The following is a 72,089-nucleotide window of genomic DNA, read 5'->3' on the forward strand; positions in this document are numbered from 1 at the left end:
AAATTATGTAAGTAATTTGAACAATATATTGTAACTGACCTTTTTCTTAAAATACTTATTTTGAAGCACATTGCCTTCTAACAGACCATAACCATCAGTTTTGTAATGTCTACCATGAGCCACTTACACAGGAAGTGATGAATGATTTGTCTAAGTCTAAAATCTAAGCCCCCAGACTATCCTAACTTAAGACAAGATCATAAAATTGAAAAATAGAATACAATGACAACTCTTTGGACAGACACAAAAATTAAGAAAAGAGTGCCTACCTGAACACCTTCACTTCTCACGGTCTAGAGAGAGCAAGATAAATAAATCTGAAAATATATGTGTTTAATTATAAATAATCTGTGTATCCCTTTTCTGTCCAGTTTGAAACATTCCTCTGTTAAAACTCTCCTTGATCTTAATGTGGTAAGAATCTGTGAAATACTTTGTATGTTCATATTTGAGACCATTATATCCCTGGCATGTTTCCTGATGAAAATTTAAGCTACCTAAAATTAAGTAACAGTTCTTTCTCTATTTTCTTCCCTTTCTATGTTTTCAGTGAAAATTTATGAATTAAAAAGAAAACCTTTGGTTTTATGTTGGCTTCCTAAATTTTTGTTAGCAGCAAAAGTGTCTTAAAAAAATCAATAGTGTAGTTATATGCACTTGGTAAGTGGATTAAAAACAAGACCTATTTTTAAATGAAACACCATTTTTCATGGGAAATCTACTCTCAACTACTGCATCTAATGTAGCTGGCATCATTATAATAAAGTATTCAAATAGAGTGTGTCTCGTCCTTTAGGCAAATGTAGCACATGCCCTAGAGATTTTCAGAGTGCACTAAATTGCAAACCCACTCACCCTAGCAACAATATTTTACCCCTAATTTTGATGTGCTTAGTTTGATTACAGCATTAAAGCTTCAGTTCTCATACGCTTGTATGATGGAGCAGAATGGCATAAAGCAGTAGTAAGAAGACTAAAACCTGTGAATATTAAATTCTTTCAAAAACTAATTTAAACTATTTCTGTGGCAGGAAAGGATACAGGGACACCAAAAATGTACCCCTTTGGCAAACAAAACTAATGGTGTCCCACAGTAGGAGGTGTGGCCTACAGGCTGAGGGAGCTGATCCTGCCCCTCTGTTGGGTACTGGTGTGGTCAGCATTGCCATGTTGCGCCTGCTTCAGTATGGTGTACGAGAACTACCACGGGAACAGAGTCCGAGAGACGGTCCAGCGTGGATAACTCAGAGCGACGAGGCCTGGCCACCAACACCATCCCCTTGGCTGGCAGAAGGGGCCCTGTGGTAAAGCAGTAAGTGTGATGGCATGGCAGAGCTCTGGGGCTCTCAGACACCTCCACCCCGCAACCCTGTTCTTCTCGGTGGCCAAGCCCGTCAAGCACTAGGGAACACCTGGCTGGCTGTGTGTTGTGATAAAACTGCAGTTTGCCCACCCACCCCTTCCTTAATGTGTTTACCCTTCTCCTATTGTCCTGCTTTCCCCCCCTACGTAGACCTGGCCACGCCCTTGCATTTCCCCTATTGGTTCCTGTACTCTAACTCTGCCCAGGCACTGCCCCTGTGCCCAGAGGTCACTGGGCCTGTGTGCTGTCCCCACCCCTCTGTCTCCCTAGAAAGCTCCTCACCCTCTGCCATGTTGTTGTCTATGCACGTCTGTGCACGTGGTCTGTGCACCATGTGTGTCTATGCATGTGGGTGTCTGTGCACACGTGTCTGTGCATGTGGTGGCTTTGACCCTGAGGTCTTCGCCCATGAGGCGTCTCTGCCTCTGAGAGATCTTTGGGCTCTGATCCAGCCATGTGAATAAAATCTTCCATGGACACTGTGCTTAGACCCTCCTTACCTCCTTTACCATAGCCAGTTGTGAAGACAAAACCAAAGCAAGCCTTATGGCTCCCTGGCCTGTGAGTGCACAGTGTCCAGCCCTGGGACAGAGGGTTTGGTGCACTGAGGCACTGAACCAGGCTGGGCAGAGACGCTCTCAGGTAAGGTCTCCTATAATATCCCTTAAACTGCAACAGCTGTGCAACTGCAGCCTAGCAGTGCATCAGCAGAGCAGTGCATTGAGCTTGGCACTTTGCCTGCTCTTCCATACAATAAACATCCAGATGCTTTTCAGGGGCTGGTTTCATCCCAAAATGGAAGAGCTAGCCATTGTAAGGAATGCTTACCCAAGGATTTCTCTTCAGTGCTGGAAATGCAGGGAGAGAATTTATTGGAGTGCACAATTAATTTGTTTAACATCAGTTTCACACCCTTGAGCAAGTTGTTGGTTTGCTGCAACCAGGATAGTGACATTAATCAGCTTGCTGCAAGAGGAAATCCCTTCATGCTTTCCTAGCCTCCCTCTTCCATATGCCAGTGCAGGGTTGTCAGGCAGTGCATGGTCCAAAAGACTTGTGCACGGCCCAGGGATGGATGCTCCAACCCTGATGGGTGCTCCTGCTGGTGTCTCTGCACCCAGCCATACCTTGTCCTTCTCCAGTTCACACTTGACACAGCCTTTCCTTCTCACTCCTCTGCTAGAACAGCCCAGCTCTGCCAGTCCAAACTCCCATTGATGTTGCAGGAGGGTAGGCAGGGCTTCCCCTGCTCTTCTGGAACCCACTTCCCCATGTGCACACCTTGGCTGGATCTCTGTCTGTCAAGGGAAGCTCCAGACCCCAAGACTTCCAGGTTTCTGGGGGCAGCCCTGAAGCAGGCTTCTATTCAAGCACAGCAAGCTTTGGCCACAGGAGGAAGCACTGGAGGAATGGGAACAGCGCCTATGTTGACAGAAAGCCTTGGACAACTTCTTTCTTTTCCAACAGCAGCCATTGGCACATCCACAGTAAATAATTTTGTCCAATCACACCTTCACCAGGAGTCACACACAAGTACTGACACACAGAGTAACCTTGAGCAAAAATGTTTCCATCAGTGTAAAGATTCCATCAAAGCCACAGACTTTCAGTAAAGTCTCCCTTTTAAACCACTGGCAAGGAAAGTAACCCAGCAGGCACTGACACTGAGACAAAGCTGGAATCAGAGGAGCAAGGCATGCTTCCTCCTGCGGGGAGTGCACCCGCAAGGTTGCCCAAGGCACAGACTCTTGCTCCAAAATGGCCCTAACCTCACCACTGCTAGAGAGCCAGTCCAGAGCAAGCTGTCCCCACAATCTGGCCATTTTTGAATGGACATAAATCTAGTCTCTTTTTCTGCTCATACAGAGATATTCAGAATTTAAATCTTGTAGAAAAAGTCAGTGAGAAAAAGCTGGGTTAGTGCCTAATGTTTTAAAACTTTCAGGAAAGCCCCTAAATTCCTTATAACTTGTAAAATATTTTGCTAGAGCAGTAATACAGCAACTGCCTTTATATAGTCAGCATTTCCAAATACTGCAAAAATCTGGGAAACACATGAGAATAGTTCCCTGTACTGCCTAGGGAAATTAATTTTCCTATGGTGAGGTGTAGTGTGGAACATTTAGAAATATCTTTTGAAAGAAAAATATTTCATACACCTTTATTTCAAGACACTTGTTTATGAAATGAGAATCAAAAGACGCAGCTGTTGTTTACAAGGGTAACAGCAAGTAAAATAGCAGATCACTTAAAAAACAACACTAATTTATCAGAAACTCCATATTCACTTTTGGTGCTGTCATATACTCTTGGTTAAATGGAAGAGTATATCTATTACTTTCCTCATGCTGATTTTTTTAAACTTGCCTGTATTCCTAAGTTTACAATTAAAACTTCATCTAAGTGATATTAATTTCAAAGCCTAGCAAGACATCAGCTCTAGAAACAGTATTTCTTCATGCTTCCCATTGGAAATGGCAGCAACAATATTTGTTGTCATCATTAAGAATTTGATTCCTTCTTTCACTTCTTTGAGTCTAAATTGGTAATAAACCAACTGAGCGAACAAACATTAAAACAAGAGTAAATTCAATCAAAACCATATCCTAAATCTAATGCAGTATTTTAATCCAACAGCTGTTGAAAGAAATTCTGTTTCCTTGCTAGCAGTTTTAAGTACGTTCCAAAACCGTTGGTACTATATGTACACTATTCAAAGTTCCCCAAAGGTTTTGAACATTTACCATGTTCTCTCTAGTCACAAATGATATGGAAGAAATTAAAGAAGAATTAATCTCTTTGAAGATAGATTTAAGGAACTAAATTACCTGGATCCTTTAAACAGAAATTACACCCTAAGTCATCAAGTAAAAGGTGGCTGTCCCAGACCGTTTTTCACCGGCCACAGAGAAGATGTTTTGCATGTTATGGGATAGGAACAAATATCTGAAGGAATCAATATCACTCAATATCACTCAATATCAAATATCTTAAGGATTCCATATCACTTTTTCTGTTTCAAAAAGACTAAAAATGTCATTATGAATTTATGACTTATCATTTAGGACCCAGTTAATCATGGGTCTTCAATACTTGTATATTTCAAGCATGTACACATCCCACTGAAGTTACAGATGCATTCAAAAGCACAAGGTCAGAATGATTGTTATTCCCTGCTGAAAAAAAGGCCTCTAAGACAGCTCCTCAGAAGCAGGTCCCAGTGTTGAATATTGTGAATCTGCTGTTTCTGTGTTTACCAGTGTTAAGGGAAGCTCTGAAACACCCAAACTACATAATAAAATGTTCAAATTGTCAAGTAACTTAAGAGACTTCAGATAGGAAATTAAAGAAGAGACTTATTATAGCTCTTTTAGATTGGGAGAAAAATCAGTTTTCAACCAGCCTGGTAATGATGCAGAACCATTAAATGTATTAGGAGATCTTTGTCTTAGGAAGCTACCAGTGAGCCATCCAAATTAATAGTACCTCACTTCATATGATAATGTTGCAACTGTCTAGCGCTAATTACTTACAAAGAAAAAGAAGATTTCCTGGAAAGTTATAATTTACCATTTAAAAAAAATAAGTCTAAAGTATTTCCTGTTTTACAGAAAAATAAAAGCTGGCATATAAGTCTGTGGAGATGTCTTTCAATACAATGCAACGTTTCCAAAGGTGGTACATGAGGAAGGAACAAAAACAAATTGGCCTTCAAGAGAAGAAAGAATTTTGCAAAGCAAATGCTGTTTGTGAGAAATCACATCAGGCAGACTAATGATTTCCTTTTTTTCTAAATTACTTCCAGAGGCAATCTGACATGGGTTGGCTGGGGAAATACACCTTTTCAGAGATAGCACAAGAAACAGGAACCCACTCTTTACATCCTGACATATTCTCCCTTCTCTTTGAATACAGGGCACATGCTACATGAAAGTGTATCTCAGCCTACAAACCTTTTATTATATTTTGTCTCCCAAGTCCAGTGGAGGAGAGGAGAGTTAGAGATACTTCAGTGGGCACCTGACATCGAGGGTCAATCCACCACAGCAAGTATTGCAATTGATTTTTAATTGGTTCCCTGCATAGATTGACATGTATTGGTAAGTATTCAGGTTCATGTGCAAAAATGCAGGCCTGTTAAGGGTTGACTACATCATATTTGCAAAACTTGCCTTATCATTGGAGTAATGCATTTGATTTAGAAGCACCAGGTAGTACGTATGGCTGTAATTTCTCTGGCACCTTAGACCTCCTTCCACCTCAATCCATCTGTTCCTTGTATTCCTTTTTTCCCATCCTTATGGTAATGAACAGCTTTAGAGCAGACATGGAGCTTTCTGGTGCCTCTGGATCTTCCACAGAAATAATCAGAGGAATTTTGTTCATTTATGTGATACAAGAGGCCAGTTTAAATGACTGCAACGTTCCCACCTAATGTGAAACTCTGTCTTATGCTAAAAAACTTGAATGGGAGCACAAGTCAAAGATAAAAACAGTTGAGTCAAATTTCAAAGAACAGATGCAAGATTATCTTGCTGTAAGGCTTCTCTGCTACAAGATACTGTCAAATCTCTACTGCTGTATACAAGCACTCTTCTACCAAGGGGCAGTTCAAACAACTGTATCTGCCTTTCTTCCTCCAGATTTCAAAGCAAGACTTCTGTTTATAGGAAAAACTTCCTGACTCTTTTCCTAGTGTAGGGAAGACTTTTTCTCTTTTATACTTGATTGTGTCTCAGATATTTCAGAAGTACATGAGAGGGATGGATGATTATCATTTCATTTCTAAGTGTTCAGAAAATTATTTAAGTGATACTAGAGTAACAAAAATTTTCCTGTCAGTCAGTGCTCAGGGGCTGAGGAAGAACGACAAGAAAATTACAGGTCCAAATGGAAGAACAGGTAAACGCTACAATAAAATAGAGTTCCATGATATAATTTTGAGTTTCTTCCCTCTCTTCTTGATAACAAATAATAACAAAAACACCTCAATAAATTCACAGCTGAAATTGGATTATAGCCAATGCATAAATTTCCTGTCAAATCTTCTTACTGCATCAAACTCAGAGTTTAGTAAACCACTTGCCCTTTCAACAAGTCTACCTCCTATTGCACAGTACTCCTTAAGCCAAGAGGAAAACTTCCACAAGACCACTCCTGGAAGAGAGAGGAAGGCAGCCTCAGACCACTTGGGTACTAAGTGCCAAATTTGCAAATTTTTTTTCATACATATTGTTTGTGTCTATTATAGTACTTTGTTTCAGAAGAAAAGGGTTATTCTGAAATTAATCTCTTTATGCAGCTTGTGACTGTGTATAGTTTCATTTTTGACATAAGTGAAAATGCTCCCTTTTGGAGGGCACTAACCCTGATCCTGTGATCTGGGCATTCACTGAATGCACCCAGCCTCCTATAGGAGTCCAGAGTTGTAACTGGATCCAGGGTTCAAACATATCTCTGTTAGCCAAATTTGGTCCAGCAAATAGGACTAAATATGGACCAAAGTAAAATCTCCAACCAGCACTCAGCACAGATGCCAGGGTTTCAGTACAAGCTTCTCCCGTCTCCTGATCAGGAAATCGCTCAAACAGGAATGGAGGCATTTAAACTCAGCCTCCTGTGCACACTAGGTCCAGCAATGAACTAAGACCAGGCTACTCAGAACTTTGCCCTGTCCAAGTCAAGGCTTGAAAATCTTCAAAGACAGACTGCATAGTTTCTCTGAGAAAACTAGTCCAAGTTTGACCCTTTCCCATTGCACCAAAATGCTCATTCATGTAAACATATCTATGGGAACAGACAGGCATTAGGACTGCTTGTGACATGATCAAAATTTATATCTCAGGGCCCTTTTTCATTACCTTGACTCCGCTCATAAAATAGCAATGGTGACTTCTTTTTGTCAAGTGTACAGCTATGGGGGTGTAATTCAGCTTGTTTCACCTTCTGTAAGTAGGGTGCATCATTGCAGAGGATTTATGTAGTCCACTTCTGCATCTTTTTACAACAGTTAGTTTTCCCTGCACATCTTTGAACAATGGCATCGATAATGGCATCATACAAATGGTCATTTCTGTCACTGGAGGTTAAGCTTAGGCAAGTATTTGTCAAGAATGTTGTAAGTTTGGTGTCCCTGCCTCAGGAAAAGGACTAGTCAAAATTTTTTATCAAATTTTCCCAGTCTTCAATCTGAGTCTGGGACTTATCACTGATGCACAAACATGGTTTCAGCTGAAACTATAGCATAAAGAATAAAGACCTTTAGCATCATGCAACAGTACTTGATGATGTTGAAGATCAGCTTATGTAAAGAAGAAGGTTAACAACAAAGATTTTTTAACAATCACTTTCATTCAGTATATGAAGTAGGCATGTACACCAGCACAAGCCATAAGGCACATCTGTACTTCTCAGCTCCTTTTACAGCTAGCATTTTAGAAGAAAAATAATGAAATTATCTATCTGGTTAAACACTCATTCACATTTCTTTTTGTGTATGACGGGTTTCCCACAACTGCTGCATAAAGTACCAATTGAAACTCACCCTGTCATACATACTTCTACAAAATACGAACAGTGCTAAATACTTTAAAGTGAATCAATTTCCAGAGAAAGTGTTTTAACCTCCTTTTAGGTCAAGAAATAACAATCCTCTAAGCTCACTGTAACATGAGAATTAATCCTGAGAGGCAGGTGTGCACTGCATAATTCATTTAGTCTGTGAAATTTATTGAAAATATTCTTTCTCTGAACTGTACTTGAAGCTTTTATTGTAAATTTTAGGTGTGATTTCTTTAACTTGTTTTTTAAGTTGCATTCAGAGTTGATTTCTTTCAGATCACCTAGAGGACTGCAATTTGTAATCTGTTCCTTTGTTAAGAATTTAACAACAGAATGAGCAGCAACACATGACAGGGGATGCTCATACATAAAAAATTTGGGTACATTGCTGAAGCAATTTTCAAGTAAAAAAATATGCATTTTCTTTGTGTATTCACAAGAGTGGAATACTTAGGGAAAGGACATTCTGGCTATCATCAAGCAGGGATTTTTTGTGTTGAAATTCTATTCCTAGATGCATTGCATTCAAGATTCAGTATATTGAAAAGTAACAGCACAAAGAGCACAGTTCACACTGTTGACCCCATAAACAGCTGGTGGTACAAGGAGAGAAATAATTTACAGTCATTTGTCAAGTGATTCTAACCATGCTAGCATTAGAAGGTTTCATTCCACAGAACAATGAAATATTTTTATCCTATTTCTCTTACATACCTATCACCATTATTAATCCTTGAAAATGTTTTATTTCCTTCATAAAACAACTATTTGTTTTTCATCCTTAAAATATTTAATTCTAGTGATGAACATCAATGTAAGTAATTGAGATCAGGTGCTCGGTATAACACATGGCTCTGTACTACTGAGAATTTTTTAATTGATTGGATGGTGTCATTTCTTTCTTTTTGCTAATGAAATAAATTAGCAACTGCATCCTCTTGTCCATGGCCATTCATTCTACACACAGCTGGCTCATCGCATGATCCACTTCACATATTTTTAGCTCTAGACTTTCACAAAATTCTTATTTATGGGAAAATAATCAAAAGACATAAATGAGCCGGTAAAGATGTATAGGAGTTGGCCAGCTGATTTCCAGTGGCAATTTTAAAATCACCTCCTGAAAATGTTTGTGCTTTTTTCCCTTAGGTCTGTTTTTCCCATTCAGATTATGCTCATAATATAGACAAAAAGTCAATTATAAGGAAAGTAATGATATAGTAGACCTGTGAATTGTCTTGTTGCAGATAGAAAGTTCCCATTATGGAATGACTTTACATCTCTTATTTCACATAAATTAAAACACAAAATGAAACAGCACCAAGAGGTCAATAGAAAGGTAAACACCAATCTTAAATACTTGGAAGGCAACTACATCATAGTTGCTTATGTATAACTACTCTATAATTTAGGTAAAATTTGTGCAGATTCTTTGTAGTATCATGAATCACAGCAGGAGGACCAAAACCTGACCCAACATTTTTCCTATAAGTTTTTGCACTTGTTCACAAGTTCTATATTGACATCAGTGGACTTTGTTTGTCCATTTTCTTTCCCCCTACAAGGTATCTGACGTTTTTCCTTCAACCAAAAAAAGGTGCAAAGCCTTTTTTGTCTCAAACAGAATTGCTAATTTGTAGCTCCAATCTTAGTACTTTTCTTAATACATAACACACATTCGTTATTTGTGATAAGGATCGTTGTTTGTGGCATTTTTGTTTATTTTTATGTAGTGATATATCATCCTGGATGTCACTGTTGAGCCGCTAGCAAAGAAAAGGACACAAGTTCTCAGTGTGGCAAGAGCGTTTATTATTTTGATTTCAATATATCTATAGACTTTTCAGAGATCGCCCAGATTGGTCAGCCAGAAACCTCCCCCCAGGCCTGATTGGCCAGGCCTGAACTGTCCAAATCTCGAGACACTGTTTTGAAAACATCCAAACTTTATCTTTTTTTATAAAACACAGTGGAATGTTCTCACGAGAAAGACCTGTGCTAGCCACGCCTGTCAGCTTCAGACTTGCACGTGTGCATGTGTATAGCTAAAAAAAAAATCTAATTCTTTATTTTTAAGAAAATAAGTAGTAGAGTGACTTGTCCTAGGAAATTAGATGGTTGTCCTTGCGAACTTTGATTAAAATCTCCCACAAGTAAGAAAGAGAAAGAATGTGTTTCCATGTATCTTCTCCCTCTTGAACTTTCTTTGCAAAACATGTGTGCTCTGAGTTGAGGATACTTGCCTTTCAATGAAATTTCAGTAAAGGCTGGAAACACCCATTACTGAAAGAAAATGAGAATACAGCCTTTTACTTCATGAAAAATGTCCTTACTTCTAATCTGTATCTATTTGCCTGCTGTTTCTAAGATCTACTGCTGTACACCCGCACATACCTATAAAGTAGTCAAAACATATGTAAATATATTTTCAAGCCAAAAGCTGAAGTTTGTGTCACTCACTGAAAGTTACTGCTGCCTGTAGATCAAATCTGGCAGTTGTTAGTCAAAACTCTCTGTAGTAATTTCAGATTTTTTCTTGCATAAAGGCTCAGCGTGGACTACAGTTAATGGATCTTTTATTGTATTCTTCTGGTGATAGCCACTTTCTCATGCCTCTACTAAAATTGCTAAATTTAAGCTCACTGATTAATTTCAAAAGCTCCAGTATTAAAAGGAGTTGTCATTATAGACTAATGTACTCGAAATACTTGCCATGTTACCTTGCCTATCTCCTTTGAAACGAACAATTAATTAAAAGCATTACTATGCACACTTGCAAGTATTATAAATTTGTCTGAAAGAATTTTTTTATCTTTTTTCCCTGACTAACCTGTTACATTCAATTTTCACCAAATTTCAGGACCCACAAAGTAATTAATATGCATGAATGATAGCAAGGGAAGGAAGAAATGTAAACCAAATCTGTTGCAAAATGGATGTAAAACACCACTTTGAACTTGGAAATCAGGTCCGTGCTCTCTTTTATACAAAATGTGCTTGCATCGCAAATTTTCATACCACTGGAAAGACAGGACTGTAGTAGAGCCAGCAGGAGAGCCCATGATCCAGCCTGGGTGCTTAGGCTATTTCTAAAGCAGCAAGTTTATTTATGCTATTTAATGGCTGGCACCTCCCTGTAGCCTCACAAATGTTCACTTCTCAAATAACTTCCAGGTGTGGCAGGGATTGCTTTGAATAAAAGTGCAGGTGAGACCAGCTTGTTCTCAGAGGAAATGGAAAAAGGTACCAATCCTGGTGGAAGCATTACCATGCACTTGTAACTGGGGCCAAAAACAGGGCATGCCCTGCTTTATTTAGTTGGGGGAGAGATAGAAGACAGAGAGAAAGGCAAATAAACTAGTAGAGACAGATTACTTTTTGAGCTAACAGAAAGCAGTGGGATATTCTATTGTCTAAGGCTACCTTTGACTATATTTTCATGAAAATATTAGAAAATCACCTTTATGGAGCTGGTATATTTCTCCATTTACTGAGATATATTTTGAGACTGACTTTGATCTTACCTACTATACAGTAACTCCAAAGATATACCTTAATAGAATGACATGAGTGTGAAGTGACTCCTAGTGAAATTTCAATGCAAAATCACTCAAGCACAGAGTTGAAGAATAATCTGTAATGGCATACAAAATTCCAGGGAGGAATCTCAGCTGAGGCCAAGACAAAACCTGATAAACAGCACATGAAATTGAACTACATTTTTATGGAAACCCTGGCTTTTAAAACAATGTAAGCAAATAAATTTTCATCCTGCTATATTAATAACAGGCCTACTAGAAAAACAATTATGTACTTGTTCAATTTTATCTAATAATATCCTATTTTTGTTGTTTACAAACTACTGTAACTATAGTTTTCCTACACACAGGCCCTGCTTGCAAGAAAAACAAAAAACACCATCAAACATCTTACATCAGTTAAATGCATATGTATATACTTTAACATATATGTTAAATCTCATCTCCCATGGATTGGCTGACTTCTGTTTTTTTTCTGGTGCATATGGTTTCCAGGTAATTGGCAAGGTAACTCCTCACTTATGGATTGCAAAGAATCAGCAACTGACTTTCACTGGGAGTCAGAAAGAAAAACTATTTTTCATGGATTGATGGAAACCCTTCTCAAGCTTACATTTTTTTACAGCAAAAGGGAAAAATAATAAATTAATATCATGAAGAGGTAGCAAGAAAAAGGAAAGGGCACTTCTTTCTACATATGTTTCTTTCTTTTATCACCAGCTTATCAAGAAATGACCCACTTAAAACACCTAGGGAATAATAGGAGATAAAATCATATTATTGAGGTAAGGCATGAAAAAAATCAGGCTTTCCTCTTTGCTAGGTACACACTACAACAAAATTATTACAATTTCTCACCTCACTGTTACGGCCGTAACAAAACTGTTACGGCCAGCCCTATCACTTTTAAAAGTAGCTTTTTAACCATTTATTTCCTAACAATTACTTTGATGTCTAAAAGTAGATAGTGTTTATTGTAAAGTAGGCTTTCAGAAGATGTAGTATTTAATATATAAATAAACTTTTATTCTTTCTTATACTAGTGATTCTGTATTCTCTCTCTATTTGTTACTGCATAAAAATAAAATAATTCTACTGAGTTCCCTGATTGCACGTGGCTGGAATTACATCTCTCCAAAAAACCCCAAAACAGCAAAAAAACAAAACAAAAAAAAAGCAAACAAACAGGTTTACAATTTCAATCCCAAATTTTATTCTAACTTAATAGAATAAAATTTAATAGAATAAAACTTAATATAATGACTTTTTTGGCTGAGTAAATTTTCAGAATAAACTGAGGTCTGTGTAGAAGTATTGCACAGCAAGACATACAGTTTTTACCCATAAAAATTACTAAATTTGTCTTGACATTAAGTTTCCTCAGTGTGGAATTGTAAAGCTGTTAGCAATGTAGAAGACCACAGCTCATGGTCCATTGAAGTCCCAAAATATCTTCTGTAGAACAATTAGCTCAAGCTCTCTCCAGTGCTTCTACTATGAAGACTATTTGTAGCTTAATATGTCTGGGAATGTTAGGAGCAAGAGAATGTGGAAATAAATGTTTAAGGATAATTTAGAGGTTCCAATGGCCTTAAGTGCTATGAGACTGTTGAAGGCCCAGCTCAAGAATCCTCGTTACTACAGTCATACAAAGTTTCCTCATGGCTTCAATTTGTTGCTGGACGAAATTCACAAACTGACAAAAGAGAAGATTACTAGTGAGGACATATTTAGTTGAAGTAAATTATCATTGTTGCTATGAGTATCAAAGATGGGACTGATATCTCTAATATCTCAGGGGACAGTGATAAGGTTGTGTTCTTCTTAACATGGAAAATCTGGAATCCTGATGGACCAGTAAGAAAGGATTTCTGTTATCCAGCACTACCCAAAACAGTGGCTGGATTGATGTAAGCTGGATTGTTAACATACCTATCACTAATGGGAGTCCTCACCTTCTTACATGTGCAAGCATATTCCCTGCAGGGCAGAGTGTTCTTCCATAAAGAAGTCCCACTCAGCAGCACACTTTTTGAAATTCATGGCGAAAATGCAAAAGAAGCAGCTTAAAATAATGTAACCCAAACAACAGGAAAAAAATGCCCCCATAGCAAGACTTCATGTATATATATGTGCTCTATAAGGGTAACACTGGACGAATTTTACCAGGTTGAGCCTGCTGCCTTGTTAAATGGATAATCATGGTGCCATGTGCCAAGTGCAGTAGTTGTTAATAAGATAGGTACCTGATACTACTGCCAGATGTACATTAAGCCACTTCAAAGTTCTTATCTATTTCCTGATGGATATGATGCCCTACTGCTACCTGCAACTCTTTGTAGTAGACAGAGAATTAGACAGAAAAAAAGCCATAAAGCAGCAAGCACCAAGAGCACAAAACCATTTTTTAATTCATAGCTTCTTCGTTTCTTTCTTTTAGTTAGATGTAGAGATAGGACTGGTTAAATCCTGCTGAAGTGCTCTGTAGAAATAAAATAGTTCAACATAAAATAGTTGGACCTTTTCAGACAATTCTTTGTGCCTACATGTAATAGTGCTCATGATGTAGATGTTTGATAGCCATGACACCAAAACAAATGCTAAAATCAAGTCAAAAGGAAACCCATTGGATGCCTAAGCTAATATAAATTTCTAATCCAATGTAATTTATTCGACTAAGACATTTTTACTCCATAATTATACTTTCAGGCTCACATTTGGTACAAATTTTCAGTCATCATTCTTGTTAAAACACTGCAACAAGTCACACTGGACATCAGAGGCCATTTCTTAGAAATTAGCCATCATAGCCCACATGACTGACACTTAGGAAACTATTTGTGGAATTCTCCAGATTAGTTTTTATTCTGGTTTTTGCATAAAGTAACAGACTGAGAGATGGCCTTATTTTAACATCAGAGAAAACAAAATCATATAAATACTTTTGGCATCTACATTATCCTTTAATAATAACACAGTGGAAACTTCAACTTGTAGTGACCAAATTGTCTGAAACGTAGTGAGCTGTGATGGCCATTTGCTGTTGTCATGAGCTGGAAGGAGATGAAATTCCACAGAACAATTACAGAAACATCCACTCCAGCAGTTAAGGCAATTTCCACATTGAGAGTTATAAACAGCACAAGAAAATTTTAAAAAATCTTACAGTGTACCTGGTGTACTATGGATTAATTACCTGAGCCTAAATAGTTATCCTTAGAGGTGAGTTTCTTGCTTGAAACCTTAAGGAAATGTTTTCTTTTCCTGTTGAAACCTATGGGATTACTTCTCTGGGTAAGCAGATAGTAACACTGAGGGAAATCAGAATATGAAAGGTTAATAGAAAACCCAAGGTACAAAAGCCTCAAAAAGCATTTTTGGCTTAAATTAGAATGTGTTGCAAGCATGGGGGGATGTAAAGAAACAAGCAAGAGAGAAGACAAATACTGATAGAATATGACGGCCTGGAAAACACAGGCTGGACACACCCCTGTGTAACCTACCCTAGGTGACCCTGTCTTGGCAGAGAGGTGGGACTAGATGATCTCCAGAGGTCCCTTGCAACTCTTCTGTGATTCGATGATTCTGGAGAAAACACTACATAAAAAACAGACAAAACACATATGCATAGAATATATATATACATATATATAGTCAATGCTCTTAAATGTCATGTAATTTGGCCTTAATATAACAGTATATAGCTTTAGGTAGAAATACTTAGAAAACCAGAACTGTTCACAGAAGTACAGCATGGTGGATTGACTCTGGCTGCATGCCAGGTGCCCACCAAAGCAGCTCTATTCTTCCCCTCCCCCACTGGGCAGGGGAGAGAAAATACCACAAAAGGCTCATGAGTCAAGGAAAGGACAGGGAGAGACCTCTCACCAGTTATACTGTCACTGGAAAAACACACTTGACTCAAGGAAATTAGTTTCTTTATTAGAAAAAAAGCAGAGTCGGGAAATGGGAAATGTAACCAAATGTTAAAACACCTCCTGCTCCTTCTGGATTCAATTTCACTCATGATTTTCTCTGCCTCCTACCCGCCAACAGCACAGGGAGATGGGAAATGAGGCTTGTGGTCAGTTCATCCCATGCTGTCTCTGCTGCTTCTTTGTTTTCATGCTCTTTCCCTGCTCCAGCATGCAGTCCCTCCCACGGGACACAGTCCTCCATTAACTTTGCCAACATGGGTCCTTCTCCTTCCCATGGGCTGCAGGTTTCCATGAACTGCTCCAGCATGAGTCCTGTCCATGGGATGCAGCCCTTCAGGAACCGACTACTCCAGCATGAGTCCCTCAAAGGGGTCACAGGTTCTGCCAGCAAGTTTTGTGCCCTTCTTTCCATGGGGCCACAAGTCCTGTCAGGAGCCTGCTCCTGCACAGGCTCCTCTCTCCATGAAGTCAGAGCCTTCTTAAAGGAGTCACCTGCTTTGTCTTGGGGTCCTCCATGGGCTGCAGGTGAGTTTGTGCTCCCGTCTGGACCTCCATGGGTTGCAGAAGGACAGCCTGCCTCACTGCCTCATGATCTTCTGACCAGTTTGTAGGGGAATCTCTGCTCTGGCACATGGAGAGCTTTCTCCCACTCCTTCTCCACCACGTGGGTGTCTGCAGGGTGGTTTCTCTCACATATTCTGCTTCCTCTCTCTGGCTGCTACTCCACTGCAGGTTTTCTGCCCCTGCTTAAATGCATTATCCTAGAAGTGCTACCTCTGTCACTGATAGGTTCAACCCTGGCCAGCAATGGGTCCATCTTGGAGCTGGCTGGAGCTGGCTCTGTTGGACATGGGGGAAAGTTCTGGCAGGTTCTCACAGAAGCCACCCTGCAGCCCCTTTACTACTTGCCATGGAAACCCAATAGACAAGAGCAACAGCAGTGGGGTTTTGAAAGACGAGATACTGTAAGAGTAGAGAGCAAGAGATGATAAGATGTTTATTTCCAAAAGCCATCGCTCAGTCTTAACTAAGAGATCAAAGTAAGACTAAACTAGGTGATTTGAGTCCTACTACTTCATGCTTTATTACACCAGCAAACTGACAAAGATACACATATGTACTGGGACCTTTACCAGCACAAACTGCAACCTGTAATGGTTTTCCCACAGCTACATAACATTTGTTTTCCAGTATTTCTGATCATTATTAGTTCACCTCTCTTGTTTAAAAAGGAGCTGTCATAGAGGGAATCACAGATGGTATTTTCCAAACCTGAAGGTAAATTCAGTTCCAAAAGGAGTGGAGGTACACTGAACCTCCCAGATAATTGATTTTCATAATTGGAAACCTCTCTATGGTCCGTGACACACACAAGCAACCTGGCACTTGTACTGAACTCCGAGATATATATTACTGTTCTTTAAATGTTTGTTGCATGAAAAGAATTCATAAGGAGGAAACTAAGCAAGATTATTATGGAGTTTCCTGCCCTCTCAATAGGTCTAGGAATGAAAGCTTCCTTGAGGGGCTCAGTTACCTTCCCAGGGAAATGCCAGGGGAATTTTAATGGCCATTAAGTCTCAGCTACAATGCAAAAGTTGGTGCAATGTAGTGGCCCTAATACAGTGCTTCTTCCCATCACAGCAGAATAGTCTGTTACTGTTACACATGAATTATGTCTATTTTCCCCCTCCTTTACAAAATTTAAGTCTGTGATGTTCTCATCAAGGGAAATGATGATGGAGTTACAGAGGTCTGTGATTAAATTTGCTCAACAGCAATCTGTAAATAACCTGCAGCATACTGTTTCCATTTTTTGTTTCACTCTGTAACCTGCAGTGAGTGTTGACTTCCAAGTACTGTTCAGCAAAAAGGAAAAGCACACAGATGACTGATTGGTCCTTGTATTCTGAAATGAAAAATGATGAGCAGAAAGTCGTCACAGGAAACCCCAGAAAAGAAACCAATTTCAAACCAGTGCATCTCTCCTACCTTTTCACCTGCCTGACAACTGCAAATAACTTTTGTGCTGTGCCTTGACCTTATCATAGGTCAATGAAGAAAGCTGCCTTGTGTTTAGGGGAAAGCTGATTGTTGAACACATTGATCTCTGCAGTGTGGAGGCACACCAAAATGACTGTGCATTCATGAGTGATTAGAGTCAATAAGGCTAGAGCCCTGTGTTTTCTTCATCTATTTTTTTTCTTACCCATAGGTTGAGCTGAGTTTTTCACTGGGTTTTGACAGATCAGAGAGAACAGGATTTCTTCTTGACACCCCTACTGTACCAGCCAGACTTCACTGTTGACAGGTGATTCAAAAGCTGTACTTGTGGGCTGCAGTACAACCTTGACAATAGTGGGATAATCTAGGGACACCGAAGATGAAAGCAACTTTTTAAAGGTCTCCAAGTAGGTGTTTCCAGACCGTATGGCATGTTTATTTCTTGAGATCTCATCATTCTTCAAGGATTGAAGAGCTGCTTCTACTCAATGGAGCCTGGAAGGAGGAAGCATTTGGAGACCTCTCACCCGCCTCTGGCAGTTTTTCATTTCTCTGTTCTTTGTGCATTTGTATTCATGGAATTTGTTATTGTTGCTTAACTTCCCAGAGGATCATTGGACTGAAGCACCTCTCTTCATTTCTCTAACTAGTGCCATTTGACCTACTAGACAATTTAATCCAGCCTCCACTTTTGAATGGATTTTCTCACAAGTGGCAATCTCTAGCGGGGTCACTTCGAGAGGCAACCGCACTGCATGTTACCTTGCACCATAATGAGGGCAATTTCAAAAGGCATTCAATCAAAAGAAAGGGTGTTTTCTGCAAAAGGCTTGTGTCCTGGGTTTTCACTTGTCCTTATCGGTGGCTGAAACTATTGAAAAACTTCAATCTGTGTCTTGCAATTGTCAGTTTTAATTTTTTTCTTGGCACAAGTTGCAGAACTACAAGGGTACTCTTAGCAGCCATTTTAGAATTCTGCAAGTTTTAAGGGGACCTGAATTGCTCCTAAGAAAGTGGGAGGATTCCTGCTTGCTCAGAAAGTCCTGTTCAGAAAATTGCTGTTTACCTGTGACATATAAACAGATAGGAAGGGATGGATAAAGCAGGAAAGCCAGGCAGTTGTCAGTGCACTACTGATATTTGTATGTTTTTTGAGTCACTGGAAGGCTTTGATTTGCACAGTATATCAGAGGTTACAATTACTCCTCCACTGTAACAATACCTTGTCTGCATAATTAGTAATCAACAGTCCTTTGACATTCATACTATAAGGCCTTGTGTCTTTTCACTACCTCTTCCTTTCTTCCCCTCTTTTTATCATTTAAAGTTAATGAATGACAGATTGATGGCTATCAAAACTTGCTGCCCACAGAAAAGGTGCAGCAGGAGTGGCTGCACTGCCTCCCTAGTGCATGAAGAGCAACACTGCTTCTGAGGAATGCTACTCACTGCTGACCCTCAGCCTTGCTGCAAGAGAAGCAAACCCTACACAAGGACAGACAATGGCTTGTAAAAAAAAGTGAGTTTGCAACCTCTCTGCTGTAGTAGATAAAAAGAGTACTAGATTTTATTAAACATTTTTGTTTACCATTCAGGGAATCTAACAGAGACTAGAAGCAGACAATATACTATTATTTCACTTTCAAATGCAAAATTAATTCAAGCGAAAACATTTTATTCAGTTTAGATGTTTTGTACCAGAACCCTAAAAAACATCAAGCTCAGGATATTTTCATTTACTTAATTACACCTTTGACACAGAAAAAAAACAAAACCAAAAAAACAAAAAACAAACAAAAAACAAACAAAAAACAAAAAAACCCAAACCTTAGCTTATATCAAGTAGACAGTAATACTGTAAAATATTTTACTATCTTGGTGAAGTAGAAAATACCTTCTTCGAGTTTTACTTTTTGTTTGTACCTACATCATACCCCATGCAGGAAAAAATAATCAGAGAATAATTGGTATGAAACATCTCACCTGTAGCTGCTAAGACTGCTTCTTATGCTTTTAGAATCATATATGTTTTTTAACAATTTTTTAAACTGAATTAATGTCAATAAAGCTCCATGTTCCTATCATCATTTATTCCAGAAGACAATTAGTTATGGAAAGTGGGATGGAAGTGGACTAGAAACATGCAGAACTTTATATGTATGAAGTTAAGTTGGAGTTCCAAGATTTTTTGTGGGGTTAAGAATGCTAGAAATCTTGGGGTATTTTGTGCTTTTTAATACAAAATAAAGTTCCCATGGTTTTGATGAAAATAAGAAATTAAACCATGGTATGTCTTCTTTGTATCCAGCTAATCCTAATTCACAGAAAATAACAGGATTTACAAACCAAGTTTGCCATATATGCTTAGCAAGTACAGTAACACTGGTGAGCAAATAAATTGAGTTAACGATTATGTAATAGTTCTGGAGATGTGCAGTTAAAACTGAGCATGTTAGAATTTTTTTTAAGATGTTTAAAAATGAGGAATGAATAAAATATACTTTGAGACAGGCAAAGCACATGAATTCCTGAGGCATCTAAGCAGTTTGGCACGAAATTATCTTACTTTCAGAAACAAAAGTAATCAGTAATTTCATGTCTATATGAGATTTCATATAGTTATTTCTACTTGTATTACTTTATCTTCTACTTGTTTAATTTCTGCAAATGAGCACAACTTTCCTGTCACTTTACAGTAAATAAAATTATAGAATCATTTTTCTTGGAAAAGACTTTTAAGATCATCAAGTCCAAGCATTAACCTAATGCTGCCAGGGCCACTACTAATCCATGTTCCTATGTGCCTCATCCACACAGTTTTTAAACTCCTCCAGGGTTGGGGACTCAACCACTTTTCTGGGAAGTCTTCTAGAATGCTTGACATCCCTTTCAGTGAAGAAATTTTTCCTCATCCAATCTAAACCTCTGGTGCAAACTGAAGCAATTTCATCCCAGCATATTGCTTGTTACCTGGGATAAGAGGCTGACCTCCCCCTCACTCCAATCTCCTTTCAGGGAGTTAGAGAGACAGCAATAAGGTCTTCTCCAAGTTTCCCCCTTTTCTCAGGCCAAACAACCCCTGCTTCCCATAAGACTTGTGCTGTAGTCCTTTCACCAGCCTCATTGTCCCTCTCTGGACACATTCCAAAGCTTGGATGCCTTTCTTGTCGTGAGTAGCCCAAAACAGAACACAGTAAATGGGTAGACAGGGTGACAGTTGCAGATAGAGATGCCCACACACACACAGACACAAAGACTGGAAGAGAATGACACCTGGAGATACAGGGTTTACATGGTTCCATCTAGCACTACAGAAGCTGACACAGTAATTGAGATTCAGTCAGACGGTTTCAGTTGTCTGCAGAGTTATTGTGTAGGTTATGATAAGGCAGGGAAGAGGAGTCAGCACCGAATTCACATCTCTCCTACAAACTTTGCTGCAAACCAGAAGAAACATAACTATCCATTATATTCTTTCAGCCTAACAGAGAAGGATAGGGAGAAATCAGGTAACTAATTGTGGCTAGCACAGGCTTTTCCCATGAGAATTCTTCTTTTGTTTTATAAATAAAGATAAAGTTTGGATGTTATTAAAAACAGTGTCCCAAGATCTGGACGGTGCAGGCCTGGCCAATCAGGCCTAGGGGGAGGCTTCTGGCCCACCAATCTGGGTGACCTGTGAAAACTCTATATATATGATGAAATCAAAACAATAAAGATCTTTCCTTCTTGCCACTGAGAATGGAGTTCTTTACTCTGCTAGCTGCTCAACAGCGACAACTAATGACTTTGACTACTTTGACAGAGACAGACTTTTTTCAGAGGTATGTAGTGAAAGGATAAGAATCCATGAACAAATCTGCATCAAAGGAATTTCTGATTAGATACAAGATAAAAGTCACAGTGAGGACAGCCAAGCATTGGAACAGGTTGCTCAAATTGACTGGATTGTCCTTGCAGATACTCCAAATTAGACTGGACAATTGGAGCAACCTGAACTGTCCTCAAATTTGGTGTTGCTCTGAGAAGGGTGTCAGACCAAATGACTTTATATATTCCATAATTTTGCAATTGCAAAAGCTATGCATTCTTGAGTATCTTGACAACAGGGAAGCACCTGCTACAGCCAAATCATTGGTATCCCACTAGGAATATCTTTTTGTTCCCAGTATTCCAGAAAGGGACAAGATGTTTATTAAACAAGTTCAAGTAACTGGGCACTCAAAGATGGTATATATGCAATCCGAAGGTCACCACAGACATGCTGATTAACATAAAAGTTCTTCTGGAAAAACCCATATGAAAAAAACAAGTAATTCCTGACATTTCTCTAGTCATAAGCACAAATGTCAAGCCTCATAAAAGCTAGGGAAACATTGGAAACCATGATGGACAGATCTAAGTGTACCCACCAAAGACCAAAGATAGACTTGGAGACTCTTGGTCCCAGAAAGCTTACCTGTGGCAAGGTCCCACAGTGCCTAAGCTTCAACCCATCACAGTCTTTATGAGGATCACTGGAAGGAATCTGGAAAGCTCAGCACCAAAGGATTTGAGTCAAAAGTATTTTCAGTTATGCTGAGGAGTTGTTGAAATACTATCTGAAATATCATGTTGTGCCGCTTCTCCTTTGTGGGTATGCACAGGACATGGCTGGTCAGCACCCCTACAGTTTCATTGCAAGATCCATCACATGCTAACTCAGATCAGAAAAGATCACAGATCTCTGAACAGAAGGTTTCTATTTTAGGAAAAAAAAGTTATTTACCTATTCACAATTGGCAGTCCTTACAGGAGCCATAGTTTATCAAGAGTGACAGGGTGACAATTTCCCATTACAGAGAAAGTTCTGCCCATGAGCACAGGATGCTCTGCATGGGTAAATGGATAATACAAATGTCCATGTAAGCAGATGCATGATACCTAGAGGACTAGCATTCTCTGACATAGCTCTCTTTACACCTTTGCCTTTGATGTTTTTGGAGGTGACTATTCTATTTTCACCTCCCTAGTAAAATTATAATACCCATGGTAACCACAATCGAAATGGCACATCTCAGAGTTTGCAGGGTTTCATCACCCTGGGAAGCATCCACATGAATAATCAGCATGAATTTGGTTTCAGACCTTGATGTATTATTCAAGTAAAATAGCTTGTCAGTTACTTCCAGTGGATCGGAGGGTTTTTTTACAAACTTCTACCTGCTTTTTGAAAGGTATCACTTATACAGGAGTTTTATTTCCCAAGGCGTCACAGTGTTTTTGGACAAAGGGATATAGGTATGGGTAATGTCTGCATATATATAAATATGTGTGTGTGTGTGTGTGTGTGTGTGTGTGTGTGTGTGTGTGTGTGTGTGTGTGTGTGTGTGTTATATATTGATATATAGGCATTGGGAATTCAGGAATTGAATATGCATAAAATGAAGGAAGAGACGCAATAGTAATTTCGACTCCATGCTCAAGACAACTGCTAGAATTTGTCTCGCTCTCCACCTGTCCTGGTTTCATCCAGGATGGGGTTTGTTTCTTCCTAGTAGCTGGTACAGAGCTGTGCTTTGGATTTAGTATAAGCATAATGTTGATAGCACTGACATTTGTTGCTGAGTAGCACTTGCCTTAAGTCGAAGACTTTTCACTGTCTCATGCTCTGCTAGTGAGGAACTGCACAGAAAACTCTGAGGGAACACAGACTAGACAGGTGACCTGAATTTGCCAAAGGGATATTACATACCATGGAAAGTCATGTGCAGTATATAAACATGATGAGTTACCTAGAAGGTGGAGTTACCTGACAGATACTCGGGGACAGACTCTGCATCAGTCACTGAGTTGTGAGTAATTTTATTGTGCGTCACTTGCTTCTCTTGGATTCTGAAGATGATGACAGACATGATCAAGATGATGATGACTATGATGATGATGATGATGATTACAATGGTGGTTGGTTTGTTTCAAGTATTCAATTGTTCTTATCTCAATCCATGAGGTTTACCTTTCGTTTCATATTTTTCTTCCCATAACGAGAGAGTGCAGGGAGTGATGGCACAGCTCCTTGGTACTTAATTGCCAGTTGCAGTTAAAACCATGGCACCACCTCTCTCCCTGTGTACAGGTGGATGATAGAACTTCTACATCTGTTTGACAACTTCATCCAACTGTGCTATTTCCAAGGTGAAGCAGCACAGCTATTGTCATCTTGGGAGTTGTAAGGAGTCTTGATATGACACTTGTCCGTTGATAAAAGAGGAGTCAGTAAGTGTCAAAAGTGGGAGCTCTTTCTAGTTTGTCTCACAATTAGGTTTCATGCTCACACTAGAACCACTGCCTTTAGCTAGGAGTAAAGCAATAAATGGTGATCTCTTTTTATGTTTACCCAATATATGTGCTGAACTCCTGGGTAGTGCTTGCTGCTCTTCAAGATAATTTCCTGGAACAGCTATCATAGATACCTGCTATGACTAAGAGTATTCTCATATACTGAGTTTATGCAGCCTTGGGTACATTTAGATATGCATCCTTTTACATCACATTCTACTGTTAAATTTTTTGTCCATAATTATATTTTGTGCATTGAATTAGACGTGGTCACACCAGCTACTCACCTTTATGCAATATCTTCCTGCCCTTTTGACAGTCTGCTGGCAGAGTTTATTTATTCTCTTCTTATCATTGATGGCAGTCAAAGTAAAGGCTGTTATCAGGGACTATTTGACTTTGTTTTCTCAATGGAGGAATAATGTTCTGAGGATATTTTTCCTGCTGACAACTCCCCTTTTGTTGGAAATAGTTTTCCTTCAACAGTAAAGAGATAATATGATAACAGAATAGCAGAAATAGAAAAAAATGCTGTTGTCATATCTGACATTTTCAGCCAAAGAAATAGAGTCTGCAACAGAAGATGGATGTTTGGCTACTTCATTCCCCTTTGCAGCCTATTCTTGTGACCTGCAATATCCCCAATTTTGTAACAGAAATATTTGACATCTGGTGATAGCAAACCTAAGGCCAGATGACCCACTACTCCTTTACCATTTGTACATCCTGCAAAATGTAAAGGAATAACCTGGAGTGAAAAGCAGAATGATGAGAAAGGCAGCTACATGTCCAGTATTACCACATTAATTAAAAAAAATCCAAAACTGAGATATTGTCAACAGCAGTCATTAAGTCAGTAAAATGTTATTGGTTATGTTTTAGGTTGGATGTGCCACTGCACCTTCTTACTACAGCAGACACAGCATTCAGAGTTATTTGCTAGCAGACAGCAGGCTGATGGCTGTTATGTTCCTAATGTACTCTTCTCACCCACCCCAAATATTTAGTGTCTTTCTGTCTTTTGTATTAGTATATGATGGAGATGATCTACTGCCCTACATTTAGCAGATTACAACTCACTAAATGTCAAATATGTAAGAAGGGCTTTTTCCTCAAACTTTGCAAATAATTCCAAGCTAGAAGCCCAAATAGAATATTTGACTTTACGTCAGTCTGGTTTTAATAGTTAAATAACTCCAACCATGGAAAGCTCATTCTCAGAGACAATTAAAATATTCTGTACCCCAGGACAGTTAATTGAATTAATATTGAAATTTTAAACCATGTAGCTTTTTGTCCATCTTTTACTCAGGAAGAAGTCAGACACTGTGGATAAGGTGCCCCAAAACTGTCTAAAGCATGAGGTTATTTTAGGAGCAAATCATGAACTTTTCACAAGGTAAGTACAAAATCCTGCAGTAACAAGGGTCATATGTGAAATGCATTAAGGAATTATTAAAAGAGCTTGACAGTTACCTGGCACTTGAAAATAAGAAGTCAATTATACGGTCTGTGTTTCTATTTTTTTCTCTGTCCCCCCCCACTCAAGGATGAGTAGTTTTCAGTCCTGTGAAAAAAACTTTTGTCTTCTTTTCTGAGAAGACATGAGACAAATGGATTTTTTTAGGAGAAACACCATTTTGCTTTCTTCACTCTGTTCCTTTTGTAACAGCTGGCTAGAAGGAAACTATTTGCAGAAGTATTTTCATCTGACAGTGGGAGGCAGTGCCTACTCTCTCCACTACGATGCCGAGTAGTCATACTGCTCAAACCACATGGTTCATCCTCAGCTGAAGTAGCACAGCAACCACAGGTAGAGAAGCCACAGAATCATAGAATATTCTTAGTTAAAAGAGATCTACAGGGGTCATCAAGTCCAACACTTAAGTGAACCAAATCATCTTGTCCCCTACAAATCCCCACAACAGCCTACTCTAAACTAGAGATTCAGATTTGATGAGTGGACTGTTAGATGGATAAGGAATAAGTTGGAGAGATGCATCCAGAAGGTAATGGTCAATGGCTCAGCATCCCACGGGACATCAAGTGATGTACCTCAGGGGTCCATACTGTGGCCAGTGTTATTTAATACCTTCATTAATGACAGAGGTGAAGAGAGTAAGTCCACCCTTAGTAAATCTGCTGATGACACCAAGCTGAGTGGTGCTGTTGCCATACCTGAAGGACAAGATGCTATCCAGAAGCACCTGGACAAGCTTGAGGAGTGGGCCCAGGGGAATCTCATGAGGTTTAACAAGATAAAATGCAACGTGCTGCATCTGGGATACCAACACAAGCTGGGGATGAGCAGATCAAGTGCAGCCCCAGGGAGAATTTGGGGGTGCTGGAGGAGGAGGGGACAGACATCACCCAGCAATGAGCACTCACAGCCCAGAAAGCCAAATGTGACCTGGGCTGCATCCAGAGCAGTGTGGGCAGCAGGGCCAGGGAGGGGATTCTGCCCCTCTGCTCTGCTCTACTCTGCTCTGCTCTGCTCTGCTCTGCTGAGACCCCATCTGGAACACTGCATCCAGCTCTGGAGTTCCGAGCTCAGGAAGGACATGGATGTATTGGAGATAGTCCAGAGGAAGGTCACTAAAATGATTAGAAGGAAGGACCACCTCTCTTGTGAAAAAAGATTGAGAGAATTGGGACTGTTCTTCCTGGAGAAGAGAAAGGTTTGGGGTGACCTAATGACAGCTTTCCAGTACCTTAAGGGAACCTACAAGAAAGATGGAGAGAGAATTTTTCAAGGGCATGTACTGACAGGACAAGGAGGAATAGCTTCAATGTGAAAGATGGTAGGTTTAATTTATGTATTAGGAAGAAATTCTTTGCTGTGAGGTTTGTGGATGCCCCATCCCTGAAAATGTTTAAGCCCAGTTTAGATGAGGCTCTGAGCAACCCAGTCCAGTGAAAGATGCCCCTGACCATAGTGGGGGCTGGAACTAGAGGATCTTTAAGGTCCACTGCAACTCAAGACATTCTATGGCATGTCTGAATAAATTCAAAGTACATTTTGAGTGTAGTGCATAATATTTTTAATCAACTTCAGAAGCAAACCACTTCCAGTACTGTCAATTAAGCACCAACATAATGACCTAATGAACACTGACCGATAAGTAGTCTTGTAGCGTGGATATCCCCCCTCCTCCCGAATTTCTTTAATAGAAATACACCTACAAATGACTGAAATTTCAAGATATAAAAACTGATTGCACCTGTCTATTTATAACTTCAAATGTATTAACATTATTCTCTAGCAATCCAAAATGTGTAGGGCTACCAATAAAATTCACTGGCAGCTCTATGCCAAAAGCAGCATCATTTACAGTTTCCCTTGCCAGCTGTAATGTTTAATTATGTGACCTCAATTAACCAGCCTTAGAAGTAAAGGGATTTCATGTCCGTTCAATATCCTGTATTTTCCTGTCACCTGTGTAAACCCCATTTTTTCCTGGCTTGCATCATAGCTATTTGATCTTACTTTCTGCTTTCTGAACTTAATTATAATTTCTTAAAACTGTCTTTATTCAACTATTAGATCTAAGAATACTTACACTGCAGTATTATCAAGCTGCCTGTTTTCTAAGGAAAGCTAAGGTTAGCAGAAGTAACCTCCCCCTACATGCAGACAAAAGGACTTTTCACAGCCAGATTCCCCTCTCTCTCTCCCCCACCACAATTCCAAGATCAAGGAAACTCCACTAATTATTTTGCTCAGGATTTCAGGGTTTACACTTGAGAGGCAACTCTATAAAATTTCCTATCTATCAGTATTTGCAACTTGGGTTTAATCTGCTTTATACTGAAAGGATTCACAGAACAGAAAATATCAAAACTTGCCCTGTTTAGCCCCAAAAGAAAAAATGATGTTGTTTTTGCCTTGAAAATTCCTCTATTATAGCCTCATGAAGCATAAAATATAGAGTATTTTTTCTTGGTAGCCACTTTTATCAATACATAAAGAAGGATTTCAAGGAACAAAGATTAGTCTTAAAAGGCAGCTGAAGATTAATACTGTGGGTGTAAGATAACCAGTTGTGGGTTTATGATGTCCAAATTAAAAAAAAAAAAAAAGATAAATTACTTCTGAGTTGTTGGAATTGTGGATTTTAACAGGTATGCTTATAAAACAATATTATTACAATGCCACTGTAGAGTACTAGTAAATCATTGCTCTATAATAGGTAGGAAAAATTGTAATATTAAATAGCATTTTATTTTGAAGAGCATTATTTTTATGGACATAATCCTAGCTAACTGATATCTTTGAGAAAGTTTTATTCCATGAGCTAAGCATCAGTTTTTCTAGCTAAAATCAAAAAGCAGCTCAACTCTTTTGCCAAATATTTTCTCAGGGCCAAGCAGAAAATACATTGTTAAATTCAAGTTTTGCAAGATACGCCTTACATTTATCAGTACTATCTGGCAAAGTGCACCACGTACTTTGCACCCGAGGACAGATCAACTCTGCACATAACAATTCTACCTAGGCTGTAATGGTTTATGTTCCTTCATGCCACAAGAGTGTGATCCCTCTTCAGAAACTGGCCCCACAGTTCACTGATGTAAGTCACCATTCAACTTTTTAACCAGCGTACTATAACTCAGGTGCATTTTTCAAATAAAACCCTGATCTGACTGCAAAAGCCCTGTCCTTCAAAGGAGCAGAGGGGCCCACATAATCCCCTGAGTATGGATCAAGATCTGCAGTCAGGGCATCAACACTGATTTTTTAGTCTAAAAACTGTTTCCAAGGATTTTATCTTTAAAGATTGGAAAGATAGAGTCACTTATTGAATATTTATTGGACATATGTGTGAATAGGAATGTGCCACATAAAAACATAATTTATATCATAAGTTTGACTAGGCCCTCATCATCTGTTAGAGATGTCATAGGATGTATTGGATCGCTTTATTCTTTAATGCCAATTATTGTTCTGTTTCTTCCTCTGAACAACATTTCCAACACCACATTTCCCTGTGCTTTAGCCTTGTGTTTTTCAGCTAGTATGTAATTCACACAGAGAAAAATATTTAAGAGCTCTGCTCTGTAATTATCGTCATCCTTGCAGCCTTTTAAAAGAGGTCTTCTATTTTTCTCCCAGTGATTGAGTATAGCATTTGCAAAAATGTGTTGGCCTATCACACAGAAGAGTTAACTCAGTAAATTCAGCAAATACAGTTTGGAGACTATATAGCTGTAAATCTCCAAGAAAACAGGATTCAGAGACTGCAATAATTCTAGCACAAGTTTCAGTTAAGAAAAGATTTTAAGTTAGGATTTGGTATGGAGGGAAATAGAGAGGTTTTTCATCATTGTCTGTATTAATACAGAAGTAAGGAACTGGGATGAACTCCAGATTGGTTTTAGGTGTTTGCAAAAGAGATGTCAAAAAAACACTTGAAGCTCTTAGTTTTATTTATTTATTGAGAAACATATGTTCCAATTATTTTAGATATGAATGCATATGATGGTATTTTTAAAGCTCCACAGGTAGTTGGAACTTTTTACTTCAAATAACAGTATATAATGAAATCTTATCTGTAAATATTCATAATTTTCCTGTCTGAGGATTTGAAAGGCACAGTTATGATTTTAACAAAGCATTCATTTCTGCTGAAGCTTAGAATTATTTCTCCCAGTTTCAGAAATGTTTTCACTAGATTTTGCACACAGGGTTAGGAATAATAATACAATATCTTTTAATTTAATTGCCATTATGGAAGGCTTTGCAAAGAGCCTTTTAAGCTACATCCTTTTACAGGTTGCTATTAAATGCAATTAATGTCTTCAATTATGTATCTTCATATGAATATGCACATGGACTGAAACACATTTATAAACACATGCATGTAAGTATGTGTTTATTATAATTTTTGTATGTGTTTATTATATGTATGTGTTTATTATAATATTTGCACTCTGGAAACACATACCTGGACAAAGGAGATACAGCCACTGCAAAACTTTGTTTTAAAATTATGCTTTATGATACTGTCAGAGTCCTAGATAGAAATGCCATTTTCTGTCATAGCTTTTTTCCTAATTTCTCTGTTTCCCTATTTTTTCTGAAAGCACAAGTAAGGCAATTGTGAGATACTTGCATGATAATTGGTACACATCCTGAAATCAATGTTTAAGTCTTTTTATACAGCTACATTTGACTTTAATAACTTCAGCCTTTTATTTCCTAAGTCTTTACATCTTTGGCAATTTTCTGCATGCCTCAGTTTCTTAACTTGTGTGGTTATTTGCCTCAAAGCAGAGTAAGTTCCTCAGGCTGTGCTGGTCACAGGAGCTGTGAGACTGGCAGGTCCATCTTCTCTCATTTCACCCACTTCAGTTAGTCAAAGCAGAGATTTCAAAGGAGTGAAAATTGGGTTCATCTGTGTTCTTCCTCCTCTGCTGAGCAGTATCTCTCAAGACTCACCTGTGTGTCTGAGGTGCCAGGCAGAAAGATCACTTGCAGTATTTCAAATGTCCAGATATCCATACAGGGCATAATGCTCACCTTCTGAAAACCCACTGTATTAGTAAAGGCTGCTACTGATAGATGAGTCTTAAAGACATAAACACACACACAGAGATCACCCACACCCTGACAAAGCTTAAGCTTGCAGTTACCTTTCTTGAGAAACCAGCACTGCCTTCACAGGGCCTTAACCTTTGTGTTGTAAGTTGTGCATCAGAAGAAAAAAAGCAGCATTGTCAACAAGAGCATGTGAGAGTCAGGACTAAAGTTCCTGTTCTCAAAGCCTCATCCCTAGCCATGATAATTCCTCCATTTTTTCTTCCTTTTGAATGGACACAAAGGGTATATTTCTTCTCAGTCTTCCAGCCACCAGAGCTAAAGATCTAAGAACAGGCAAGACTGACATAAATACCTACTCCTATCTGTATATCTACCACCATTGTACTGTACTTCAAACTACCTCTGCTGACCTTCATCATTCCAAACATTGTAATGTTAAAATTGCTAATACTTTTTTTATAAAATGAAGTAATGACTAAAATTTTGATAAATTACAGTGGGTGTTATTTTTGATAATTTAACATAATGGCTGCTGCCTTTTCACTAAAGTAGCAATTAAGCCATCACGGTTGCCTGGCCTACAAAAATTTATTGTGTCTTAGTTTATTGCTCTTACCTTCAGAACCACTTTGCCACAAAATCTGACACCAAAAGTCAGAATTCATGCAGAGAAAACTGGTATAAAGAGAAAGGTCATTAATTGAAACTCTTATTTTCGGTGTGTTCCACTGATATTAAAAGAGTTGCAATTAGCTCTGCATCCAAAACATTGTTTCCCCCTGAAATCACTGTTGGTGCAGGTACATGTGTCTTTCAGCGTATTTTCACTCTGAACATGGAGTATGAACAGACACATACAACCAGAATCTTCTATATTTAAAGTGCTTGAGCTGTATTGCTCATTTTTTAATTCTTGGTTTGGTTATGTGCAATATATATATATATATATATATATATATATAAGATTCCTATATTTATGTCATGCCAGCCTCTTTTCATAGTAACCAATGTAATGATGCAAAAATAACTTCCCTTACAAATTATTGTTCTGGCTGTGGTGGGTTTTTGTTTTGGTTTAGTTTGGTTTTTAATTTCAATGCTGTGGCTGCTGCTACCAATACTAAAGTAGTGTGTGTCATAGAATCATAGATTCATAGACTGGCCTGGGTTGGAAGGGACCTTGAAGACCAGCTTGTTCCAACCTGCCTGCCATGGGTGGGAACATCTTTCACTAGACCAGGTTGATCAGAGCTTCAGCCAGCCTGGTCTTGAACACTGCCAGGGATGGGACATTCACAACTTTCCTGAAAACATGTTCCAGTGCATCTCCACCCTCAGAGGGAAGAATCTCTTCCCTAATATAAATCTGCTCTCTTTCAGTTTGAAGCCATTCCTGCTTCTACTGTCATACGTAGTCTTGTAAAGAGGCTCTCTCCATCTTTCTTGTAGACTTCCTTCTGGTACTGCAAGGCCACAACTAGGTCACCCCAAAGCCTTCTCTTCTCCATGCTGAATCATCCCAATTCTCTCAACCCTTCCTCACAGGAGAGGTGCTCCATCCCTTTAATTATCTTGTTGGACCTCCTCTGGACTCTCTCCAATATGTCCATGTCCTTTCTGAGCTCGGAACTCCAGAGCTGGATGCAGTGTTCCAGGTGGAGTCTCAGCAGAGCAGAGCAGAGCAGAGGGGCAGAATGCCCTCCCTGGCCCTGCTGCCCACACTGCTTTGGATGCAGCCCAGGACATGTTTAGCTTTCTGAGCTATGAGTGCTCATGGCTGGGTCATGTCCCGCCTCGTACCCACCAGCACCCACAAGTCCTGCTCCGCAGAATCTGTCCATCCCCCAGCCTGCACTGGTGTCGGGGATTGCTCTGACCCAGATGCACCACCTTGCACTTGGTCTTGTAAAACTTCACGGGTTTGTCCAGGTCTCTCTGGATGGCATCTTGTCCTTCAGGTGTGGCAACAGCACCACTCAGCTTGGTGTCATCAACAGATTTGCTAAGGCTGCACTCAGTCCCTTTGTCCATGTCATTAATGAAGATATTAAACAATGGTCCCAGCATGCACTCCCAAGGGACACCACTTGCCACTGACGTCCATCACAACTCTGAGACATTGACCACTGTCCTCTAGATTAACTGTCTAATTGCTTTCTTATCCATCAAATCCATCTCTCTCCAATTTAGTGAGAAGTATGTTGTTGGACCTATGTCAAAGCCTTTACAGAAGTGCAGATAAATGACATCTGTAGACCTTCCCTTGTCCACGGAAGAAGTCAGTTCAGTGTAGAAGGCCCCTAGGTTGGACAGGCAGGACTTGTCTTAAGTGAAGCTGTGCTGGCTGTCCTGAATCACCTCCCTGTCCTCCATGCTCCTTAACATAGATTCTAGGAAGATCTGTTTCATGATCTTCTTAGGCACACAGGTGAACCTGACAGTTCTCAGGGTCCTCCTCCCCTTTTTAAAGATGGGTACAATGTTTTCCTTTTTTCAGTTCCATATGATTTAAAGGCGCTGCCATGACTTTTCAAATATCTTGCAGAGTGGCTTGGGTACTACATCAGCTAGTTCCCTCAGGACTCTGGGATGCATTTGGGACTGGACTGGGACTGGATCCCATAGAGTTTTGTAAGTTAGTCTGTCACAGCAGATCAACAACGAGTCATCAATCTTTTATCTTAAGCCTCACACCTAACAAGCACAACACTTGCATTCTTTCCTCCCAGTATATCTATCAATTTGAAGACTCCATTACTTTTTATTAATATCCCTAAACTGATTAGGAAAAGAAGCCAACATAACATACAATAACAATTTGCTTTGCACCTGACCTTATGCATGGCCTTAGACAAAACAATTGTTTTCCTTATTTGTTTTGAGTACTGATAGTAGTGAAAGATAAGTCAGAACTCTCAGCACTTTGACCACAGCTCTGCAAAATGCCTGCATGCTTTGGCTCATTTTGGGCTGTCCAGCAATCCAAAATTAGACACAGGTCAATGTTGTGGTGGCATTAGCTCAACTGAGCGTCCCTAGCAGTGGCTTTGCCCCACAGGAGGAGTCATGGGAATAAAGCAACCCTAAAGGGAGTGCTCCAAGAGAGCCTTGAAGTAAAGCTATTGGCCCACCTCATCTCCCCTCCCATATTAATTCTGGAAAGTTCTCCTTTGTCTGCTTTTGCCGTGTTCTCTGATTGGAAAATTTAAAGTTTGGTATCCTCCCCCCTTGTTCCCCCCATAAGATGAAATTATTGTCAATCCAGAGTTCTCTGTACCCCGTTGGTTCTCGATTTCTCCCCTCCCTTTTTCCCCTGCTATATAAGCTGCAACACAACGCAGAAACCCCGCTTTTAGCTCGCCGATCCAGCCCTATTCCTTCCCTCCTCCATCTCCCCTTACCTTTTAATAAATCCCCTGGACCGCCGGGCTGACTGCCTGCATCTCCTGTGTCTGCTTTCGATCCCTGCTTTGCACCGCTCCTCCGGGAGCTCTGCCGAGCTCCGGGCCGCCCCGCTGCCGCCCGAGAGCGGGCTGCCCCGCCGGGCTCTGCTTAAGCAGCCAACCTGATCCCGAACTGAGTCTGGGGGTCCGGGACCCCTTTAGGTCAAACTTTTCCTAATCTCCCTAAAAAAATGGTGACATCTCAAGGAAGTTATTACAAATATATTTCTGATAAAGACCTCCAAGTTGTAACTCTAGATTTTAAAGACTATTTGAGAAATGGGTGTTCATGTGTATAACTCCAGTGTATAACTCCATAATGAGAGAACAGAGACACAGAAATTGAAAAGTGTCTATTTTGGTTACCTACACTAGTGCCTGTAAGTGGGCTCGGAGTGTTTCTATAATTTCTTTGATAAGGAACGCCTCCTCCATTCAGGAAGAAGTGGAAAGAGAGACACAATCACAGCCTTGAAGGGTCAGGACCTGTCCTGCCTTAACAGTCTGTATGCTCCTCAGTTGAGAGACATCTGAGCATAAAGATGGTTCCAGCCGTGTACTGCAGGTAAAAGCATGCCTGTGCAAGGACCATGAAGTAGCCAGCCCATTATCAATTGGTACCTGAGCTTGCCTTGTTCATGTAGCCATGCCCCAAGCTACCTCTAGAATAAAGCACCTAGTAATAAAGCATTAATATACAGCAGGTGCCTAATTGTGTAGACCAAGTTACAACTGACCCTCATTTTCATGTGAAAAATTGTGGTTTTTGAAAATCCTAGCTGAAGCTTTGCAGAAATGGTATGCTGTCACATCAAAACCCAGTCACATCAGGTATCCTGGTCCTTGGTATAATACAAGACCCAGGGGGACTGATCAGTTTAAAAAGAGAAACTAGTATGCCCTAGGCAAAAAAAATAATTCAAAGCAACACTAATTCACACTACCAAATGGAATAAGACAGCAAGCTTCCTGCTCTATCGATAGTCTTGCTTTCTCTTCAGCTACCCTCCTCCCCTACAGAGAGGAAAAAAAAGGAAAGAAATCTGCTTCTACCAGCTACTGCAGCTTCAGGGGATTATTTTTATTCCCTTAAACTGCAGTTTAGTTCAGAACACTGTTCCTACCACAAACAAAATTCTACATGTGTATGCTGAGTATATAGGAAGCATTACCAGAAAGACAATTTATTAGTCATCTCTTGCACAGGTGTACTATCCTTCATTTCCAGCTAAAGAGGGTCCTATCCCAGCACCTCATTAAAGGGATTAAGTATATTGTCTTTAATTCCCCTAAACCCAGCAAAAGGAATTCAAGATTTACTACTATTTTGTATGTCCAACAGCAACTCCAGGCACCAAGGAAGCTCTGTTCCTGCAATAAAATCACAGTGTTACACTAGGCAGTGAGGGTCTTTCCTTCCCCCTGCCCCCATTTCCCTTGCTGCAATCAACAGCTAAATTGATCTGACACTTCATCCATATAGAAAGGATCCCAGAGAGAGGGGATGTAGGCACTCTGTGGAGTGCACTGGGGAAGAGAGGACGGGAGTGGGTGACAAGGGGTGGGGGAGGAAGATAAAGGGTTCAAAAGTAAAGTCATCAAAAATAATGAGAATGTTCTGCCCAGCTTCCACCGCAGCAGAGGAGCAAAGTACCCTTTCAAATTGGGTGTCCCAGTCCACAGCTGAAATAACTGGTCACAGAAAGCTGCAAGCAAATTGCCTTGACAAGGCTGTTACAGTTGTTAAGGGTTCAAAGGTTTTGGACACTAGGTCAGCAGCTGCCAATCAAGCAGACAGAAAAAGCTGCTCATTGAGCCTGTGATTTCTACCTAGGCCGCTATTATCCCTGACTATTCCTGTACCTCAGCAGCTCCTCTGATTAAACTAGCCTCCCTTTTACATCTCTTTCAGAGTGAGATTCACACACTAATTAGTTGCCTGCTCTCCACTGGGATGTCAGACCCTCAGTCAATTTATCTCTATTTCAGCCTGCTCAGAGTGACTTCCCCAGTTATCAAAATTTAATCATGCCTTCAAAAATGTTGAAAAGTGGTCATTAGAGGCAAAAGGCCACAGGATACAATATTCATTTTTCTCTATCTTCCAGTCATCCAGCTGGCATCTATAATGGATATCCTGGGGGCTGTGAGAACACGTTGATTTATGCAACCTTGCTCTTGCTCTCACTGTGGTGCACCAGCCTGCTTTAAAGAACAGGTTTTAACAAGGTCTGAGGTGGGAGGACATTAATCATAGTAGCATTGTATGTGAAAAAGGGTGCTGTGTAGTCAGAAGAACCCCCTACAGCAGGGCAGTTAGATTTTTTTACCACCTTCTCAGAGATAAAGGAGAGTTTGACAATTGATTAGACCTTTCTGTAACCTTGCAGTCCTGTGAAATGATGAGAGAGAGAAAGGGAGGGGAAAGAACAGTGAGAGGGGGAGGGAGAGAGCGACAGATTCTCATACTGACGGTCTTAAATGTGCAATAACTTTATGATTCTTGACTGAAACTGGCTATCAAAATCAGTCCCAACTCAATACAGTCTAAAAAAGAAGATCATTCTTGGAATAAGAGTCCTTTCAGCTGTACATGTCAGAGGCAATCATGGGCACCAGCAGCCTGCAGTGACTTCCCTGAATACTCTGTATTGCACAGTGAAACCCTGATAAAAATGGCATTGGATAACATCAATCCAAGCTGTAATGTTCCAAAGTAGGTTTCAGCAAAATCAACAGTGATGAATTGAAATTTGTTGACAATAGGCTGGGGGGTGAGAGGGAGCGGGGGTGTAGTCGTGGTGTGATTATTATTCTCTCTTTTTCTTCCTTGAAACCAGAGGAATGATTTCCAAACCTTGGTGCATGCAACTGAATGCATACATTTGCATGTGATGAGCCAATGCAGAATATGAAGGCAAAATCTGAGCGTGCAAATCAGAGCCTTGCTTTGCCCATGAAGGGTTCCCTGGTGAGCAATGCATATGTAAATGAGTGTTGAAAACAGGGCTCACCTAATTTGTTTACTCTACCATTACGTCTGGTGTTTTTTCCCTTGACCAACAGACAGGAGTGGAGGGTCACAACTTAAGAGTGGCTTGAGCAGGACACAGTATGTTTTGCCTACTCCATACCCACTCTGTCAAGGTGACTTAATCCTTAACTGCAATCCCCCTACTCTTTCAGTCCTGAGCTTTTTTCTGTATCAGATGCACTATTTGCCATTTTCCATTATCCTGTCCTGGGATCTCTCAAGCTGAAGAAGTCAGCTCTTGCCCTCCCTCTTTGCTGATACTTGAGACCCTGGAGGTAAATATTCAGCACAGTATGCAGGCATTGAGCTGAACAACTCGTTACTGGTATGGGGAGGAGAATGCAACTGATCCTCATATCATGCTGGAAATTTAACCCTGGATGTCATAAGACACTATTCTTTTCCACAGACAGAATTAAAATGAGCTGGAGAGAAGGTGGAAAAGTTTTCTTCCTCAAAAGCATTTTCCAATTTTCCCTCCTGGCACTGGTGGACTGAAATCCCTTTCTTGGTTGTGTCCAGGCTGCCAGTCTACCTCAGTTTTCTGTTTCCAAAGCAGGTCGCTGCTAAACACTTCAAAAAGTGCCCGTTAAGGGCAATGTTAGATACCAATCTAGGTATGATGGGTCAGTAAAGTAAATAGCATCAGATCTTTAGAAGTTTTAGAGTCACAAAATGCAGGGGCATTTTTTTTCAACTGTACAAGGATGTTTCCCCACAACACTTTCTCCCTGCAGAGTGTGAGGATGTCTTCCAGGCTATGACTCAAACTCTGGGTTTCAAACATGCACTGCAAACTGTGCAATGATAAAGATAACGACTTCTGCATTAGGTTGCTAACCTGTTTCTTGGCCCTTCCTGCTGCAGCAGGAAGGACCAGCACCAGCTGCTCTTCTTCATCATATCAGCTACTCCAGGCAAGCAGTTCCCTTGTCACTAAGCAGCCCATGTTATACACCATGAGACACATTCAAAAGGATTTAGACTTACAGTTTAAAGGGGGAGCTGTGAACAGAGGAGTGCATGTGCCTAGCCACATTAATTTCAAACAGGATCCTTTGAATTCAGGGGCACTGGTTTACAGAAACAAACCCTGAGTTTATTAGCCAAATGTAGTCAGGCACAATATTTGTCATGGACTGTAGTAGACTGGGTGATACTCAAAGGTGGCTCAGTTTTCAAAAAATGTTGAGGGAGTTCTGCCCTCAGCACTTTTGCAAAAACCAGCAGTGTTGGTCTGGAAAGGAAGCCCTCCGTTTTCTGCTACAATTTTTGAGCTTCCACTCAAACACATTCTACAGGCAGCACTATGTGGGACATCTCTCATAAAAGAGGAAAATTATTTTTGAGGCAGCAAGTACGAATCTTGAATATAAGCACCAAAAGAGGAGTGCAGGTAGGTTTTACTAAGAAACAGATCTGTAATGTTTCTTTCTTGGTTGACTCAAGATTATTCAACGAATATTTGTATGGAAAAGTATCATCTCTTTTTCTGGCCTGTTACAAAGTTAACAGTGTATGAGAATGAAGGGAAACTAAAAATCCTGAAAAACGTTGACTGCGTGAGAGTAGTAGCCTGGTAGTTGCCAGTATTTTGGGCAGCAGATATTTTATGTCAACACCTCCCCATATTGTATTTCAACAACATAGAAACAGAGGCACTAGTTATGCTTTCTGTTTGGTAAAAATTAGTGGAAGTACAGTACTAAATTATGGTTTTCCTTCATGTACTCTGTCTTCATGGCACTGTTGGCAAGCATGAAAGCAGTAATTTTCATTAAAAGATTCATCCAGATATTTGGCAGCAATTATATTATTCCTAGAACAACTCAGTTACAAACAGAAAATTAACCCATAAAGTAGTACTCATATTAGATTTATTTGTATTTTTATAATGTATCAATGGTACAAAAAGAAACAAGAACCTACAAGGATACTTAAAATAAATAAATAAATAAATAAATAAATAAATAAACCACATCACAAGGTAACAAGATAGCAGTGACTATGGGGGGTAGCAGTCCGATCTCTATTTTTAATTCAATAATATAACAGAATAAAACCAAGTTAAGACCTACAGCAAAATCCATTTAGAAAATAGAGTGAAATATCCAGATTACGTGGAGAACTTGAAGAAATAGCAATACACTTAGATTACTGTAAAAACTGATAAAATTGGAGGGATGTGTAAATGTCCATTTGCCTGTGGGTCTGCATATATGTTTATGCAGATATAGTAGCTAGTTCATATAACAGTGGAACTGAAAGTTGTCAACTAAAAGCAGAGGAACTTATGATGTATACAAAGCACTTCCAACAGACAAAGACTCATGTTCTATTTTTCCTACTTAAGGATCCAAACTGACATAAAATAAGTACTTCAAGAGACACCATTTTTCAACTGGAAGATCCTTGGTTATGGACTATTAGTCAGATCCAATAAATAACAATAACAGCCATTTGCATGCTGTAGCAGTACTACAGACATAGTGCACTCACCAGAAAAAAAATTAGGTGCAAAAATTTTCAAAAGTCTTAATTCAAAGCAACTCATCCCAGGCCACGTGACCCTGAGTCACTTCATAACTCTAGAATTTCACTCTGAAATTATCATTCAAGCAAATACCTAATCCCAAGAAGTTTAACTGAAACTGCAGTTAGCTACAGCAAAAGCCCAAGGATGTCCTTACAGAAACTGTGAAGAGGTTAGGAGCTCATGTACAAGTTCAGGCAAATGGCTTCCTTTCTTGAAAACTAAACTGTGATTTTTTACATTTTAAATTATAAGATAGACCAACACTCAGATCCATTTAAAAAAATTGTCAAAATAGTTCAAAATAAAAGCTTTTAGAAGGAAAAATATCCTTTATTTTTCACATATTGTCGTGACTAGGAGAGTGTATATTCAAAAACCAGATGCTGTCCATTTTGCAAATAATGCTGAACATTGCAAAGCAAAATATTTTTTGTAAATATGAACACAGAGATGTTTTCTTGGGTTTTGAAAGGGAAATAATAATGTACAATTATTTCATTTTTTTGAATTGATGTCTTTATTCTTACTCCTGCACCAGGTAAAAAAGGTACAATATTAGGAGCCACTGCTAAATCCACTGAAACAACCAGACAATATGAATACTACTTGCCACAACAAAATACACGTTTTCAAGATGAAATAACCTACATGTTCTAAAGTAACCCACATATAGCAAAATTATGACCCTGCTATATTTATACACATGGGTGCAGTTTTCACACACTGTTATAGTCTCATATTGTATATCTTTAAATCATGCTGCAAAAGTTTCTGTCTTCCCCTAATGTCGGCTCTAATTTAGGATGAACAACTACTCTCATAAAGAAAAACTGCTGCTGCTGCTGTTTATTAGGCTGCAGAAAGGTCTCACTGACTAATGTCCCAGGATTAAATGAATGTGGAATAATAAGAGCTGATTTATTTGTGCTCCAGCAGGATAAAGCTGCCACTGATTTTACAAGAAACTATTCATCTGAGAGCTACTATAGCTAGTAAATTGTGGCTGTTGCTGAAATTAGTCTCCAGGCCTTCGTACAATCTACAGTGAAGTAGCAATGCGGTAATAAAGCTATTGTGAGTACTTGGGGCATTTAAAAGGTCCCACTTTCATCCCAGTCTAAATTCTAGAAGTCAGCTTTCACAGTTTGCCACCAGAATGTCTACTGGCTTTTGCCTACAATTTACATTTCTATACTGGGAATGTATGAGAATTAAAATTGTATAGGTGGCAATAAAGGAGAAGAAATCTCATGTTTGTGGGGGGTTTTTTTGGCTTGTTCTTTTTTTTTCTTTTCACAGATTGGACTAATGTTTTCATTTCAGCATTACAGTAGGTATACAGGTCTCCATCCAGCCCAGAAATTTTAGTAAGACCAACAAAGTGAATCCTTAATAAGATAGCAAAGAAATCTTTTTTAAGATGTCCTAAAATTATTCTGATGTTTGCACTAAGATAATAATAAGCTGAAAATTACCCAAATCACATTAAAAGATAAAAAATTAAATTGGCTGGACAGTAAGAAATTACCAGAGCCCTTTACAAAGAAGAAATAATGGGAAATTATGTAAATAAGAATTTTAAAGTGAAAACTACACTTATACAGGACTGGGTGCATTATACCCTGATCCAATAAAAGGCTGAAAAGTAGTATGTTAAATAGACAACTGTGAGATATGAATGAATGTCTGAGCCCTATGAAGAACTCTTATATTGAAAATAAAAGTGAAAGACTTCTCATTCAAATTTGTAAATCTCAATACATAATTTTTATTGAAAATTAATTACATTTTTATCAGTCAGAAATATTGCTTCCAGGATAAAGATCAGATTCTATTTCTAGAATTAACTTTGATTCCCTGTCATGTATGTATTCCCTGAATAAAATACAATAGACATGATTCTACAACAGTTCATATTTACTAAATCCACTTCAGCTGGAATAAATTAACACACATGTTCTACATATGTTGGTAAATTAGAGTGTGGTAGGCCCTATTTCTTTCATGGGAAAACCTTGATGGTAATACTGCTATAGTGCTGTTAGCATGATACACATTTCTGTGGAAATGAGTATGAGAAGCAGACACCACATGAAACGACATTAACTCTCACAACTGATTCTGAAATATCAACATGACTGTTACACAAAGTGGTCACACAAACTCGCATATTTGAACAAGCAGAACACACACATAGAACAAACACAGTCTTAAACCTTACAATCAAGAGATAACATCTCCTATGAAGAATTCTGCCACTTCATTTTACCCTTCGTACTATTTTTGTTGCCTATTTTTGAATTGAACACAAAAGTATATGGGATCTATTTAGGTTAGGTATGAACATTTGGGCTGGGATTTCTTCAAGTAAAGGGCATCCATGACTGAATTATTCCAAGGTATTGAACAAGCTGAGAGTGTACTTTATCTCCAGTCTGGCATTTGCTAGATAACACTTCTCACCTACAGTGTATTTGATTTCTTTGTATCATAACTATAGTGACGAATTTGATCCATAAAATATAGTACACTCAGTACTAGAACTTTTTGTTTTCAAATGACAGCTTATCAACCATTTCTTTTTATGCTATGCTTCATAATTGAGAGTTATACCTCGCATCTTCAGCTATCCTATCCCTACTTTCAGGCATAGTCAGTCTTTGATATTTATTATAAATATTTCCCATAGTGTATATTTAATAGTGCCAGAAGACCTAGAGGGGAGGACTATTGTGCAGACAATACTATAGCTTTTAGTTCCTTTTCAGGAGGGGAGGTGACAGTGATCCATATACTTGAATGCCAGCATCCATGATAATTGTAGGAAAACTTACCACTGCTTCTAAGCTGAACATTTAGGTACAACTGAACCATTCATTTCCAGAAAACTAAGATTTTTCCAGGCTCTTAGGTACTAAAATTATTACCAAGCTCAAGTCAAATTTCTAAAACTATGGTCTGGTTTTACACTAAAGAAAAAAGCATTAATTGTTTTTTTACTGTCAGTCCTGTCCCTTCAAGAGCTTTCAAACATCTAGTTATTGCAAATGAACAGGAACTGTGCATTTTGAGGAAGGGAAGAAATGCAATTAAATACAGGAAAAGATACTGAGAATGAACATCAAGGCATCTCAGGAAGGGAAAATAAAGTTAGCACAATGACTTAGTCTTGGTGATATTTGGTGCAGTGCATGTCAGAGAATTATCACAATGTTAGTGATTTCAATGCACACATTATACCAACAAAGTACCATAACCACCGTTTGGAAAATCAGAGATAGTAGTATGGGTATAGACAAACTGTCAGCAATGATTTTCACTCTTTCTAGCTATGTTCTTTCTTTTTCCCCTTAACATTTTTTCCAAGTGTTTTTGGAAATTTAAAAAAAAAAAAAAAAAAAAAAAAAAAAAGAGAACCCAAACAAAAACAAAACGAAATTTTTCAATTAAAACCAAGTGAGTTGGAATCAGTGTACCAGACATACCAGCTATAAAATTGGAGGACTGGGGAGGTGGGATGTGGAGGGTTGTCAAAGCAATGCACTTATAGAACTGTTTTCAAAAAGCAACAAAGTGAAAAAATCTGAGGGACTCCTTATTAGCTTTCAGCATTGGATTTTTACAAAAGATTATCAGGGTTACAGAAGCGTGTATTTTCTTCATCATTCATAAGAGTCAATGCTGGTTAGTGATCATCTTCGTTATCTTGTCAGAATAAAATGGCTACTGAATTAGATGCTGCTCTTTTATTGAAACTAAAAGGATATATTAACTTCTTAAAGCTTATTTGTAACTCTAGCTGTTCCCAAAGTAACAGTAACGCTTACCACAGTGCTTCATCAGTTTATCACGCGTGGTCATATTTAGTTCTATTCACATTTTTGTGCCATATCTAATATTAAGATAAAGTCCTAGACCTAGGGGAAAAGTCTGCCTGTATTAATGAAGGTTATTAATTACCTGGAGGCAAAACTTAAACTTTTGTTTCTCTGACTATCAAGGAATCTGGCAAGTAGGAACATTGTTTTCCTCTCTATGCAAAGCCTTTCAGACAGAAGGGATAAAAAACATCTCTCAGATAAAGCTCTATCAGCAGTGGTTCAAGGTGCTACTTGTTCCTGATGTTTCTCTTATTTCTATCTGTTTTTCTGTGGTGTTTTCTTTCCTCTTCACTTTTTTCCCATTCTTTCTTATAAGTATACTTTGATTACACATTGAAAATAAACCTGATGAACAATGAATGGATATCCATCCATAAAATTCAAACGTTTTTGTGGGACTATATTTGCTGAAAATAGTGACAGATGTCAATGTTTGGGGTATAATCTGCTCTTGTATACCAGAGTTTTTGACATTTCATATTCTTACATTCTTGCTGACTTCCATTCACAAACATATGAAGATTTCAGGAACAATTTGTTGTATATATGTAACACTCACAAAGCTCTGCATTTACCAAAAGCATCTCTGTGGCTCAGAGAGATCACTCTGGCCAGCAGAGCTTGGTACTGTGCAGGCAGACCTTTCTCTCACCCGTGCCAGTGGGAGGCACAACACACCCAGGAGCTTTGGATAGCTCATGCATTACCAGAGACAAAGAATTCAGAGGACCCAGAGGTGTGGAGTTCCAAAGACGATTTTATTCCCGAAGACGTCCAACAGCAAAAGAGAACAAATGACCCTAAGTGACCATTGATAGAGAGATACAGAGCCAATAGTCTGAGGGCATAGGGGCGGGGAGAAGGCAGGGGGATACAACAAGCAGTGGAGAGAAGGGAGGGGAGGAGTGAGGGACCAGGTCAAGGCCAACCAACATAGGAGGATTAACATAGTCCAGGGAGGGAACATCCAACACTCAGGGGGTAACTTCAAAACTTAGAGCTGTCACACCACCGTGTCTCTACTGTCTTGGGACCTCTTGGCTCTTGGTCTCAATCACCACAACAACAAAGGTTTAATATAAGAAATTAAGTTTATTAAAATTAATACATATTTTTCTCTGTTAAATATTGAAGGATAACAATGTAAGAAATTTGACTTACAGTTTTTATATAAGTAGGAAATTCAAGTCACATCTCTGTTCTAAGTGGATGTCAGGGTTGTCCTTTTGTGTGGTCATCAAGTCTTCAGGTCGTCCTGGAGTTCTTCATTTGCCACGTAGGTGTGAGAGCAGACAGACCTAAGGCATGGTGAGGGACTCCACTACCAGTTGCTTTTGCAACAGTTCAAGAAGTTCAGTAGCTGTTTGGATAATGTTCTCAGGCTCCTGGTGTGACCCTTGAGGGTGGTGCTGTGCAGGGCCAGGAGCTGGACTCCATGATCTTTGTGAGTCTCTTCCAACTCAGTATATTCTCTGATTCTGTGAAAGTGTTTGACTAGATGCCATAGGACTCTCCAGAAGAATTTTGGAATCTGGAAGATTCCCCCATCAGCTGTGCATGGGTCAGGGGATGCCCATTATTTATACACTTACATATGTTGGTTAATATCCTGGTGGAGACTCTGGTCACCCAGACAGTTCCAGCTGCATATCTAACCAAATTGCACCTGAATGAGACCCTAATGAATTTTTTAAAAATATCCTGCAGACACAGAAATAGACATGTAGGATGACCTTTTCTCCTGCATATTTGTGCTTGTTTATGCTGCACATAATTTAAGATAATCAAAGCAATGGTTGGATTGTGCATATGTGGAAGTGCTCACACAGAACCACTGACCACATCAATTATAGGAGTGCATCAGAACAGTTCAGAGGCTGTCAGCTAATCCAGTGAAGAAGGAATTGCAAAGCCCTCCTCAACCCAGACAGCTGACCATTGGATTCCAGAGATTCAGTTCCACCTGGGATTACTAAATTTTGCAAAAGAATAACAAAATTAGTTTTAAACAAACAATGTGGCTGTGAGTGACTGTGAAATAGGAAAAAATATATGCTGGAAATCCATCCTAGAGTCTAGGAACTCATACTGAAAGATGGCAGCACTGAGCAGGCAACCAGCAACTCTAAAATATTTTTTCCAAGATTCTCCTTACAATACTATCTCTGTAGACTTGCATAGGTAAAACTCCCAGCTAATCCTTCCTTTTCTGAGATATCCTGAAAAATAATGGAGGAGCATTAATAAATACACAAAGGACCATAAAACCATACTAGATTACTTCATCAGGGCTTGATAATCAATTGACTGTTGACAAAATATCTCACTAAATTCTAAAAGGAATTTTTTTGTTGTTGTTCAAGTTAGTGCCTTTTACAACTTCTTTTTTTCTTGTGAGCACAAAGTTAGATGACTTCCTTCTATATTTATATCCCCATTATTGTTTGAATTATTATAAATTAAGAACATGGTATTCTGTTAGCATTGAGTAGGAAGCTGGTCTTCTTAAGTGAAATTCAGGGCATATTTAACTCAGCAGAAAATCCCCTATAGAGAAGAATGCTCAACTCTTTATAACATTGTGGTATAAATTAAGAATGAGAAAATCAGCCTAGCAAAAAAAGCTACTGACAGCAGTTTTATAGAAACATCTGTTCAAATTTCTAAAAGAATCTTCTCCCAATCATTTTCAAATTCCATTTTAGATTTTGGGGGTTTTTTGCACATGTTGTAGCAAACTTCAAGAGAAGAGCATTTGTAGAAGTTGTGTACAACTGATTTACAATAGAAACCTGAATTTTTTTTTTTTTTTTTTTTTTTACTTTAAAAAGTTACAGTCATCAGTGATATTTGGTTGATTGTCTACTGTTTCAGTCAATATCATGGTATGGTTAAATGCAACCTGAATGTTAATTTCAATGGAATAAGGAAGAAAACAAAAACAAGCTGCTTTGCATTATGCAGGGACAAAACAGGTAAAAAAATTAAATTCTTACAGCTGTGTGATCAAGGTCAAAGATGATGAAAGAAGAAAAAAGTAACAATATGGACACTGTGAAACTATAGTATGATTAAAATCTCATTTTACATCAAGGAAATTGCTTGAACACAAATAGAACCTCTTCCAGCTAACTTTTTACTCTGTAAACCTTTTAGATGTTCTTGGAATGTTTGATGAAATTTTCATCCCCTGTACAATAGCCTTTTGTAGCTTTTCTTATTAGTGTGGACCTGCAGCCTGCCAGCATTAAACATTAATCCTCTGCATAATGAAACTGTGAGAATGGATTTCCATGAAATTTCACACATTTGTTAGTCTGGTGAGGAAGATGCTCATTTTCATGTCTGGCTTTTCAAGGTTTTCTGATTAAAAAAAAAAAAATCTCTAAAATCAGGATTGGTTGGAAACTGGGAATAGTTGCTTTATCTCTTATTAGTGTTAATGTTTTGATTTGCTCTTTAATGAAAAAAACCAAAAAAATATTCAGTGGGAAATATCTGGGTTCAAATGAAGCACATAGCTTGTAGTGAAGTCATGCACAACTCACACTAGGCACAGCAGTACCATATGACCAGCACTGTCCACATATGCCCGGGGGACGATTCACAAGTTCATCACAGTCCACACCTGCTTTTCTCTGCATTTTTACAAATCTAGTTTGTTTAGATATAAAACCGAATAGGATCTACACATGACCAGGGTCTCCAGGCTTAAGATGTCTGGGGGTACAGAGGACACATCCTAGATTTTAAGGCTTACAATATTTGACTTCACTTTAGCAACATAGGGAAACAGATAAGGGATGGCAAGTTGCAGTCATATTCACCAGGGAGGATTCATTCAATGAGACAATAAAGGAAATTGCAGGCTTGGTGAAACTGCTTAGAGTTAACTTGCTCTGTTTTGGGAGCCAGAGAGGATAAAACTCTCCTCATGGATGGAGGTGTCCTGGTGAATTTGTGGTTAAATGTAGTCAAGGTGGTAATACTCTCAGGCTGCCTTCTGAAGGCATTATCCAGTATCTCAGCAAGAGGTAAGAGACATCGCTTGCAGAAGTACTTTTGGCTTCAGCAAGCATCTTCCATGAGTCAAAGGACATTCCAGAAATGAAGCAAAATCTGGCTCTTCATGCATAAAAGAGCACTTGCATCATTTTTGTCACCAGCATCCCAAATAGTCTTTCCTGTAAGGTGAAAAGAAGGAGTCACTGGATTTGACATAACTAATGGAAAAGGAGATTTTATAGCATAACATTAGCATATATATATATATAAACATTTTCTCTAGCTGGCCTTTAAGTATATATCTAATCAGTCGTAGATGCAGTTACCTCATATTGGCACACAGATCCAGGGCATTACAAATGCAAATACAGACACACATGTTATTAATTCCTGAGTGAATTTGTGAGTGTTGGCCCTGGAATGATTTCCTTGAGAGAGATGGACGGTTTCTCAAATCATTTCAGAGGCCTCTAGGGTACAGCAGCTCAAAGTAAAACTTTACAAATGTCTAACAGAAAATACCTACAAGTGCTGTAATAAATTGAGAAGTAAAACAAATGCTCATGATGTTAGAGAGTTAACCTGCTGTTACACTAATTCTGAGAGTAGAGGTGAGGAATTAGCAGGAATTGCAGCTTTTCAGGATTGAATGGGATCTGCCAGTCACAGCCCCTTCTCTGAATTCTTTTGCTTATCTCTTAGTAATGCTTAAAATGACACTTTAAAACCAAAATATAGCTTAGAGCAGCAGCCAAAAGATCCCATCCTTTGGACAAGACAATAATAAAAAGCAGCCCCTAGTTATGCCCAGCAGTGTTAGGTAAGACTGCCTAAAGCATATAGAGCCCACTACTCTTTCAGTTTCAGATAGGATAGTGATGATCTTTTGGATGGGATTCTCATGCTATTGAGAGTTTGGCACTAAAAAAGACCAGGTCTCAAATCACAGGCTGTCTCTCAGGTATCAAAAATGAAGAGCTCCTGCTTAAAAATAAATAAATAAATAAATAAATTAAATAAAAGATGGAAAGAACACAAACACCCCATAAAAAGACCAATTTGATGACTAATGCAATGTCTTTTGTTGTTCATAATCTTTTGAGTTATAACTCCTTACTTATTATGCTTCATTCACTCCATAATCACTCAACACCCCCTAGCTTGTTCTTACATTCACTGTCATGTAGTTTCCTATCAATGGAGCTCATTCACCCACATCGGTCTTCTAAACAACTTCCTTTCCCCTTTTATTTATGAACTGAACAGTAGGATACTAAAATAAATAGATAAATAGATTGTTTATTTAGCTGTTAACTCCTCAGCAATCAAAATACGGTTGTTAAGGGGAGATTTCACTGAGCAGCTTTCTGGACCAACTCAAGAAGGAAAGGCAAAAAGAAAATTGTAGAAGAATATCTGCATAAAAGGTGTTGGGAATGGACAAAATAAGAAAGTGAAGCTGAAAAAAGAAAGGTAAATAATATCAGAACTAAGCCCTGTGTTTTAAGAGATCTGACTTCAACATTGCAGCATGTAGCTGATTGCAAAGCAGCAGGAATGTAGCAACACCTGTCTGCTAACTTCAGGAATTGCCACTGCTAAATTTGGTTTCAGTCATTTAATAAGTATCAGTCAGAATCAGAGATACTGATATATTCTGGTGTTGGGGAATATAATTTTATTTATTGGCAAATGAAAACATCTAAATGGGTCCGTTTTCCAATTATGGATTCAAGTCACAATAAATATTCTTGCAAAATATCTCATTTTCCATGTTCCTTCACCTCTGTGACATAAGACTAGTGAACTTCAAATTGTCACAGAGGATTCACACCTGTATCACTTATGTCAATCCTTTATTAAAATGCATGGATAATTGTTGGAAAAAGAGACTTTCTGGAGAGACTTTCTATGGATAGAATAAAATGACAGACTGCAGATTTGACAAGACACTGCATATGTTCTGTAGAATTTCCCTGCTTGCATGCATAACTCCAGGTAGTTAACTATTGGGTTTGCATGGCCAAGCTTTGGTATCAGGGCAGGACTACAGGGGTGGCTTCTGCAAGAAGCTGCTGGAAGCTTCCTCCATGTCCATCACTGCCAATGCCAGACAGCTCAAAGAGGGACTCACTGCCAGACAAGGCTGGGACAATATCTCTCTGATATCATATTTAGGAAGAAGAAAATACAAGGTATTGGGCAGTTGTAATTGCGGCCAGAGAAGAGCTGGTTGAGAATATGTGAGAGGAACAACTCTGCAGACCAAAGTCAGTGTAAAAGCAGGGGAAGAGTTGCTCCAGGTGCTGGAGTCAAGGTTCTCCTGCAGTCTGTAGTGAAGACTGCGGTGAAGCAGCTTTGCCCATGAAGAAGCCCCTGCCAGAGCAGGTGGATGCCTGAGAGGAGGCTGTGAACCTATGGGAGGCCTGTGCTGGAGCAGGGTCCAGGCAGGGAGTGGCAGACACATGGAGAGAAGAGCACATGCTGGAGCAGGTTTCCTGGAAGTACTGCACCTCATGGGAGACCCACGCTGGAGCAGCCTGTCCTTGAAGGAAGAGCCAGTCCCGTGGAAGAGTGACCCATGCTGGAGCAGTTTGTGAAGCACTCTTCCTTGTGGAATGGAATCACATTGGAGAAGTCCATGGAGAACTGTCTCCTGTGGGAGAGCCCCCACACTGGAGCAGGGGAAGGACTGTTCTCAATGAGCAGTGGCAGGAAAAGTGTGTGATGACTTGACCACAACCCCTATTCCCTGTCTCTCCACGTCACTGGGGCGAGGAGGTAGACCTGGGAAGGAGGAAGGGATGGGGAGAAAATGTTTTCAGGTTCTGTTTTTACTTCTCATTATCCTGCTCTGATTTTGTTAGTAATAAGTTCAGTTATTATCCCTAATTCGAGCCTGTTTTGCCCATGACAGTATTTGATGAGTGATCTCCTTATATCCTTATCTCAACCCATGAACCTTTTTTTAATATTTTCCTTCCCCTGTTCAGCCAAGGAGGGGAGTGAGAGAGCAGCTTGGTTGGTGCCTTGCATGCAACCAGGGTCAACTCACTCCATTAACCTACACCAATGTTGAGGGCAGGAGAAAATTTTGCCATTTTAGTAATAAAATTATAGAGATTTTTTTTTTAAATGTATAATAAAATTTAAAAATTTAGTAGAATCAATATCTTAATTTGCTGACTGTCCACAAAATCATTTGTGCCTGATGATGGAGAGCATATCAGAGCTCACTTGAGAAAATGGAAAATAGAAACCTAATGGATAAAACAGAGAATTAAAGTGTTGTTACATTGTATGGCACACCTAAGAAATCATCAGTACTTACAAATTAAAACTCATCATTTCAGTACAACACAGTTACACAAGAAGTTAAGCATATTGGCAGTGCACAATCCATACTGGAGCCAGAAAGGAAAATCGCAGCACTTACATGACTACTGAAAAGTATATAAAAAGCTGCCAATATTCAGCTAATCCACCGCTCCAAGGATACATGTAGTCAGAAGAATTATTCATTGAAATAAAAGCTGCCATTGAACACATGTACAATAGGGCTTTTTGCTCCAAATACAAGTGATAAAATTGTCCAAAGTATCAAAAAGATTAGGTTCTTTCACATAAAAATTATTGTGATGCATAGGGCCAATATTTGCAATACTATCAGGATGCTAGATATGCCAGGAAACTCTAATTACTGTACTTCAAAGCTTTTCTGAGGTCTGGATGCCTCATGAACCATCTATAGAACACATCCACACCTCAATCGAGAAACATACTTGTGTATTTTATAAGGAATGTATTTCCACTAAACTTCTATTTAACAAACTCAGAGCCTACATAGGAGCTATTAGGAATCACATAATTGAAGGTAGTATAAAGACAGTGACCTGCCTCTGAACAACATCACTTCTCTATACAGTACAGTGAAGGGCCTTTTAGGCATTTGTTGGTGTCCAGGAAGTAGGGCAGCATTGCTACTTAAAAGAGCAAGTAGAGGCAGAAGTAATTAGCCCAGTGTAAATACTGCTAGACTATTTGGGGATACTAAGCTTCTATTGTTGTATGGCACCATGTAGAATTATAGTAAGGTTTTGTTTACCCTTTTGCAGCTTGAACGTCATACCTGCCCACTACTGTAATTTAATCTGAAGGTCTTAAAATCTCATTTCTTTTTAAAGTATGGCTTCTTCAGAGGGAAGACTATTGCAGCATATTTCATTAGGCTACAAAAAAATTTAACTTACATACAATAGCCACAACGAGGACTCTTCACTTCAGCATACTGCAGCTCACAGAGGTATTGCCCTCAAAAATCAGAGGATCATAGAATCATCAAGGTTGGAAGAGACCTTCAAGATCATCAAGTCCAACCATCTACCCCATTACCACAGCAACCCCTTAACCACTGAACCACATCACCCAGTGACAGATCCGGAATCCTCCTGAACACCTCCAGGGATGCTGACTCCACCACCTCCCTGGACAACCTATTCCAATGCCTGAGCACTCTAACAGTGAAAAATTTGTTCCTTATATCTAATCTGAGTCTCCCCTGTGTCAGCCTAAGGCCATTTCCTCTGTCCACTCACTGCAGGTGTGGTAGAGGACACCAGCCCCCAGCTCACTACACCCTCCTTTCAGAGAGCTGCAGAGAGCGATGAGGTGCCCCCTGAGCCTCCCCTTCTCCAGACAAACAAACCCAGATCCCTCAGCCACTCTTCATAAGAGATGTTCTCTAGACCTTTCATGAGTCTTGCTGCCATTCTCTGGACACTCCGCAGCACCTCAAAGCCCTTTTTGAAGTGAGGAGTCCAGAACTGAGCACAGGATTTGAGGTGTGGCCTCACCAGTGCCACCAGAATACAGGGGGACAATCACTGCCCTGGTCCTGCTGACCACACTGTTGCTGACAGAGGTCAGGGTGCCATTGGCCTTCTTGGCCACCTGAGCACACTGCTGATTCATGTTCAGCCAGCTGTCAACCAGCACCCCCAGTCCCTTTCTGCCAAACAGCTCTTGAGCCACTCTTTCCCCAGCTTATAGTTCTGCGTGGGGTGGCTGTGACCCCAGTGCAGGACCCAGCACTTGGCCTTGTGAAACCTCACACAGCTGTTCTTCAGCTCACTGATCGACACTGTCAAGGTCTCTCTGTAGAATTTCCCTACACTCAAGCAGATCAACACTTCCACCAAACTTGATATCATATGAAATTTTACTAAGGGTGCACTCAGTCCCCACATCCAAATCATCTGTAAATGTTGGTCCTCACAGACTTTTTCTATAAATACTAGAAAGTTTGGGTAAGAGTTACTCTTCAATGGACTATTAAGTATACTTATATGACTTCATTAGAGAGAGATGGCCATTTTTAGTAGTAGATGCCTGCCCCACCATAGTTTTTTTTACTTTTTACATTACTGGAAACCATACGAGCTTTGTTCTCATGATCAGTGATTGCACAGTAACTGAACATTCAAAATGGCCCAGTTTCTCTCATCAGCTTTGTCAGTTACATAGCTAACAGAGCCTGTATTTGTATAGCTCTCTGGCTTCAAATGACTTATGTAGCATCTTCTCATACTGAATTAAACACTATCCTAAAAGTCTAATCCTTATTTATGATAAGATCCTTTTCACCTCTGTTCATAAAGTATGTACTCATTTAAATGTCCCTCTACTCCTTGTCAGAGTATAGAGGAGACTTAGCACAAATGAAAATCTATTCCTAAATACACAAAGAGATGAAGTGACTGGGTAATGTATTGAAATCATTTCCTCAACACTGCAGAATATATGCACATATATCCCCTTCTCCTTGGGTGTCTATTGCTACATGTACATGAACATCTATTTGAAGGCTTTTATCTTTAAAGTTACCAGATAGATACCAAACAGTTACCATACAGATCATAAATAATAGCTAAAGGAACCACTAGCATCGCTTGTCCTCATGGACCAATACAAATAAGGACAGTAGTGGAAAATCAATATCACCATTAGGTCAAGGGCACTTGGTAGTGCAGAGCCAGAAAGTGTGTCTTGCCCACCTTTATACAGAATAACTGGAGAGCTAGAAACCTCTGCCTCTGTGAAAATCCTGAGCCTTTGTGAGAAAGTAAGTTACTATATAGTATGTATTTCTACAACCAGAGTTCTTCTGTCGGTACATTTAAACAACAAAATGCTTTTGCTGCTGATTTGGCTATTATGAGAAGAAAATGACCTGTAAAGATGTTTTGAGTAGCTAAGCATTTTGCATACATTATGGGAATGAAAGATTTAAAGAAAAGTGGTAAGAATGAAGTTTACTAAAGTCAGTACAAGCAGGTTTATTTTCCGTATCACAGCAAGGAATTCATAATCTTCTAAACTAAAGGGAAATAGGTCTGTCAAGATAAACACTCACAGAATTTGGGATTTGCAGAATCAGATGGAAAATGTTTCCCACTTGAAAAAAAAAATTAAATTACAAAGGCAAATAGCCTGAAATATCTTAACCTCCCCTCAGTGCTGTCAAGCAGGAATCATACATGTGAAGGGAAGTATTATAACTGTATGTCTTGTTATTTAAATCATTTTTGCAGGACCTGTGATGAAGGCAGAGGGCAGACAGTCAGCCCAGAATCCTGTTTGCCATGCTGGTGCAGAACAGGACCTAGTAAGTGGCACAAAGACCACAGTCCTCCCAGACATGTCCTAGAGATGGACACCTCTAGAGCAATGCTTCTCAGATGTATGATCCTGTACATATTCATTACATATCTGTGCTCCTCTTCTGTTCTTCAGATGAGCTGAGTCCCCAGGCAGAGACAGCACCTGCTGAACTTCATGTAAGGACTACTTGAGATTTCAATCCTGTGCTCAAGGGAAGCATGCAAGGTGGCCAGAATGCTTACCCCTTCAGCTAGTGCTGTCAAACCAAACTGGTAGTAAGCTACATACATCATGAGCAATGCCATTTTCAGAGGGCCACATAAAATGCCAAGGAAAGTCTTTCTCTGCAGTCCAATGGGTTTTGGTATAACTTTTCAGTCTGCTCGGCAAGACAAAGAAACACATTGGTCAAGAAACAGCAACAATTCTTCCATTTTGCACATGGCAAATCTTGTTACTGAATGGTAAAGGTAATTGAGGCGTTAAGAGACTTTCTCCCACTGATATTGTTTGAAAACTGAATGAACCTTTTGTTTTCCAAGTTTATTCAGCTTTATATTTTAATCTTATCATTGTAGCTGATACCTTATGCTCAACATCTCTCCTGGAGGACAAAGAAATACATATGATTTAAAGGAGTTAGAGATTTGTATTGCTACTTTTATTTTTTATTTGCTTTCATGAATATCACTGCAGCTAAAGGTCTGTCAGCATTTCCATTAAAAAACTAAACTTTCAGCAGTTTATATCTCAACTGTAAAAATGCACTCCAGGCTGCACCTGGGAAAACAAATCCTTAATTGAGAAGTAAATCAGGATTCTTTTCCTTTTTTGGTTTGTTGGCTATTTTTTTTTATTTATTTCATGCATTTAAAAGGGGTTTTGGTTATTTGAAAGTTAAGTCAATACAACTCTAGAAATAAAGATATAAGCAATTTAAGCTGTATAGGAAAGCTTGTTTTCCAAAGAAAGTTTTGCAAACAAGCTAGAGTAAACGGCAACAAATATACCTTGGCATAAAAAAAAAGCCAAACAAGTATTAATTTTTAAATATTTAAACATCAAAGTTCCATGAATATATTTTCACATTAGGGTACACAATTGGCTAATTACCTGCTCATACAGAATGACTATAGAACATTTTCAGGTCTTTAATCAATGTGATGCTTTACGTAGAATCTAAATTTCTTCATCCCACCTTCTGCCTTTCTCAGATATAGAAGAGGAATTCAATACAGACATCCCTTCACATACAGAAGAGGGAGGTGTACAGCTGCACAGCAAGTTACCCCCAGAGTTTTCAAAAGCATAAAGTTACCTCAAATCATTTGCAGTTACTACATGCCACATTATGTAGCAGTTGCAGGCAGATCTCCCACCTACCTACAGCCATTGTGTGATTGCATTCAAAGTAATTTAGCCTTTCCATTAAATGTACTTTCCAGAACAGATAGGCAAGCTGACAGTAAGATGAACATGACCCTAAGTACGGTTGGTTTAACTCAGACAGATGTGGGATCCAGGAAAGGTTCTACAATGCTGGAGAAGACAAAAAAAGTGTTTTAAAAGCCCTCAGGCAAAGAAGAGAAACATGTGAGCACAAATGGCAGAGGCCTGTGAACAATAGTGGGGTAACTAAAAGGAAAAAACATCTTATGCTTTGTCATCATTACTTATACTACAACAAAAAAGAACTAAAGAGAGGTAATATAAACAGCTGTGGAAAGCTGCTTTCCATTTCTACATAGGTTCTTATCACGAGATAAGGAAAAGGTTTTCTCTGAAACTGAAACCTAATATGGTGAGCAGACCTGCACATGTTGATGTATGAGCAATCTCCTCTTAAAATTTGTCTACCATAGGTCTTCTGAGCCAGAAGCTGTCTTCAAGGTAATTAATCAAATTAGACAGGTAAAAATGGCAGCTGCTGAAGTATAAGCATTCAGATTTACAAGCAGTAGTTGTGTAAGAGGACCTTAGCAAACAAACATTTAAGAGAGCCCAGTGAGTTCTCTACACTGAGCTGATGGATTTGCAACACATGCTGTTTCACACACGGCCTAGGTTATATGAAATAATTCCCCAAGCAGCAGAGCTGAGCATAGACAGTCATGAAATTAAATGAGCATGAGAGACATATAGCGTTAGCTTTTGTAGCTGAAGTTACTCATAGTATGAATAGACACATACAGGTAACCAGGGCAACCACCAAGCTACAGCTGAAATGCAGAGTAGGCTTATTTCATTAGCTTGCTAACAGTTCTGGGCAGCAGACACATGGGGACACAGGCTCCGTCAGGCTTAGCTCATCCTAATGCCCTAGGATGGGAGGGGTCTGGGGGGACGAGGACTGCTGCTTGCCCTGACATATCAAATGGCTTCCTGCAAAGCTATTCAAATATTCCCTCCTCACCAAAACTTCCAGTTTTAATCCTTTCCTCCTGAAACTCATATACAAACACATACTAGTGTCCTATATGCATGTAATGCCCTTCCTTCCTTCTTTCCTTCCTTCCTTCCTTCCTTCCTTCCTTCCTTCCTTCCTTCCTTCCTTCCTTCCTTCCTTCCTTCCTTCCTTCCTTCCTTCCTTCCTTCCTTCCTTCCTTCCTTCCTTCCTTCCTTCCTTCCTCTATTCTCATTTGAAATACCTTCACTTCCCTGGAACATTTTAATTCCTGAAAGAGTACTTGTTTCGCTTATATCCCAGGAAGAATAAAAGTCATTAATTTTTTTCATCTTTTGGTCTTATTCATATACCTTTTATTGCTTAATAAATAAAGCAAATATTTAATACAGTCTGAAAAATTAAAAAGAAAGCAGGCCTTGAATTAGCAAAGAGTAAAGAAAGAATTTTCTCAGTTTGCTAGTGAGGGTTAATCCTGTTTTACATCTTCAGTACAAGAACATAATTTTTAACATTAGGCTAAAATACTGTGGTTTCTTTGCATTTAATTCACTGAATGCAGAGTATTTCTTTGATTCATTCTTTAGCAACAGTCTTCTACATATTCTATCTTGTGAACTCAGACTCTGATTTTATTTTTTCATGTTTTGTTTTCACTTTGTACTGAAGCCAGGATAATGCAACACAGTGTCTAAAATTTCAGTTTTCAATAGCCACATAGGCATGTATTGCTTTACTAGGATTTATCTCAAGCCCTAGATACTGCAGTCCAATCTAAGAATGCGTGCAGACAGTAGGCATCAGAAAATATGTCCTTGTGTAAACACAATATAGCTGAACCTGTTTGTCAGGATGCAAAGGTGTATGAAAGGACACTGCACTTAGTGCCCCAAAGGGAAAATATGATGTACTGTACAAGGCAGAGTATTAATCATAGCTGATATTTCTGGACAATAAAGTAGAGTAATCCTTGTGAACAATCTTTCTTCAAGGATAAAAAGGGAAAATAAGGAACTGCCAGTATTATATGAAACTACATAGCCTGACATAGGACAAAGATAGAAGCACCTCCAAAACCTCATTTGGAAAACAGCTTAATAATTGCTACATGGTTTATTGTGGATAAGGTAATTTTTCATCCTGTTGCACCACAGTTATAGTTTTGCTTGCACAACAGATACCTGGCCTCCTTGTAAAGTTGGGCAAACCTCTAGTAAGTGAAAGCACTTGTCCATTTAGACTTGCAGAGTTCACAAGGTTAGACCATTTCTCCCACAGAAGGAAATATGTTACTATAATTTCAAAACCCCCAGGAACTGGATGTGCTGACAGTGATACCGTTACCAACTCTACAAGACACTTCAGCTGTTAGATGGCTGATATACCAGTATCATGTGATGAAACACAAATTACGTGACACGACACAGCAGGTTTGGTTTTAAAGAAACATTTCTTTTCACAATTAATATACTGAACCAACCTAGGGCCAGCATATAATTTTAGAGCAGCAACACTGGTAATACAATGGAAAGATTTACTCAAGTTCTGACTATGCAGGGGCAGGAGCACTGGATACATTCTCTGACCTTGCACAGAGGCAAGTTATTTTAATTTTTAACTATGCATCATAAGTATGGAACTTTTATAAAAGCAGAAAACTATGTGTTAAAATTAAGAGAAATGAGAACCTTATATATCTGTGTTGAAAACATTAATGACAAAGAAATACAATAAATTCATTCAACTTCAGCAACACAAAAACCACTGAAAATTCTGCAATCTGAAAACAAAAATCAATATTTTAACATTCCCCATGTAAAAGATTGCCAAGTTTTTAGGCTAGAAACCCTGAACTTTAACTCATCTGGGACAGAAATTCACACAATGGTGGCCGCAATTCACCAGGGTCAAAGAAATGTTCCTGGTTTTCATCATTTTGATGGGAGGCATTCAAGATAGCCTATAACAGTTCTAATGTATTATAGATAATGCACAGTTTCAAGTTCAAGATAAAGAATATTGCCTTTTTCTTTGGGATTTTCTTTTTCTTTTCCTTGGTGAGTGAGTAAAAATTAAGTGTGTTGGGAAATGTTTTTAATCCAGAGCACTGGGTACCATGTGGCTTTGCAGTCCTTCCTGCTTCTGCTGACCATCCAAGGAGGTCTGAGCAGCACTTGGCTACCCCTGTTCCTCCTGCCTTCTCCACTGTCATCATCCTCTCAGTCTTCTCCTTCTTCATCCCCTCCCGCATTAGTCTTTCACATCACCATCTCTCCACAGAAGTTCGCTGTACAGCAGTAGAGTGCACAGTACTGCCCAAATGGCAGAAAAGGCTCCCAGGGAAAGGCCGAGGCATGTTGAATACACAGGCTGACAGTGCCAAGATACTGGTTGCTCTTTGTGTGTCCCTGGATCTGACCAGGCCGAAAGAGGAGTGTGCCCAGATCTTTTGTATGAGATGGTCTCTTCTCTGACACATCATCTGCGAAGTCAAGGCCATCATCTTCCAGCCAGCCTAACAATTGGCCTCATTCCTCACTTGGGGGTTAAACAGGCAAAAATCACACTTATGTTTTAAAACAGGTGGGTAGGGCACGTTTCCTCAAGTGTTTACCAGCAATCCATGAAGAAGAAAGAAACACCAGGGCCCCCTTCAAGCAGAGGATGCTGCTTCCCTTTCCATGGGGCGGCGCCATCCATGCTGAGGATATAGCAAATCCCACGTCTGGAGTTTCAGATGGAACCTGAGCCCCTCAAAAGGGACCATGCTCAGTCACAGCCATGTAGTGAGTAAAGAGCTCCTCTCCTGCTGTCTCATTTCATGCCCCCAAATTTAGTGTCCTGCAGCTCCATATTCCAAGGAGTGGATAAACTCAGGCTGCTGCCAATGCTATTACATACCCAGCAAGTGAACAGCAAACTGTCAAGTGGCACCTTTCAAGCACCTCACAAATGTCATTTATTTTAAAATATTTGTTTGAGTTTAAATTTTTAATATAAAATACAAAATTAATGTGGCAAACAGTGAAAGTAAGAAATATTTTATGAACACATTTACCAAAATAAAAAGAGCTCCTCATGTTGCTGCCTAATGATGGAGCATTTTAGGAATGCTCCTATAACACTTTTCTTTGCTGTCTGATCCAGAGCTTAGTGTAGTAGGATTTAATTTTTAGTGTCATCATGAAATGCAGTGTGCAGCATATGAAATGTTAATGTAATGCACAAATGTACAATTAAAAAAAAACCAAGATGATGTAAACAAAGAATTATTGAATAGCTGAAATATTCCACAGTTTGCAAGTGCCATTAGGAACAACAATAACAGATTTTTTTGACCCATTCATGTTTTGACATAATTCCCTTCTTTTTCTTTCTCCTAATCTCTGAACTGAGGGAACCAAATGTCTCTTAAGCCAAACTTAATATTGCACCGATTGACAGAGCACTGGGCTTTCTACAGATGTGAACCAGACCAACTCCAATGCCATCAGTGAAGCTGCATCACTGAACATCAGCTAAAGCTTAACCTACTTGGGCAGGAAATACCAATTAGGGACACTATAGAAGAAAACCAGAACTATTTAACAATATTTTATTTCTTTTCAATGCATGAAAATTAATAGGTTATTTTTTTTCAATTCTACACTCTCTCTGCATCTTTTCCACAATATTCTTTGCTCCTGGACTTGTATGACTGACATAACCCCAGAACTGACTAACTCATATGTTTCACTTTGTCTTGATTCAGAATCTCAGCCTGACAGAGCTCAAGAAGCATTTGGACAATGCTCTCAGGCACATTGTGTGACTCTTGGGGTTATTCTGTGCAGGGCTCAGAACTGAATTTGATAATCCTTGTGGGTCCATTCCAGCTCACCATACTCTGTGATTCTGTGATGATATGATGCGTGATAGGATATAAATGACAGTGTAACCTCTGTAGGTGGACAGAGGCAAACTAGGGGAAATCTAATCTTTGTTGCTTGCCCTGGGAGTCATTATAGTGTCCTGTAGGGACAGCTTGTTTACTCTATAAAGGACCAAGCAATGAGATACCATACACAGGCTGCTGTTGCTGTTCAACCCCAGTAGACAGCTGAGCACCACACAGCCACTCTTCACCTCAGTGTGATGGGGGAAGATACAGAAGAATAAAAGTGCAAATGCCCATGAGTTGAGATGAAGATAGATTAATTTTTTTTTTAAAGGTGGGGTGGGGAGGGGAAAGAGAGTGGAATAAAACAAAACCTGGAAAAACAAATGATGCCAGAGAAAAAAAATTGCTCACCACCTACTGATCCAGGTCCGCCCTGTCCCTGACAGGCAGCAGTCTCCACCATTTTCCACCCTTCAGCTTTATCTGCTGAGCATGGCATCACATGGCACACAGAATATCTCTTTGGTCAGTTGGGGTCAGCTGTCCCAGCTGCGTCACTTCCAAACAACTTGTGCATCTCCACCTCACTTGCTGGTGGATTGAGGAGCAAAGGGTCATTCATGTAAACACTGCTCAGCAATAGTGAAAACATTCCCAAGTTATCCACACTCTTTCCAGAACAAATACAAAACACAGTTCCACATTAACTATTGTGAAGAAATTTAACACTATCCCAGCCAAAAATAATAAAAATGTGAAAAGTCAGAGAATTGGCACCCATTCATATCTCTTTCTGGTCTTGTATATGAACATGAGAGACATGCAAAATTAGGACACAAGATTCTTGGATAGTTTCATGTGCTCTTTAATCTAAATATATTATATAATTGTCCTTGATTTATCCATACTAAACATCTGATTTGGGGCATAAATTGTAACATTATGTTTTATAGCAAGAAGTGATATAAAATGATCTCTGGAAAAAAAGTTGAAGTTTAAAACTCAAGAATTTCTCTTATCTTGTATATTAGTAGTTGGGTATTTATAACACATATAATTTGAAACAATAACCAGTCTACATAGGCTGTTTTAATAGGCAGGTGGTAGTAATAATTCATTTCTCTTTGAAAGACAGAGAAAACGTCATAGTCATCATAATTAAGAGAGTATAAAGACATGAAACATTTTTATCTGCTTCTCTGTTGCCCATTCATTTTAAAAAAGTCACAAAAATAACGTAAAAAGTATTCTCTTTATACCACAAATCTGTGATGTGTTCATATCTGGATTCTATTCCAAAGCGCTTAAATTGTAACTTTGACTTCAAATAAATTGAATCTATTGTCTAAAATGTAAATGTCTAGCTAATTTTTAATGAGACCTGGACCATCACATTTGAAGCTAAAAATTGAAACATGGGGTCACCATCTTTTTTCACTTCTGCATATCAACATCAAATTGACCTTCTCAAATTCTCTAATATTTTAGATTCAAAAAATTAGAATATTGCAGCCAGATCCAGTTCAAGGTTTCACACAGTTCACACCAAGTAACTCGCACAAATGCAAAACTCCAATTATCAGCAAAATTGGATCTGTCTTATCTGAGGTACTGTGAGCCAGGAACCGTGTATTCAGACAGCAGCGGGTGAGCCAAGGGGTGAGGTGATCAGCAGCCACAGAGATAGGCATGCTGGGATTACCCCCGAAGAACCAGTTTCTCATTGCCAGACAAGCAGTGAAGCAAAGGTAGGCAAGGTATTTGGCCTTAGAAGTAGCCCATGCAAACCCAGAAATCTCCTGTCCAAGCCCCCTACTCACTTAACTTGAGCTGTCAGTCTCATACCTCACCTAAATTTGCTCTTCAGACCCATATATTCCTCCCTCTGTTCTAGCATAGAAGCTTTCCAGGTCCTATTTCATTCCCAAATACTAAATCCATGGCAAACTGATAGTATTTTCATTATCTGTAATATTAGTAGCAGCAACAGTAGCTGTGTTAGAAGTATTAGAGAGCTCAAGTTAGCATCTCTTAATTCCAGAGCCTCAGCAGTAAACTTGGAAACAGAAAACATCCCTGTTGGTCCTGTGAGAGTATTCACCTTTCAGCAGTGCAGTATGTAGCCTTATCAGCCTTCAGAGAGCCCAGAGGGAAATGCTGGTGCAACTTGGCTACTCCTCTGAAACTTGTTTTTGAAGCTCTTCCATTTCTTTTGCACAAAAACTCAATAGGTTTAGTTTTAAGCTCCTGCCTTCTCTCCTGAGCTGTCTTTGACAACTCTGTCTGGAAACAGAATACTAAACTCAGTTCTCACTTGCAGTTACAAATCTCAGTGGAAGTCATTGTACAAGATCACTTTCTGTGCTATTTTTACTGTGTAACTTTAACCTTGCAACATAAGTTACACAGATGGAATTGATTTCAGCAGAATTGTCTTGGAGGTTTATGAGAGCACACTTGATCCAGCAGTAGATTATGCAAGAGATGAGCAAATCAAAATCCTGTTAGCTTAAGAAGGAGACAGTTTGCACCTTACAAAACAAATCATAAGGTCAGTCTGGATTATAAACTGGATTCTAAAATTTATCAAGCATACATTTTTTTGTAACATTCTGCTGCAGAAGGAGCATTTTTTCCCACCATGTGCAAGCTATGCTTTATGTTGCAACGTTTTCTCCTAAGGCTCTACCACCTAGAAGGACAAAACAGTCTTCCGAAGAAACCCTAAAGAAATATTTTTCAATTAGAAGAAATAATATGTATAATAGAATGTTTATTCAATTATTTAATTATTTATAACAATCATTTATGTATATTAAATTTTGTTTAAATAAAATATTTTCAAGTCAGAACAGCCCTGGTCAGAGGAGTTTCTGTTATGAAACTGTTCTATGTAAACTGAAAAGGGGGTGAAGAAGAATTGCAAGACCTGCTTGACAGTACGGATGATTTTTATTTCTTTCAGCTCTTCAGCACATTTACAAAACTATTTTAAATTGCTCTTCCTCCACGTGTGTTCCTTCCTACCCCACCACCTGCCATTTTCTAATTTTTTTCCCTTACTCTTCCCTTGATTTTATTCCATTTTTTCTCTGAAAGAATGCTAAAAGGCATGTACAAATGTATTTCTATGCTTCTTTACCAAGGATTTAAACAGAAATCCTTTGGACCACAGGGGTAGTCTCCATGACAATCTACCTCCCTTTGTTCTCCTTTACGTAACCATTCTGCATTTTCAGTTCCATTGTCCATCTTGAATGTATGGATCTCACAAGAAAGAGGCTACCTGGAAAAGCACACTAGGTCATTTCACTCCTTCCCAAGCAATGTTTTCCCAAGGAACTTAAGTTTCCATTTTCAACAGAAGAGGTAAGTAACTGTATACAAAATAGCTCCAACTCCTCTTCCATAACTTTACCACAGCACAGCAAATCAATGCTTAAGGAGGATGTCATTAAAAATAAGCGGTGAAGATATTTCTAACACAATGACTTTTCAAAACGACAATTCAAGGATGCTGCTTATTTTGTGATTGCCAGACGACCGGCAGAATTCCACCAGACCTAATGTTCTGGGGTGGCATTATGAAGCTACTTTGTTCCTTAACCACCTGCTTAATGCCCACAGCTTCTCTGTCTTTAAGATGGAGCCGAGGGGGTGCAGAGCCGGGGTGAGTTAGACGGCTGACCGAATGGTGGTCAGTTCAGCCTAGCCGCACCGGGGGGTCAGTTCAACAGCCGGCGGACCTGGGGGCAGAGCCAGAGCTGGGGTCAGTTCAACAGAACGGCACCGGCAGGGTCAGCTAAACAGCTCGGACCAACGGCCTGGCTGTGAAAGCGGCTCGGGGCAATGGCCTGGGGAGAGACAGAGAGACTGGGGGGGAGAGAGACTGGGGGGAAGAGAGACTGGGAGGAGAGAGAGACTGTGGGGAGAGAGACTGCGGGGAGAGAGAGACTGCGGGGAGAGAGACTGGGGAGAGAGGCTGTGGGGAGAGAGACTGGGGAGAGAGGCTGTGGGGAGAGAGACTGGGGAGAGAGAGACTGTGGGGAGAGAGACTGTGGGGAGAGAGACTGGGGAGAGAGGGTAGGCGGAGAGAGATGGTGGGAAGAGAGAGGCTGGGGAGAGAGAGACTGAGGGGAAACAGCTCTCTACGGAACTTCGTGAGGCAGTTGGCTCTCCACCGGGTTGCATGAGGGAGTGCACTGGCGACATGGCACTGCTCTCTTCACTGCCCTTCCTGCTGGCTTTGAAAAAGGGTTTGTTTTCTTTCCTTTCCTCCCCCGGGCCTCCGTGCCTCCCTTCCCTTCTCTCCAGCCCGGGGAGCTGGGGGGTGCCCCGGCCGGTCTGAGCTCCCAGGAAGGCCATGCCCGAGAGTGAAGGCCGAAGAGTCACTGGAGTCCAGCAGCTTTGCTGGCTGTGTTGTTGGCTCCTTGCAGGCACCTTTTTCCCTTTTTTTTTTCCCCTATTTGTTTTTCCCGGTTTCAGTCTGTGTTAATAAATAGTTCAGGGCTTTTTTCCACATTCACTTGCTGTTGTTAATCTGTTTCATTGGAAAGGAGGAAACCCTTTTCCCTTAGGAGGAAGCGCTCATCCCAGAGTGTTTCCTCCTTAACCTTTGTCTCCAAAACTGAGTCACCTTCGCATTCTGCCATCAGTTCGGCTGACATCTGTGGATCACACCACACTCTCGGAGGTGTAGCTCTCTCAGGACTGAGGACCCCAGAGCTTTCAGGCTCACAGATGGAAGAAAGCCCTGAGCTGAACAGGCATTTAGAGAGTGTCTGAATTTCCCCCAGTCTCAGGTCTGATAGCCCCGTATAGCAGATCACTGTGATGCCAAGAGGGAAGGGGGGGTTATTGACATGGACAAGTAACATTTAGACACTGGCTTATTTATAGACTATGTCTTGACCTTTAATGCAATCTGCAGATTAGTTATGCCACTGCTTTCTGAGCAGTAGTTGCAAGATGTTACAAGGAGTGATACAATGGCATGAAAAGATGTTTTGTTGCGAAACTTGTGGTGTTAGTAAACCCCTTTTCACTGAAAAATATTTACCAAAATTCAGAGGATCTCTAAATGCTTGCAGATAATTCATATGAACAAAATATCATTTGATGTCATATAATGAAACGACATTTTTTTCTCACGAAAATCCCCTTTGAAAAGCGCTTCTGCACAAGAAACAAACCCAGAAAGTGCCTAATGTAGCATTCTAAAGCACTCTGTCTAGTAGCATTTTAAATGACTCAAGCAGTAAATGGGCCTATGCCACATCCTTTGGGAGGCAGTTTCACAAACCTAAAGACCTTGCACAGGAAAGACATCCTAAAATGCACCCTCCAAGGAATCTTTCACTCTGGCATACCCTTCCAGCCTTCTTGCAGCATTATGAAGAAACTCTTCTCATATCCCACATAAGGAGGTGGAAATCTGATGGAAGGGGAGGTCCTGTCAGCTCCACACCATTTATAACATTTTGGTTGTGAGATGAGCTTTTATAATTGTTATGCATTGAAGCTAAACTATGAGTTGTGAGGAGAAAGAATAATCTTGCTAAGACATATTGTTCAGGTTTGGAAAGGATGTTTTTAAACTAAGGACGGAGAAGTGGCACAAACCTTGGCATTTGTAGTCATAAATTGAAACACTCAACAAACAGGCAGAGATGTTTAGCCCACCAAGAAGAAGGGATTAAGCACAATCCAGTCCTGAAGGGCTGGATCTTTGAACTTGCTTTGGGCTCCCTAACCAGAAATACTAGAGAGACACTTACAGATATGAGAACAAAGTCAAGAATGATATGGAGAGAAATGAGAGGAGTCTGAAAGGCTACCAACTAACACTGTCTACATATATCCCCCATGAGTACTGGACATCTGCAGGAGATACATATGTAAATGGATTAGAGCCCTGAAATAGTTAGTGAGTTCTCCGTCTCACTGCAATATATATAGAATAGATAAATAAACAGTGGGCATATGTGATATATATTTAGATTGTGCATTAGACTTTAAAATCTCTGTCTAACTGAATGCATTAGCCTGTATTTTCTGTTTATGCCTCTGGGATGCCATGGAAACACAGCGCTGAATTGTAATGGGTCTCTCCTGGCAATAAATAAACAAAGTCTTTGTCTGTTCATGTTTAAATTTCTTTCTTTTCTTTTTATTCATGTAATTTAGAGTTTCAGAAGGAAAACAGACTTCCCCCCACCCATCATCTTTGGTTGCAAAACATGCCTAAAATAAATGCAAAATGCACCTTCTAGTGGCCGATGTGGCTTCCTATACAGCTGCTGCTACCATCGCTAAGCAGTGAATGCCACCTATTTGTGTTGTACTTCCTTCTAAGGAAAAATGTGGCCTTTATAATTGAACCTGGAGTCAGGGTTGCTTTACTAAATTGCAGCCTAGCCTAAAGAGCACTTAATATACTCGTTGAAATTGAAATCTGTTCTTTTCCTTGAAATTCTAAGAGGCTACAGCCAGTCCGTTTTTCTATAGACGGCAACAATGTTCATTGCCTTTAAACTGCTCCTCCAAATCAATGACATACTATCACTTCCCATGCTCCAGAGCTTATTAAAGCAAACCAAAGCAATCATCCCCATCAGGCTAATGCACAGGAGCAAGGTGAAACTCTAAGCACCGAGTGATAGAAATACCAAGTATCACACAGCATCGGTTTGCCATCTGGCACCTGCTGTCCCTGTCTGAAATGAATAAAGTCATCGAGAGGGGATGTTGTGCAGTAACATGAGTAATAGAAAGGCTGATAATTATCTATGTGGAGAAGTGCGCAGATTTAATTAGACTACTCAAATCTGAAGGGTCAACTGAATCCAAAGGCAGTAACCCCGGCTGTGGAGGGCAGCCATATGGTTGCTTTCAAATTTTCAGGTCAGACTGAAAGTCAGCAGGGACCTTTGTCACTAATTTAGAAATGCAGAGCCATGTGCTTGACTCCACATCTGTCAGGCAGTTCTTCGGCAAGAATTACAGCAATACCAGGTATGCAGGTTTGGTGCAATGCACACTAGAGTCCCTCTTGTACCAAGTCTGAATAACAAGCTGCCTTTCCTGACACCCCAGCAGGTCAGCCCTGGGAAGAGTGAAGCAGGAAGAAAGGACAAGGGTACAAAATGCTGTTAGGATGACACTCAATTGTATGGGTCTCCAGTACGAGGGTGAAACTGGGATATGTTTTAGCAGCCTTGAGTCTCCAAAATGCACGCAGATCTCCTGGGTGGTACAACTGATTTTACTATGAATTCAAATCATATCATGAAACATTACTGTGCAGAGAACCAGGTGGTGAAGAATCAGTCTTTGAAATTATGGGTGCAACATATGAATCTTAAACAACCTTCTCTCCTACCCTTCTCCCAACCTGAGTGTGGCTAGCACAGGTTTTTCCCATGAGAAGTTTTCTTGTGTTTTGTAAATAAAGATAAAGTTTGGATGTTGTTGGAACAGTGTCCCAGAACTTGGGCAGTGCAGGCCTGGCCAATCAGGCCTGGGGGAAGGCTTCTGACTGACCAATCTGGGTGACTTTTGAGAACTCTATATATGTGATGAAATCAAAACAATAAAGGTCATTCCTTCTTGCCACTGAGAACTGATGCATTCATTACTCTGCTAGCTGCTCAACAGCGACACCTGAGTATATGTACATAAATTAAAATACATGGATTTGTCTTCCTGCTTTTATTTTTTCTGCTTCAGAAGCATGGGATCAGTTGTTCATTCATACTCTGATTTTCCTTTTTTCTAATCTGACCAGCAGGCTAGTATCATAAATATTTTAACCTTATGAAGTAATAATATACTGAATTGTTTTCTGGTGATCACTGGAGAAAAAAAACAATAGTTGTCAGAACCCACATAGCACATAAGGGAATAAGCAGACCATCACACTGTATATTGCAGAGAGAGATGCCAACAAAGAATCAAGTCATGATAACTGGATGAGAAAAGTAAGTAAATAGGTGGACTTAATTTGGTTTCTTTCTCTAGGATTTGCAAAATCTGTAAGGTTTTGATTGCACTTCTCTTTTGGACATGATTTTATACCAGAAGGCAGTAGACTGTGAGGAATCTACCATGCAGGGAATGACCATTATTATCAACTACCTTCCTCCTCCTGGGTCACGCATGGCTGCAGCACAGTCTCCTGCCCTGCCCCTGGCCAGAAAACAGAAGGAGCAGATGCTCCTCTGTTGTGATAATAGCCGCAAGTTCCCCACACCCCTTTCTTAATATTGTGATAATGGCTGCAAGTTCCCCACACCCCTTTCTTAATATTGTGATAATGGCTGCAAGTTCCCCACACCCCTTTCTTAACGACTGTACTTGTCACCTATTGTCCTGCCTTCCCTACTCCACACAGTCCTAGCCACGCCCCCAGTTTTCCCTATTGGTTCCTGTACCCTAACCCCACGTGGCCCTGGCCACTCCCTCGGGTTTCCCCTATTGGTTCCTGTACTCCTAACTCCGCCCCTGTACCTCCCCTGTACCCAGAGGTCACTGGGCCTGTGTGCTGTCCCTGCCCCTCTCTGTTTCCCTATAAAACCCCTTACCCTCTGCCATCTTGCTGTCTATGCTCCACGTGTGTCTATGCTCCACATGTGGCTGTGCATGTGAGGCCTTCGCCCTCGAGGCATCTCTGCCTCGGGGAGGTCGTTGGCCTCTGCTGCACCATGCGAATAAACATCTTCCATGGACACAACGCATAGACCCTCCTCGCCTCCTTTATCACCGCCGGTTGTGGAAGCAGACGGACCAGAGCTAGCCTTATGGCTCCCCGGCCGGTGAGAGCGCAGTGTCCAGCCCTGGGACAGAGGGTTTGGAGCACTGAGGTGCTGAACCGGGCTGGGTAGAGAAGCTCTAGGGTAAAGTCTGCTGCAACATCTTCAAAACCGCAACACTCCTCCACAAAGTAACTTACTATTTGTGGAGATGGCAGCAGTACAGCAACCATGGACCAAGAGCGATGTTGGATGCAAGAGAATTTAGGACTTTGCCGTTGGGCTCGAGTCAAACAAATACAGATAGAAGGGCTCAGTGAGCAGCACAGTGTGAGCTACTCTCAGCCCAGAAAGCTATAAATTCCAGTTTGCCACTAGCATACAACCCAGCTACTCAGGGTTTCCCATACCTTCAGTCATGTGGGAGAACCATTAAAAAACATGGCATGAATAAGACCTATTAATATTAAATGTTAAGTTGTAACTGGTTAAAATATAACTTGTTTATAGTCATCTTTTCCTATTTTGCCACGCCGTTAGATACAGGGTTTTAAGTGGTTACATGTCCCAGTGGCACAGTCAAGAGACCTTGCTGTCTTAAGGCACTTATTTTCACATTGGGAGACTTGGAAAAAATTGCCACTATGAGAAATTGTTCAGAAATCTCTCAAGTACATGTCAGAGTCTGCTTCCTTCAGTGTCTGTGCAGTACTAGATTATGTAAACCTCTACATGACACAGAAGTCAGTCTTATGGTCTTGCCAGGCATCCTTTAAATGTGCAGTTCGTCACACCTTGTATAAGCAGAAAAAACAGCACAGAGCAGCTAAATTTATTACAGAAGCTTCCACACATGTGAGACTGGAGCCATCTGTAAATATACAAAAAATCATTACCTAATCTCATTGTCTTTAACAGATGGAACCAGATAGCTACTATTTCAGTTGAGACCAACCAAGTCAAAAATATACCTTTAAATTGCAGGGGGTTTTTGGTAAAAGAGAGACAGACAGATGGCTACAGAAAACTGTTACGCTGCATCAAGCAATGTAGTAGGTTGACCTTGGCTGGACACCAGGTGCCCACCAAAGTGACTCTGTCACTCCCCTCCTGAGCTGCATAGCGAGGAGAAAGTATAAAAAAAGGCTTGTAGGTCAAGATAAGGACTGTCACAGGCAATACTGACTCAGCCTGGGGAAATGTTAATTACCAATCACACCAAACAAGTTAGAGTTGGATAATGAGAACTATAACCAAATCTTAAAACACCTTCCCTCAATCCCTCTCTTTTTCCTGGATTCAAGGTGGCTCTCAAATTCTCTATCTCAGGGGGATGGGGAATGGAGGCTGTGGTCAGTTCATCACACATTGCCTCTGTCACTCTTTCCTACTCAGGGGTAGGACTCCTCACATTCTTCTCCTGCTCCAGCATCAGGTTCCTCCCACAGCACACAGTCCTCCGTTAACTTCTCCAGTGTGCATCCTCCGACAGGCTATCATTCCTCATGAACTGCTCCAATATGGGTCCCTTCCACAGGATGCAAGCCTTCTGCGATAGACTGCTGCACCATGGGTCCTCCAAGAGATCACAAGTCCTGCCAGTAAACTTGGTCCTGTGTGGGCTTCTCTCCCCTTGGGGCCACAGGTCCTTCCTGCAACCTGGCCCAATGAAGGCTCTTCTCTTCATGAGGTCACAGCCTCTTTGGGCATCCAGATGCTTTGAAATTGGGTCATTATGGGATGCAGGTGGATCACTGCATCCCCATGAACCTCCATGGGCTGCAGAGGCACAACTGTGTCACCATGGTCTGTACCATAGGCTGCAGGGGAATCTCAGCTTTGGCACATGGTGCACCTCCTCCCCTTCCTTCTTCACTGACATTGTTTTCCACAACGCTCTTTCTCTCACATATTCTCACTCCTCTTTTTCAGCTGATTTTTGTCTCACAGACCACACAAACACAGTATAAGCACTTGCTTTGAATTCACACGCAGAACTGATATTTCCAGAGAACCTAACTCTTTGCCTGCATTTACCCTCTGTCCCTTTTTTATTAGTATATCCAGCTCAGGTTGTTAATTACTTTAGAGCAGTGGCTGCATGTACAGCTCAGACTACTTTTACCATTCTATATGCAAGACAAAAATTTCCCCTTGCAAACATGTAGAGACAGATGAGGAGAAGGCCAAGGTATTCAACAATATTTTTGCATCAGTCCTCAATGGAAACTTCTCTTCCTCTGCCTCTTGAGTGGATGGGCAGCAGAATGAGGACAGCAGGATGGGGACAACAGGAGCAGCAAAGTCCCTCCCACTGTAATGTAACCATCTGAGGAACGTGAATGCACATAAGTCTATAGGACCCAGTGAGATCCATCCCAAAGTCCTGGGGGAATTGGCTGATGTAGTTGCTAAGCCACTATCCTTGACATTCGAAAAGTCATGACATTTAGGTGAAGGCCCATGGGACTGGAAAAAGGGTAGAAAGGAAGACCGTGGGAACTACTGACCTGTCAGCCTCCCTCCTGTGCCTGGGAAGAACATGGAACAGATCCTCCTAGAAGCTGTGCTAAGGCACATGGGGGACAGGGAAGTGATCTGAGACAGCCAACACAGCATAAGCAAGGGCAAGTCCTGCCTGACCAGTCTGGTGGTTTTCTATGATGGACTAACTATATCAGGTGCCAATGGGAAGATGTCATGTCTGGACTTCTGTAGAACTTTTTTATATGGTCTTCCACAACATACTTCTTTCTTAATTTTAGAGAGAAGACGGGTGATTTGATGGGTGGAAGATCTAGATTTGATGGGTGGACTGTTATAAGAATAATTAAGTGGATAGACAGTCACATGTGGACAGTAGTTGTAAATGGTTCAAAACCCTGATGGACCTCAGTGACAAGACCATCAGGGGTCCATATTGGGGCCAGTGTTGTTTAATATATTCACTGATGACACTCATGAAGGGATCAATGCACCCTCAACAAATTTGCAGATGACACCAAGCTGAGTGGTGCTGCTGCCACAGCTGAAGGACAAGATGCCATCCAGAGAGACTTGGACAAACTCAAGAATGGGGCCCATGGGAATCTCATGAGGTATAACATGACCAAGCGCAGTGTGCTGCACCTGGATCAGGGCAATGCCTGGATCAAACACAGGCTGGGGGATGAACAGATGGAGAGCAGCCCTGGGGAGAAGGACTTGTGGGTGCTGATGGGTGAGAGGCTGA

The sequence above is a fragment of the Lichenostomus cassidix genome, chromosome Z (assembly GCF_008360975.1).
Source record: "Lichenostomus cassidix isolate B80296 chromosome Z, HeHo_3.0, whole genome shotgun sequence".
Classification (NCBI taxonomy): domain Eukaryota; kingdom Metazoa; phylum Chordata; class Aves; order Passeriformes; family Meliphagidae; genus Lichenostomus; species Lichenostomus cassidix.